Genomic DNA, 72,089 nt, shown 5'->3' on the forward strand with positions numbered 1-72,089 from the left:
ATTTATTAAAAAAGTTAGAAATCTTTCAGATCTGGGTTCTATTCTTAAACAAAGATTAATGCGGGATTAATATATAATTTATATCCTTTTTCTCTTATTCACCCCAATTTTTAAGCTCGGGTATTTTTATGTTGATCGTGGATGAATATAATTCCACTTGTCGGAACATTAAGCAAAGGGGATGACATGAATTTCCCTTTCTGTTTCTCATTGCCAAATCTAACCCTCTGAGAATATTTAATGTTACTTGCCCTAATACAAATATCATGGATTTTACGAGACATCCATTGTGCAAAACACCTTTCTGTGTGCAACATGCTAAGTGGCTGAGCACCAGGTATTGCATCATAGTTATGGCCCTTTATGCATGAAGGTCATATATGGCAGCATTATTGCTAACCAGTCAGTAACAAAGGCTCATGATGGAAAACCTGCCTTTCAAATCACTAAGATCTGCTTCCACATTAAAGAAAATACATACAGTAGCTTTAGCATAATTGGCTGCATGGTTTGTTGCTTAGCAACCTGCAGCTCTTGGCTGCAGATTTCAATGTTTTTTTGGTTTACCCAGGGGCTGACAATATTGATGGTGCTTATCCTCCTTTTCTAAATTGATGGCAGGTGATAGAGGTAAGGGCCCTCCGCACCAGTGCAAAGCACTTTCCACGAGTTAAACATATTATGCTGGGAATACTTAGCAGGTCAGGCCGCATCTGTAGCAAGTGAAATGGTGCCATTGTTTCACGTCGAACACCCTTCGTCAAAACTGACTGGCTGAGAATTTCCAACATTTTCTCCTTTAAATTTAGTTTGTTAGCATCTGCAGGTTTTATTCATTTATTTATTTTTTTGTTTCCATTTCGCTTTTCTGTGAGTTTTTGAGAACTTCTTAAAGATTACACTAAAACTGCAGAACTTTGTGCTTTCAGCTGAACAGTTCATAGGCACATAGGAAATCCACAGAGAAGGAGGTGATTTGTCCCCTTATGTCTGGGCCAGCCAAGTAAGAACTTTTCAGTCCAATCTACATACAAATCATTGAGCTTTTTAAGGTTACTTCAAAAGCCCCCCCCCCCCCCCCCAGTACATTTTTATACTGAAGAAGGGGTTTGGCCCGAAACGTTGCCTATTTCCTTCACTCCATAGATGCTGCTGCACCTGCTGAGTTTCTCCAGCATTTTTGTGTACCTTACATTTTTATACTACTTTGCCTCTATCCCGCTTTCAAAAGTGAAATGCAAACCCCACCAGACTTTGGATGAAAAAAAAACACGTCAGTTTAACTTTAATCCTTTTACTAATAACTTCATCTCCTCTGCTTATTAATCTTATGTGACAGAAAATTGCTCCTTCCTATCGGTGCTCCTATATACTTCCTGCACTGACCAGACTTTAGCAGTTCTTTAACATTCCATGTGAAAATACGACAAAATTAAATCCTTATCAAATTGTTAATTTACATTATTACATAAGTCCACTTCCTTTTCCAATTATTTGCTGGAAAAATGTATTTCAAAGGGCATTAATTTAACCTGAAGCATAGTTTCTGAGACACTTACAACTTTGAGATACTTCAATTTTCATTGGACAAAGATGATTAGTGATGGTGGCCATATACATTATGATGTTAAAATGGCTTCCCAATAGGAAGTCATAATAATGGTAATAAACAAAGGGAAATGACCGGTTCAGTAAATTTCATTATTGCATTAATTTTGGATACTTCCACATCTCTTTCTCCACTTTGCTCAAACCAACCTCCTTTCCATTGACGCCATCTACGCTTCATGCTGCCTTGGTTAGGCCACCAGCAAGGATGAGTCTCACCCAGGACATTCCCTCCATCTCCCCTCTCCCACCAGGGAAGAGGTACAGAAGTTTGAAAATTCAGATTTAGAATTGTCCAGATGTAGGGACAGTTACTGTACAGCTGCTATCAGGCAACAGAACTGTCCTCTCGTCAACTAGAGCTCCTGACCTCCGGTCCGGACCTCCCATCTATCTCATTGGAGACCATTAAACTATCTTTTATCGGATTTACTGGACTTTATCTTACATTAAACATCATCCTATATCTGTACCCTGTGGTTTGCTTGATTGTAATCATGCATAGTCTTTTCGCTGACTTTGTATTGTATTGTATTGTATTCAAATTTATTGTCATTGTCTCAATTTGAGACAACGAAATGAATTTCCCTTACAGGCAGTATCATAAAAAAAAAAATCACAAAAAAAATCACAAAAAAAATTAAAATAAATAATTAATGAATAATAAAACATATTAAAAATAAAATTGAAATTGAATTAAAAAAAAGCACAAACACAGAAAGTCCACGACACAACATAACATAAATGGCACCAAGGTGAGGATGGCACCATAGTCCAGCCAGCCTCCCCTCCGTGTTCATCCGTGGTCGGGGCCTTCCGAGCACCCGCAGTCGCCTCCCCGGGTGGCCCGATGTTCAGGCCCTCACGCCGGGCTGGTGGAACGCCGACGCCGAACCCTGACGGTGAGCATCCTCCTCCTCAGCGGCCCGGACCTCCCGATCAGCCGCCTCCCGCTGCCGGAATCTGCAGCTCCTGAGTCCGCAGGCCGAGCCGGGCAGAGTCACAGGACCCCGCGCTGTCCATCAGCGCCGCCCGCATGTAATAAAAAGCTTTTTATTCGGTACCCATGACAATAATAAACTAAACTAAACTCAACTGAAACCAATTCAGCTTTCACATGTAAGCATTTCCCTTCTCCTACAAGATTGGACAATTAGCATTATTTTTAACAAGAGACAGAAAGCTACAAATAGGTAGCAGGCTGTGTATTTGGCTCGGAGCATTTCATGCATTTCTTTCAACACATGAAAAATGGTAAGAATAACCAAAAAAGGGGAGAAATGAATCACATCATAAATATTTCCCTTTAAAAGAATAGGATCCAGGAAACACCATTCATCAAAATTGGATTTGTGTAATCGATTTTGAATTCTTGATTCCTAAGCTGCATTTGTGCATTATGAATGGTTAAAATGATATCAAGGATGAAAGATTATATTTGTAAGAGAGAAGATTTTGGTGAAGCAAAGATGGAAACTTAATTGAGGTTACTAAAATTATTTAAAATAAACTATGAGGGCCAGGGTCCTCTCTTTAGGGGGTAAGTGGTGAGGAGTCAATTTAAAGCTGTCAATAGGACAGGAAATATATAAAAACTAACAAGAATGACCAACTTCAGGATGACCTGGACAAACTAAATGTAGAAACTGTGGAAAGTACAGAGACATTGGTAGGAAAAAGAGATGCAATATCAAATGAATGATACAATTTCGAAACCAGTGGGACTTGGGTGTACATGATCATGGCAGGACACATTGAGAGGTTTAAAAAGGAAATGGATTATTAATACAAATATGAGAGTAAAACGTAAGGTCGTTATGCTGCAGCTTTATTAAACAATGATTCAGCTCTGGTGATGGATCTGTTCACTACAGAATCTTCACTACACATCTTAGGATATGAACATTTATAGAGGTTGCAAAATAGATTAATTTGAATGCTATCAAGAATAAGGCATTGCAATTTAAGTGGAGAATAAAGAATTAGAACTGAGAGTAAGTTTACACGTACAGTAGTTATCCAAAACATGCCATATTGTGTTAATGTTGGCAATCAGTTACTGAATTATCAAGGCCATAAAGCAGAACCATGTCCATTACATTATCAATTTCCATCTTGTAATATTCATTGATTCATTCACATCCTTACATGGGATGTAGTGTGTTGCTTATACCATTGATCAAGCATATTGACATCACTCGATAATGTCTTGTTTGCAGAGAGATGGGGAAGAATAAAGGCAAAACATCAACGTTAATGCAATGCCCTGACATGATAGTTGAGAGAAGGCTTCCTCCATCTGATTGACATGAACATCTCACACATCTGCCACTGGCTCTCATCTGTATTGCCCTCGTGCGTCTACTGTTAAATTAACAATTCCTCTCTCAACAGATGCCTCACACAGGATTGTTTTCATATGGAGGGTTAGTGTAGTGGCTCTTAGTGGATCTTTACAGCAGGGGAGCTACAGTAATGATTCCTAATTCAACTAATAGAGAAAATGGGAACCACAGATGCTGGTTTATACAAAAAGACACAAGCAATTTGTGTCTACCTTCAGTGTCTGCCGTTCCTTCCTACACATGCTGCCTGACCCACCAAGTTACTTCAGCACTTTGTGTCCAACCCCAACTAACCTTGTCCACACCGATGGACTTAAAATACATGGAGATCATGGAGATATGTGGAGTGCAGGGGAAACAAAATGAAACCATGGGGTGGATGAGATTGTAGATTGACTATGCATGTTTCAAGCTATTTGCAGACCGATGGAACTTCCAGCACATCACGAGCAGCCCTGAGTAATGGACTCGCTGAGCGCACCGTCAGAGGCACCAATCAACTGTTAGAGAAAGCACGTTTTTCAAACTCAGACATGTATCTCAATCTCTTGAATCTCCGAAATATTGCCAAAAACAGAACCCTGGGATCGCCAGCACAGCGAATTAGGTCCAGATCTCCAGTCCTGATCGCAAAACAACAGCTGCTGAAGCCCGCCACTGTCCAGAAATGTACCCAGGAGAAGCATGACATCCAGAAACGATCATATGACAGATTCAGCAAATCACTTAAGCCTCTACTGCCGGGACAAGTCGTCCGTTTATAAATCTCAACTGGACATTCCCGTCTTGGCACCATTGTTTTTTTTTTTTTAATTGAATTTTATTAGAATATTTGTTGTATCACGTCATTTTTCGAGCTTTAAAAAAGGTAGAAATAAAAGAAGTAAGGAAAGTGAGCAAGAGTCGTGAAGGTGCAGGAAAGTGTTAGGAAAAGAAAGCCCCGTAGAGAAGAAGTTAGAGAAGGAAGTAAATAAAGGAAATAGACCCTAGAAAGAAAAGAAAAAAAAGGAGAAACAATCGCTCTATTATAACACAAAACTCCGCAAAAAAGGATATACCAACCGTGTTTTTTTTGGGGTTTTTTTAACCCCCCGTTACCAGATCATGGTACCATTTATTTTTTAAATTACTATTGCACCTTATGCTTGTAATAGTTCCATAAATGCAGACCACGTCTTTTGGAAGTGGTCTGCTTTGCCTGCTAGGAGGAGTCTTATCTCTTTCAGGTGTAATGTTTCGAACATGTTTGAAATCCACATTTTTATTGTTGGTATTGGAGCGTTTTTCCAGAATTTGAGTATAAGCTTTTTTCCTATTATTAGCCCGCAATTAAGTAAGTTTTTTTGAAACACGTTTAGTTCGGGGTTACCTTCCGATATTCCAAAAATGATCCATTCTGCTTTTGGTACAAGTTTTATTTTAACTAATTTTGTGAAGATTTCAAATATTTCATTCCAGAATTTTTGGATTTTTATACAAAAAACAAAAGAGTGCGCTATGGTAGCTTCTTGTGACTGACATTTATCACATGTGGGTGAGACATTGGGGAAAAGTTTATTTATTTTAGTTTTTGAATAATATAGTCTATGTAATGTTTTGAATTAATTAGAGTATGTCGTACGTTGATCGAGCATTTATGCACATATAGTAAGTGTTTATCCCAGCTCTCTTTTGAAATTTTTATAGCTAGTTCTTGTCCCAGTCTCTTCTAATACCATCAGTTGTAGATATTTCTATATTTAAAATAATGTTGTATAAGTATGATATTAGATTTGCTGATTCAGCCATTGTCTTCATGGCTTAATCCAATAAGTCTGGAGGCATGTTATGATAGTCTTTTGTGTATTTTTTCAGATAGTCACGTATTTGAAGATATTTAAAATATTGATTATTTTCAAATTATATTTCAGTTGTAATTGTTGAAATGATAATAATTTTCCCAATTCATACAAGTCTCCGAGCATTTTGATTCCCATTCTTTCCCATTGTGTAAATGATTTATCTATAATTGAAGGTTTAAACGACAGATTATTGACTATTGGCATTAAAAGAGATAGATTTCTTAATTTTAGATTCTGTTTGATTTGTTTCCAAGTTCTGATTGTGCTATGTATCATTGGATTTTTATTGTAATTTTTGTTATTCAGATTCATTGGTGAGAGGAGAGTCACTCCTGTATTACACAGAGAGCAGTCCTCTCTCTCCATTACTTAAAGGTCACAGCTTAAGGATAAGGGGGATATCCTTTAAAACCGAGATGAGAAGAACTTTTTTCACACAGAGAGTGGTGAATCTCTGGAACTCTCTGCCGCAGAGGGTAGTCGAGGCCAGTTCATTGGCTATATTTAAGAGGGAGTTAGATGTGGCCCTTGTGGCTAAGGGGATCAGAGGGTATAGAGAGAAGGCAGGTACGGGATACTGAGTTGGATGATCAGCCATGATCATATTGAATGGCGGTGCAGGCTCGAAGGGCCGAATGACCTACTCCTGCACCTAATTTCTATGTTTCTATGTTTCTATTACAATCCAGTTCACCTGCTGGGCAGAGTTGTCCAGCAGGTGAATCGTATTTTTAATATTTACTGCCCAATTATAATACATAAAGTTAGGGAGCGCTAGACCACCCATCTCTTTAGGTTTACTGAGGTGTGCTCTTTGTATTCTGTGGGATTTATAATCCCATATAAAATTTGTAATATCTGAGTAGTTTTTTGAAAAACATTTTTGGAAGATATATAGGCATTGATTGAAATAAATGTAGGATTTGTGGTAAAAAGATCATTTTTATAGCATTTATTTGACCTATTAAAGACATCGGGAGCGTTTTCCAGAATTTGATTAGATTATTTAGTTTCTTAAGTAAGGGACTATAATTGGCATTTAACATAGTGCGATAGTTTCTAGTAATTTCAATTCCCAAATATTTGAATTTTTCTTTGACTATTTTAAAGGGGAATTTCAAGAGATGTGTTGAGTCTTTCGGTTTTATCGACATAATTTCATTTTTGTTCCAGTTTATTCTGTATCCTGAGAAAGATCCAAAGTCCTCAATTAGATTTAATATGTTTGGTATACTGATTTGGGGTTTTGTGATATACAGTAGTACATCGTCTGCATATAAAGATATTTTGTTATTTGAATCTTTGAATCTTTCTTCTCTTTTGCACAATCTCATAGGGATAATCCCGGAGGAGTTTGATAGAGTCGTTTCCAAACCTCATCTTCACTCTGTATTTGATTTTTTTCATCAGCTCTTCAAGTGTTGAAATGTCCCGAAGTTTGGCTATGATCTGTCGTGGGTGGGCTGGTTCTGCTTGTGATCTTGGCTTAAATCTGGATATTCGTTGTGCTACTTCAATTTCCGGTTCCACAGGTAAATTGAGTACCTGTTTGATTAATTTAGCAGTGAACTCACGGGCGTTGTTTCCATCTGCCCCTTCTGTTACTCCCAGTATTCGCAAATTTTGGCGTCTTGAGCGAGCTTCGAGATCAAGACATTTATCTGAGACTTTCGCCAGTTGACTCTTGAGGCTGTCTAGTTCTAGCTTCATTTCCTGCATATCTTCAGCCATTTGTTCAACAATTGTTTCCATGTCTTTCATTGCATGTTACAATTACATGCACAGCCTCAAACTTATACGTAGACTCTTCTTCCCCTTTATTAATTCTCCCCGTTAGCTCTTCATGCACATCCTCAATTCGTTTTTGTATAATGCCAATGCAGTCAATAACTTTTTGATTACCAGCATTGATGTTCGACATATTTTCCATCAATTTAACATTAATATTTTCCATCATTTTTGAGTTTCCAGCCTCAATATCCTTTCTCAGTTCTCTTACCGAGTTCTTTATCTCCTCCATTTCATTTTTCTCCTTAGTAGCCATCTCAGTCTTGGATCTTGTAGCCATTCCAGAATCCACTTCAGAGGTCTGTTCTTCAGGTTTCTGGGTTTTCAGCAGTTGTTTTGAGATTGTTCTCTGAGGGCTCTGAGCTGGAGACGTTTTTTTCATTTAAAAGCCTTTATCCTCCGTTTAAATCACAGCGCTTACTGATGACGTCATCAGCGCGACGTCCCGGGGCTCCGGTAAGTTTTTTGAATTGGTCCCGACCTCCAGACCCGATTTTAACGCGAAAAATCGCGATTTTACAGCAGCGGAGCTAAAAGTTGCGACTGCTAGTCCAGCATGGCGCCACCGGAAGTCCCTGGGAACCATTGTTAACCTGGCTGACAAACCACGATCCTACCTTGTGGGCTATGAGGGAGCGGTATACCGGAGAAGTCGACAACACCTGCTTGCTGTGCGGGAACCTTGTCCACCACCAGACTTATGCCCCTGTCCCACTTAGGAAACCTGAACGGAAACCTCTGGAGACATTGCGCCCCACCCAAGGTTTTAATTGCAAATTGTCCCTAATATGTAGGATAGTGCAGTGTACATTGCTGAGTGGGCTGAAGGGTCTGTTTGGGCATTGTATCTCTAAACTAAACTAAACTAAACTAAACTAAACTAAACTCAATCTGTTCTCTGTACCATCTGATGTTAAGTGATGGCCAACCATGAAAAAACTTATATTTCTAGAAAGCACAAGACTATGCTTATTCCTTTAACACCATAAACTGGTGCAGATATAAAAGAAATATTTCTTCTCCTTAACTAATTTTTAGTCTTATAGAGGAAGTGTCACAACGAAAAGTGTGATTTTAACACTAAGCCCTCTGCCTTTTAGCCAAGCTGCATTTTGGAAAGATTCATCAGTGACAAGGATGAGCAATCAATTGGTCACGGACCATCATTCAGAGAAACTATTTACATGTACATCTAAAGATAATTGGGACAATGAATCTCCATGTTGATTTGCTTATTAATCTAATTTTCCTGATTTGAAGATGGTCAGTGTTTGCAAAAGTTACAGTCACAGAAGAACTTTAAATGTTACACGTACTGTTTTTAAGTGACCATAAAGGCAGACAGTATTTGATTTTGGTGGAAAGGAATAACTCATAATAACCTCTCCTATCCTTGGAGTTTATTTCTGTTGATCAATACTGTATAGCAATGAAAGTTGATGGAAGTGAATGGTTTTAGATGTAGTCTCTTCTGTTATAATGGTGAATGATCACATGTACTTATGTCAGCAGTAAAAGTAATTGGAAACTATTTGTAGGGACCAGGGACATGGCCGGTAATCAGTTATTGAATTGCCACTGATCTGCTGTGTCATCAGACTAAGCCAGAAAGTGCTGATGCCACCACATTGTACTACAGCTGCATGTTATCTTTCACAGAGCTAAATACATGAATTATCTGTCATAGTGGCAGTGGGTTTATAGGATTGCTTGAGAACTAACCAAAGTCAAAGTCATAGAAACATATATCCTACCCAGTCCCCACCAAATATCCATCACCCATTTACACTCACCATACTTTAATCCTATATGTAGGAAGGAACTGCAGAGGCAGGTTTAACCCGAAGATAGACACAAAATGCTTGAGTAACTCAGCGGGACAAGCAGCATCTCTAGAGAGATGGAATGGGTGATGTTTCAGGTCGAGACCCTTCTTCTGATGGAAGAAGTATAGACTGCCCGTCTATACATTAATCCTACTTAATCTTCTATATTTATACTACATCCCCATCTCCTCATAGCCCCCACTACAATCAGTGTAAAGAAGGGTCTTGGCCCGAAACGCCACCTATCCATGTTCTCCAGAAATGTTGCCTGATCCTCTGAGTTGCTCCAGCACCTTTGTCCAATTTTATTGCATTTGTATTCTCCCTACATTCTCATCAAATTCAGATTCTACCCCTATGCTAGCACTATAGGGCAGCACGGTGGTGCAGTGGTAGAGTTGTTGCTTTATAGCGCCAAAGACCAGGGTTCAATCCTAACTACGGGTGCTGTCTGTTTGGAGTTTGATGTTCCCCACGTGACCTTGTGGGATTTCCTCGGGTGCTCATGGATTCCTCCCACACTCCAAAAACGTACATGTTTGAAGGTTAATTGGCTTTGGTAAAAATTTGAATTGGAGCGGTGGAGCACAATGCCCCTGTCCCACTTAGGAAACCTGAACGGAAACCTTGGGTGGGGCGCAAAGTCTCTAGAGGTTTCTGTTCAGGTTTCCTAAGTGGGACGGGGGCATTATTTTCCACCGCTCCAGTTCCAGCCGCCCGCTGCCATGTCTCCTGCCCGTCCTCGTCCCTGCATGCCTTGCACCCCTCCACGTCCAGTGGTCGTGACTAGCCACAGGGCCTCCCCTCCTGCACGCTCTCCCTTTCGGTCACCACAAGCCTCTACCGCGCCATTCTCACCTCCGGATTCTCCGCCTCATCTTTCAGGAGAAGGAGGAGAGGGTCTGGTCCGGCCACGCTCGAGCCATGTCAGTAGACCGCCAGATAGAAATCGCGAGTATGTTTAACTCTATGGCACGGGTGCCCTTTCACATTTAGTTTTTAGGGGGAAGGATGTAGATTGACTATGCATGTTAACCAATCACACACAGTTAGCATCATTAAACTCACCCCGCTATAACGCTTATATTAACACTTGCTTCTGGCACTATTCAGTTCGAGCAGCAGTTGGCATGTTCTGACATCTAACCATCCTTCAAAGTTTAAGTGCTGATTAAAGATGATTTTGGATCACATAGCGTGCCTGGAGTTTGTCTACAGAGATGATTAAGGGTTAGAGTAGAGGTGTGGAAAAAGATTCCAGAGTGCCAGAGATCATGGGAAAGATGGGCCAATTTGTTTTGGTGCAAGTAGGTATGTTACAAAACTTACCTTCAGCGGCGCTGCAATTCTGCCTCTGGCCGTGTGCGCGATTTTGCCGTGTTTGGGGGGGGGGGCCAGAGTTAAAATGGGTTTTTTTCCCGACCTGGTCCTCAATTATATTTGTTGGAGTGCAAGATATTGCTAAAGAATCGTTCCTCTGTGTGTTCTAAAAAAAAATTCACCCGACAAGTTAATCGCAGGAGTAATTTTAAAACCAGCTTCTGAAGCTGTCAATGCCGACAACTGGGACGGATTTTATGGAGGACCAGGTAAAAGAAAGTAGTTTATTTTTATGTATAAAAGTGTTTCTTAAGATGTATTTTAATTCGAAACATTTTATGTATTTGCGCAGAATGGGGGTGTAAATTCACCACATTCCCCCCCCATTCCCCCACTCGAAGCTGAAGGCCATTAATTTACGGCAATTGTATTTGCTAAACCCAGACAATGAGATTTAAAAATTATGTTATATTGTGAATTCTTGTGTAAATGTTATTTGGACACTTCTGCTACGTTCCAAATGGTCCCATTCCAGAAATGGATAGATTTTTTAGTTCAGAATGCTTCAATTAGGTAACTCTAATTAATAATAACTGAAAATTTCTTTAAGTTCTCTTAAATGTTAAGAAAGTTATCGGCTTTTAAATGTTCCTTGATCACAGCTTTTGTGTTAAGTCAATGAAAAAGCAATAGGGAACAAGATGCCAATTTCCAAGTATGAAAATGGCCATAACGTTTTTAATGCTGAAGATATGAAAGTGAATTAGGTGTCAAATTAAACTTCTTTTCATGCTTTATCTGATGGGATAAATTAAAGACTTGAATTTTTAAATCTAAAAATCTTGTAACATTGCTAGTGCAAGGTGGTGGACTCGACTCATTACCTTCAAATGGCCACCGAATTCCCATTAACAGAATAAATACTGAAATATTTAAAATAATTGCTTTCTCCTTCCCGTGACCTTTACTGAGTTTATCTCCACGCATCGGTACTAACCAGGTTCTCTTCACTCTATCTGGTAGCAAGTTTCACATTCTCTTCTTTCTGAGTGAGAAAGCCCAGAATCTGTAAAATAATTAAAAAAACGAAGTGCTAGAGCAAATCAGAGGGTCAGACAGCATCTCTGGAGAACTTGGATAGGCAACGTTTCGGAATTAGACCCTTCTTCAGACTGATTGTAGTACGGGGGGGGGGGGGGGGGGGGGGGGGGGGGAGCTCGAAGAGAGGTGGGGGGCGGGATAAAGCCTGTCCCCGCCTCCCTTTTAGCTTTCAACCGCCCCTCTCCCCTCCCCCGACTCCAATCAGGATTCGGACCTGAAACGTCGCCTGTTCATGTCTTCCACAGATGCTGCCTGACCCGCTGAGTAATTCCGGCACTTAGATAGATAGATAGATAGCCTTTTATTGTTTTTGATTATAGCCTTTGAGTTATAGCCTTTGAGTTCTCTCCTCAAGATTCCAGCATTTGCAGTTCCTTTGATTCAGAACAATGATACTTTATAGTGTCTGAACAAAGATACTTTCTTTCCAGAATTGTGTGCTTTGCAAAGCATTGCGTGGGGACTGGCCTAGGATTAACCCGAGTTCTGGTTCAAGCGTCTGCCAACCTTCAACAAACCGTTCTGAAATTAATGTAATCACTTGCAGAATGTAATTCTTGTGAACTGACAGAGGAATTTGTGGAAGCTGAAATCGGACATACCTCATTGCGTATCAAAGCTGGTCCCTGAGTCGTGCATTTGCACCAGGTTTCTGAGATCCACCGTGACACACCAACCTTGAACCTCGCCTCGCCAGTATCCCAGCGGTGAATGCTCCCAAACGCAGCCTCCGCCGGAGAGAAGAGTGAAATGTCACCGCTTTCTACAGTCGCGCCCGTTGCCATCCAGCGAGAGTTTTAGAGATTGCTGTAAGGAACACTACGTGAGCAGCAGGTCACCCCCCCCCCCCCCCCCCCCTCCTACCCCCACCCCATTCCCTCCAACTCGAAGAAACACAGATCCCAAAAGAAATGCGGAAGCTTATTATTCATCGACTGCTCCCCCGCCGGCGAACCAAAGGTCCCAGAGCCGATGATCAGCGGCCAATGCATTAGACCCACTCCGAGTAAGTACACAAGCGGATACTCCGATCTTTCCTACATTCATTGTACGCATTGTGATATTTGTTTTTGCATTGGTGAATTGTCCTCGTCTTTACGAGACACTGAAGGAATGATTCTTTGCATGGTTTCAAACTTTGACGCTGGCTGCGGGGAACTAAAATCGTAGGAGTGGCGTTTTTTTTTTAACATTTGCAACACAACAGAGTTTGTCCTTTAAGTGTTGTGGCATTGCTTGGAGATCAGGGGAATCGGGCGAAGAAGATTTGAACAAGAGGCTGATGAGAACGATGATGATCTCGAATGGGATTGCTCCGTGAGCAGGCAAGGACCCAATGGGCTGAATGGCCTCCTTCTGTTAAGTCCTATGACCTATGGAGCAAGCGGGTATCGCAGAATTGCGCGATTATCCGTCCTACAGATGCGGCAATGCCCGGGACTTTTAGACGTTGTGTAACGAGGAGTTTACTTACATTTTGCAACGCAGCGATTCTCAGTAAATTCCTAATCGAACGGGCGGAATGTTTGGCAGTACAGTAAAAGTATCATCAATTACCGAACGGTCGGAAAATTACTGGATGGTCGGAGTTACTGAAGGGTAGAAACAAGAAACTGATGATGCTTTTTTACAAAAACAAAACTAGACAGTGACTCGAGTAACTCAGAGGGTCAGGCAGTATCTCTAAAAAACATGGATAAGTGTGGTTTTGGTTGGGACCCTTCTTCAAACTGATGGTGGTGGGGAGGGGAAGGGGGAGAAAGCTGGAAGAGAGGAGGGACAGGGATAAACCAGACAAGGGATAGGTGGATAGGGGGGGGGGGGGTTGCATAGGCTGATGATTGGACAAAGGCCAGAGATAAAAAGACTAAAGGAATGAGAAAAGCATAGAAGAGTTCCATGTCCCAGTGAATAAGGATATATAGAGATAAAAATTTGATCAGGACTCTGTTAAATGAAGAACTAGAGGGTATTGAGTCCTTCCTAGTGGATGATGAACTCCACATTCCTCACTGTGACGGAAGGCGAAAAAAAGTTCACTCTCTTCCCTTCATTGTTCTCTCGCGGTTGGGGGGCCTCGAGCCTTCCGTTGACGGGGCGATCTTGGTTCCCGTAGCCGGCTGCCGGGCCCGCCACGTTTGGGGCAATGTTGAAATCCGCAGGCCGCGATTGGAGCGTCGATCCCAGGCAAAGGATCGGCTCCGATGGCAAGTCCACATCCCCGCGGTGGGGCTCAAAGCCAGTCCCGAGCAAGGCCTCCAGCACCATGTGGTTAGGCTGCAGAGCGACCGGAGATACGATCCGGAAAACAACCGTGTCTCTGGTATGATAAGAGACTGAAAACAGATTTCCTCCAATCCCCTCCCCCACCCCCCATATAAAACAACCCAGAGAACACAAACTTTTCTAACACACTAAAATAACAAAAAAAAGATGAAAAGACAGATAGACAGGCTATTGGCGAGGCCGCCATTGTGCCTCCCCCCCCCCTGAATGCTAACATACCATTCGAAGAAAGCGAATGGTATGTTAGCATTCATAGCAAAAGTATTTGTGTATAGGAGCAGGGAGGTTCTACTGCAGTTGTACAGGGTCTTGGTGAGACCACACCTGGAGTATTGTGTACAGTTTTGGTCTCCTAATCTGAGGAAGGAGATTCTTGCCATAGTACAGAGAAGGTTCACCAGACTGATTCCTGGGATGTCAGGACTTTTATATGAAGAAAGACTGGATAGACTCGGCTTGTACTCTCTAGAATTTAGAAGATTGAGGGGGGATCTTATAGAAACTTACAAAATTCTTAAGGGGTTGGACAGGCTAGATGCAGGAAGATTGTTCCCGATGTTGGGGAAGTCCAGAACAAGGGGTCACAGTTTAAGGATAAAGGGAAAATCTTTTAGGACCGAGATGAGAAAAACATTTTTCACACAGAGTGTGGCGAATCTCTGGAATTCTCTGCCACAGAAAGTAGTTGAGGCCAGTTCATTGGCTATATTTAAGAGGGAGTTAGATGTGGCCCTTGTGGCTAAAGGGATCAGGGGGTATAGAGAGAAGGCAGGTACAGGATACTGAGTTGGATGATATGCCATGATCATATTGAATGGTGGTGCAGGCTCGAAGGGCCGAATGGCCTACTCCTGCACCTATTTTCTATGTTTCTAGACCAGTGATTTAGTCTCTCCAGACCATGAGTGAAAGCCGACCTCCGTGAAACTGCTCCACAGCATATCAATTGTCGCTTGGAAGATTTGCACCTTTCAGGATAAATCTTTGACTATGCTGTTTTCATGACAGCAAAGTGGCATTTACACTTCTGTAAATTACATTTAATTCCAGTTCTCTGCATTCTGAGGTTACTGAAGATCAAAGATGATCTTTGCTGAAGATTTAGCCACAGGTGGTGTGGGTCGGGCTTCCGGGAATTCTGCACGTTGCTTATGTTTTCTGTTGCCCAGACATGATGGCCTTTATATGGACCAGCCAGAAAGACTGGGTCGTTTCTGTGTGCTCCTGATGCATAGTTTTGAGGATCTAGATGCTCTCACAAATGTTCTTTCTGCATCTAGCTGCCAAAAATCCCCATAAGTTGGTGAGAAAGTTACACATTTTCAAAGAGATTTGAGACTGCCTTTGTTGTCATGCATACCTCTTGCAGATATGGAGCTTGGAATCCTGACTCTAGACTTTAGAGATACAATGTAGAAACAGGCCCTTCGGCCCACCGAGTCCATGCCGACCAGCAAACACCCCACACACTAGCACTATCCTACACCTGAGGGACCTTTTATCATTTTACCGAAGCCAATTAACCTACAAATGTGTATGTCTTTGGAGTGTGGGAGGGAACGGGAGCACGCTGGTTATGCCACACTTGGAGTAGTGTGGGGAGTTCTGGTCCCCACACAACAGGAAGGATGTGATAGTGTTGGTGAGAGTGCAGAGGGAATTCACTGGGATGTTGCCTAGATTGGTGGATGTTAGTTGTGGGAAGAAATTATATAGGCTGGACTTGTTTTCCCTGGAGTAAAAAAAAGCTGAGCGGTGAACTGATAGAAATAGGTAAGATTATGAGAAGCATAAATTGGGTAGATAGTCATAATTGTTTGCGAAAGATAGGGGTATTGAGAAACTAAAGGGCATAGGTTTAAATCGAAGGTAGACACAAAATGCTGGAGTAACTCAGTGGGACAGGCAGCATCTCTGGAGAGAAGGAATGGGTGACGTTTCGGGTTGAGACCCTTCTCCGGGCATAGGTTTAATGTGAGAGGCAGGACTTTTTAAAGGGGACCTGAGGGGTATAATTTTTGTAGTTGTTGATATCTGGCACCCAATGCCAAAGAGAAAGTGGTGGAATCAGATGCAATTATAATGTTTAAGAGGCTAAGTCATCCACTTAAATAGGCAAGGCATAAAAAGAAGATAGACACAAAATTCTGAAATAACTCAGCAGGTCAGGCAGCATCTCTGGAGAAGTTTCCCACTCCCCTGACTCTCAGTCTGAAGAAGGGTCTTGACCTGAAGAGTCACCTATTCCAGCTCAAACTCAAATACAACAGATAGAATGAAGGGGAAGATGCAGAGTGCAAAATATTGTTCTCAGCACTGAAATGCATTGTAACGCTTCAGTTCCTTAGACAAAGTCCAATGTCATCTCTGTGGTAGGGGTGAAGTAATACCCTAGCTTATGGAACGAACGCTCAAAGGACTGTTAATGGAAGGGAAGAAGCTGCTCCTGAGTCGGGCAGTGCATGTTTTCAAGCTTCTGTACTTTCTGCTGGATGGGAGCAGGGATGACCGACCGGGGTGGGACAGGTTTTTGAATGTGTTGCTCTTTTTCCAAGGCATAAAGAAGGAGGACATCTCCGATGCCCTGGTATGGAACACCTCATCTTGGGCGCAGATGCGGCGTAGATGGAGGAATTGGGAATTAGGGGATAGAGTCTTTACAGGAAGCAGGGTGGGAAGAAGTGTAGTCAAGATAGCTATAGGAGTCAGTAGGTTTGTAGTAGATGTCGGTCAATAGTCTGTTTCCCCGTGATGGAGATGGTGAGATCTAGAAACAGTAGGGAGATGTCGGAGATGGTCCAAATGAATTTGAGTGCAGGATGGAAATGAGTGATGAAGTTGATGAAGTCAGTGAGTTCTGCATGGGTGCAGGAGGTAGCACCAATGCAGTTGTCCATGTAGCGGAAGTAGAGTTCGAGGATAGGGCCAGTGTACGCCTGGAACTCACCTGCCCTCATCCGACCCCAATCCCCAACCTTGCCATGTGTTCACCATCCCCCCTGACTAACCCCTTTCTGATACAGAACAGTCTGTCCTCAGCAGAGGCCTCACTCTTGTTCCCCTCCGCCTCCAGTTCCTCAACAAGTTCCTGGACCGCCTCCGCCTGCAGGTCTTTTTCTATGGGAAGGAGCCCACACCACCCAGTGATGACAACCTTCTCCCGTCTCCAACGGACCCCCTCCTCTTGGACTCCCCCGGATGGCCCTCTACCTTCTTCAGACCTTTTCATTTCCAACTGCCTGTGGGATATCAACCGTCTGAAATTTTCCACTCCCCTTACTCACTCCAACTTCTCCCCCCTGAACGTAGAGCCCTTTGCTCGCTCTGCAACAACCCCGACTGGGTAATCAAACCCATTGCCGAGGGAGGTGCCGTGGTAATCTGGGCCGCTGATGTCTACCGGACTAAGGCCAGGCAACAACTCTCAGACACCTCTTCCTACTTATCCTTGGACCATGACCCAACAGGCAAGACCTTAATCTCAAACACCATTACTGATTCCATCACTTCCAGCTCTCTGCCCTCTAAAGCCTCCAACCATATCGTTCTCCAGCCTCGCACGGCCCAATTTTATCTTCTCCCCAAAATCCACAAACAGAACTGTCCTGGCAGACCCATTGTTTCTGCTTGTTCATGTCCCACCAAATTAATTTCCACATACCTCGACTCCATCCCACCCCCCCTGGTTCAATCCCTCCCTGCCTATGTCCAAGACACCTCGCAAGCTCTTCCGTTTTCCAGGCCCCCACTTCCTCATCTTTACTATGGATGTCCAGTCACTCTACACCTCCATCCCCCACCAGGAAGGTCTTAAAACCCTCTGTTTCTTCCTCGCACAGAACCAGCTGATTTCTGTTTACTAATACTCTCCTCTGCCTAGCAGAGCTGGTCCATACCCTCAACAACTTGTCCTTCAACTCCTCCCACTTCCTCTAAATCCAAGGCGTAGCTATGGGCACTCACATGGGTCTCAGCTATGCCTGCCTCTTTTTAGGGTACGTCGAACAATCACTGTTCCAGACGTACACTGGCCCTATCCCTGAACTCTACGAAATGTCAAATAATAAAGGGTATAGCTTTACTTTTAAAGGGAGAAAGTTGAAAGGAGATAAGCTTTTTACACAGAGAGTGGTGGTTGCCTGGATCCTGCTGCCAAGGGCAGTAGCGGACTGGGTCTAAAAATATTGCTTGCCAGGAGACAAAGGGGGCCCACTTCATCAGGGGCCCACTTGATATAGGGGGCCCACTTCATCAGGGGCCCACTTGATATAGGGGGCCCACTTCATCAGGGGCCCACTTGATATAGGGGGCCCACTTCATCAGGGGCCCACTTCATCAGGGGCCCACTTGCCATCGGGCAAGCTGACACCCTGGCCAGTCCGCCACTGGCCAAGGGTGCTGGTGGTAGGAGATAAGAGAGTGCTGTTTAATAGACTTAAATAAACACATGAATATGCAGGGAAGGAGGGATATTGAGTACATGCATGTAAAAGGGATTAGTTTAAGTGGGCATAATTTTGCCGGCACAGACATTGTGGGCCTGTTCCCATTCCGCACTGTCCTATATTCTTTATTCAATGTAAGAGTTGAAGGGACCATGACAGATACGACAAAAGACAATACCTCTAATTGTGACTGATGTTACTGGCAACAATAAAAAGAGAAATTACGACTGAACCAAAGTGGTTACTCGGGTCCCTTGTTGTTTGAAAACACCACCAGGAAGGTTATTTCTCAGTTCTTTGATCATCGCACTTAAGTTACTTCTAGGAAGCACCACTTTCACGTTGAACTTCTGCACACATGTTTTCTCTGTGAGATGCTGCGCTGCTTTGCATTTTCCATACATTGTTGACTAGTTTCCCCTTTACCTACATCACTATTCACATCTTAAAGAACTCCAACAGAATGGTCAAACATGATTTTCCCTTCACAAATCTGTGTTGCTTAAGCTCATTCCTAGTATTCTTATCAAGGCATGTTCATATTATTATTTTCAAGCTGTTTTCAAGGTATTTTGTTATAATACAGTTAGATTATAGAACAGTACTGCACAAGAACGGGTCCCTCGGCCCACAATGTTCAATCAATCAATTAATCAATCAATTATTGTCATCTTGCAAAGCAACAGTGTACAGTGCAAAATGAGAAGACGTTTCCGAGGGAATACCAGAGCATCGCACATGAAACTTCAACATTTCACACATAAAATAAAAACAATAAAAACAATCCAGTCCCTGACAAAACAGTACAAATAGTTAAAAAGTGCAGGTAAAAACAGCAACATTAAAATACAAACAGTCATTAAATCACGGCAGCTGATTTAAGTGGCCAGTGCCAGAGTTATTAAATTGTCAGTGCAAAAGCAGCAGAATCAGGTGGAGTGACTATTTAGCAGCCTCACAGCCTGTGGAAGGAAACTGTTTAGCAGTCTGGTTGTCCAGGCTTTGATGCTACGATATCTCTTGCCTGATGGCAGGAGATCCAGATGTGTGTGGAGGGGATACAGTCTGTCCTTTGCTATGCACAGTCATGTGTGAGCAGTGTGAACAACAGCGGGCTGAGCACACAGCCTTGAGGGGAGCCGGTGCTCAGCGTGATCGAGCCTGAGGTGTTCTTGCCAACACGGACTGACTGCGGTCTCTCTGTCAGAAAGTCCAGGATCCATTGACATAGGGTGATGTTGAGGCCCAGCAGGGTTAGTTTCTTCACAAGTCTCTGTGGGATGATGGTGTTAAAAGCTGAGCTGAAGTCAATGTACAGGATTCTGGCATAGGTGTTTTTGTTTTACAGATGAGTGAGTACTGTGTGCAGCGTAGCAGAGATGGCATCCTCTGTAGAACGGTTGGGGCGATAGGCGAACTGGAGGGGGTCTAACGATAAGGGGAGGCTGGCAGTAATGTGAGATTTCACCAGCCGTTCCAAGCACTTCATTACTATGGGGGTCAGGGCGACAGGGCAGCAATCATTTAGGCAGGCCACAACTGATTTCTTTGCTATTGGGATTATTGTGGAAGTTTTGAGGCATGTGGGGACAATGGCTTGACTAAGGGAGATGTTGAAGATGTCCGTTAACACATCTGCTAACTCATCAGCATTTGTGCCGAACATGATGCCAAGGTAAACTGATCTCATCTGCCTGTTCATGGTCCATATCCCTCTATTCCCTGCACTTCCATGTGCCTGTCTTTAGACAGGCTTCTTAAATATCACTATTGTATCTGACTCCACCACCTCCCCCACCTCCCCTGACAGTGCGTTCCAGCTTTATGTGTAAAAAAAAAATCTCCATTAAACATTCCCCATTTCACCTTATATCTATGCCCTCTAATGTTAGTCAAGTCATCCCTTAACCTCTGACGTTCCAGACAAACAATCCAAGTCTATCCAACCTCTCCCTGCAGCTGAAACCCTCCAATTAAGCCAGCATTCAGGAAAAATACTGCAGGAATTCTTTTTATGTTCGAGCATTTTCCATACCATTGATAACATGCTAATTGATTGGTAGTTCCCATGTTTCCTTTAAACCAGGGATACATTTGCTATTCCCTAATACACAGAAACAATTCCAGAATCTTCAGAAATTTGAAGTACAACATTCAGATATCAATAAAAGACACAAAAAGCTAAAGTAACTCAGTGGGGCTGGGTGATGTTTCAGGTCGAGACCCTTCTTCAGATATCTATTATCCCTAAAGCTACGCCCTTCAACATTTTGACTGTAGATCACCAGATCTTTACGATTTACCAGTCTTGAAGCCCTGCGACTTCTCTGGCACCATCTTTTTACCAATAGTTTATTCGGCCCTCATTCTTGCTAGGCCTTTCCTTACATTATATCTTGCAGTCTTTCATGAAAATAGGTGCTCAATAATTCCATTTCCTTATTCCCCATCATAAATTCTCCTGAAAGAGGCCTGCATTTACTCTCATAGAAACATAGAAATTAGGTGCAGGAGTAGGCCATTCGGCCCTTCGAGCCTGCACCACCATTCAATATGATCATGGCTGATCATCCAACTCAGTATCCTGTACCTGCCTTCTCTCCATACCCCCTGATCCCTTTAGCCACAAGGGCCACATCTAACTCCCTCTTAAATATAGCTGGATTTTTCCATTTTAAGTGCCTACAAAAGATCTTATCATCTGATGTTATGTTTCTTACCAGGCTACACAATTCTATCCAGCCTTTCTTTATTTATTTCTGTGTTCTAAAAATGCTTTAAATCCTTAGGCCTACCACTGTTTCTGTAAACTTTATGAATTCCTTCCTTTGATTAAATTGTTTTTTGTAATTTCATTAAAAAAATCTTATCCATCATTGCAAGCCTTGTAATATTTAGTTTAATTTAGTGTAGTTTAGAGATACAACACAGGAACAGACCCCAGGGACAATCTCCACTTACACCAAGTATACAAACCCAAGCCATTTAACCTACAAACCTGGAGTACATCTTTGGAATGTGGGAGGAAACCGAAGATCTCGGAGAAAACCCACGCGGTCACAGGGAAAACATACAAACTTCGTACAGACAGCACCCGTTGTTGGGATCGAACCCGCGTCTCTGGAACTGCAAGTGCTGTACAGCAGTAACTCTACTGCTGCGCCACCATGCCGCCTCTTCTTCCATATTATTCTTTCATATACCAGTGTCAACTGCCTTCTTATGCATTTATACTTTCATCCGTTTACAAGCCAAGTTTCACAGCAACTTAATTGAACCAAGCCCAACGTAAAATTCTATCATATGATGATCATTCTCGCCAAAAATTCTCTTGACAACAAATGGCCCCTTTCATTGCACAAAATGAGATCTGAGGTAGTCATTTTGCTAGTTGGTACCTCAACATCTAGAAAAGCCTCTCAAACAAATTAATTAATCTCCCAATTTACGACAGAAATTTTGATTTCTCCTGTCTACGTGTAGGTTAAAATAGTAAGATTAAACGAGAACTTACCAGTTTGAAGTTTGATCTGTATTTTATGAGGAGTTACGATGAGGGATTACGTGAAGAGCCCGCTCAGCACGCATGCGCGGCATACTTCAAAGCAGCGGTGTGGAATCACAGATAGACACAGTTATTGAAATAAACATAGTAAAGAAAAGGAGACATCAGTTATCAGTTTGACCCATATTATTGAGGGTGTGAGCGGAGGGCACGAAATCCCTCATCGTAACTCCTCATAAAATACAGATCAAACTTCAAACTGGTAAGTTCTCGTTTAATCTTACTATTTTACTTCGAAGTCACGTGAGTGACTACGTGAAGATTTTAAAGCTCTGTGGTTTTTAACCGTGTAACAGTTATTGCTTCATTCACTGCCGAAGTCCTTGAGGGAGGAAGTGTGTTATCGTAATCAACCAATGAATCTGTTTGTAGAAAAACACAATGGTATTTTTTAACAATAACAACAAAGAAATTAAATTGTTCCCCTGGGCTTAAATTAAATATTTGCAGTCTGTAAAAAAATGTCTGCAAATAAAGCAGGTTTTGCCAACGGCTTATTATTAAAAGTTCTGAACGTTCTTTCCCCCGACCATCCTGCTGTAGCCAGGATGTGGTCTATAGGCACGTCCATTCTTTTGGCCGTCGACGTGGATGCTGCCCTGGTGGAATGAGATTTGTACATGTTAGTGTTTATCCCAGCAGCTTTTAGCACCTGCTTGAGCCATCTCAAAATGGTTTGGCTCGTCACCCGACCATAAGGTTTTTTATGACTGACCCATAAGGCTTTTTCACTCCCTCGAATATTTTTGGTTGTGTCTATGTAGGACAGTAGGTGGGTCATGGCACATAACCGTGGTTCTGGCGGGTAAGCCCGGAATTCCACGACTGGATTAGGTGTTCCTGGTCTGCTCTGTTTGATCAGTCCCTGGATAATGACAGAGATCTGGTCTGGAGCTGTGAGCATGCTGTCCAGTCGCAATAGGTGTAGTGACTGGACCCTCTGTGCAGATACAAGTGCCATCAACATGAGTGTTTTGAGCATAGATTGTTCCAGGTTGAGGGATCTGGCTGGTGGCCATCCCCTGAGGTATGTCAGGACCACACTGACATCCCATATATGGGTGTACCTTGGTCTAGGGGGTTAGAGTTGTAAATACCCTTCATTAGTTTGACCACCAGCGGGTGGGACCCCATGGCCTGTTGTCCTGGAGCTTGTTTTAAATAGACAGACAGGGCACTTCTAGCTGTGTTGATGGCTCTGTAGCTGAGTCCTTCATCGTGGTGAAGGTTCGCCAGGAATTCCAGTACGTTGGTAACTGTAGCGGTTGAGTAGGTGGTCCCTGTATCCAAGCAGTACTTCTCCCATTTTTTGATGCCGGACAAGTACCGTTTTCTTGTGGATGTTCGGAGGGATGTCGTGGAGTAATGGGAACCATGGCTGTGTAGGCCAGTCGGGTACTATCAAAATACCTGAAGCAGAGTCCATTTGTATTGTGCGTAGTACACGGCTGATGAGGCAGAAGGGAAGAAATGCATAGAAGAAGAAATTTCCCCAATCCAGCGCGAACGCATCTACCGCTGCTGCCTCAGGGTCTGGTTCCCAAGCGACATACATAGGTACCTGGTGATTTAGCCTTAATGCAAATAAGTCGACATCTGGCAAGCCATTTTGTTTAATAATCTTTGACCAATTTGTTGCATGATATCGATTTTATGCCGCCCATATGGTTAATGTAGGCTACCACCGTAGTATTGTCTATTTGTAACCGTACATGCAAGTGATGCATATTCGATGCATATGCTTTTAAAACCATAAAAGGCACCCAACATATCTAGATAGTTAATGCCCAGTGTAAGTGGTAATGATGACTCTGGGTTAGTCCATCTACCACCTGTGCTGGATATGGAGTTAGTCGCTCCCCAGCCTTGAGTACTGGCATCTGTTTGGATAACTAAAGTAGGGATGATGATGATGATAGGGCTGAAACTATGCCAAACGTTTTCTGCCCACCACTGTAGTTCTGATATTACTTCAGTGGGTAATTTCATGATCCGGTCATAATGACCTGCATGTCGTTTTAGTGCCTGTACCTTTGCTCTTTGTAAGTTTTGATAGTGCAAAGGTCCAAATTGTGTAGCCGGAAATGCTGCTACCATTTCCCCAATTACTCTGCTACTTGTCGAATAGTTGGTCGCTCGTTGACCATTAAATTGTTGCATGATTGTACCAATTCAGCTGTTTTGTCTTTTGGCAAAGTCAGACATATGGGCTGAGTTAATTGTGAAGCCCAAGTAGTCCATGGTTGTGGATGGCTTCAACTTAGATTTATCTGGATGTAAGACAAATCCCAAGGTTTCGAACAACTGTTTGGTAGCTGACACAGCTGACATGCCAATTCCATGGTCCTGCCTACTATTAAGATATCATCAAGATATGCCATGACCATATGTTTTTGTCTTATTAATATTGCCAGGGCTGGTTTTAGTATCTTGGTGAATAATCTTGGGGCTGATGTTAACCCATCTGGTAATGCTTTAAACTTCCATTGCTGCCCCATCCAGGTACATTTCAGGTATCTGCAATGATCCTTGTGAATGGGTACTGAATAGTAAGCATCTTTGAGGTCAATGCTTGCCATGAAGTATCCTTTGGAAATCAGTTGTTTGGCAGTAACAAACGTTTCCATTTTGAAATGTACATACTTAACAAAACATATTTAGTGAAGTTAAGTCGATGATGTTGCGACACCCACCATCTTTTTTAGTTTTAGTGAATATATTTGACACAAATTCCAAGGGTTCATGTTTTGTTTTTTCCCATGATACCCTTAGTGATTAGTCTCACCAGTTCAGCTTGTCCCTCTCGTTTCTCTTTAACTGAGAGGGAAAAGACCCTCTGGGGTAAACGTTGAACTGGTGGCAATTTTTCTAGTATAAATTGTATTTTGTAATCACTAATGCTATTGAGTATATACTTGTCACTCGTGATAGACTCCCAATGGTTCCTTAAACAGGTGTAACTTCCCCCCTGTTAGATATTGCGCCCCTATTTTCTATATGCTGGTAGGAACCAGACCCACCTACCTCCATGGTTATGGGTGTTTCTTCTGTCTCTTCCCAGACCAGCGAGTCTTGCGCGTTGTCTGACGTGGCGGTGATGTTGGGGGGTAGCGCATTTTCCATGGGGCCTTGGTCTAAAAAAGACTTCGAGTGATAAAATGCGGACCCCGAGCTTTCACCAGTCCCATATGGTAGACGTCAACTGGTGGATGCGATGGGATGCTGTCGCTTGGGTATTGATGTTTTGGATTTGCTCGTCCAGGGGCCTACCCTCATGAGACCAAAAGTTTTAGAGGCCTCTTCCATATTTTTTTACTTTTTCGTGAGGTTTTTGCCAAAGAGCAGTGTGTCTGGCTCAGTGGCTGGGGTTTTGCACAACCCCGCGAATTTTGGATTTAGGGCAGATCTTATGATTTATTTACAGAGGTTATTTATCTCAAACTGCGTGTTTGTACAACAGTGCGAGAGTGTCTTGTTGGTTTGTGGTCATCTCCGTATTGTCCACAGAACGAGCAATGATGTGATGGCTGACGTCAGGAGCCTGAGGATCCGCTGTAGTATCAGCTCCTGGTTCTGAATATTTGTCCCGACGTGCCCCCAGATTTGGCTGTTGACAGCCGGCACTTTGAGGGACTCACAATTTTCTGGAGCTGTGTACATTTTTAAGGCCTCATTAACCACCTGCTCCTGTAGGGGCCTGTTGGCCGCTAGTTTAGGCTCTAATGGCCTTCCTGCACGTGGGGCTGCCACGTAGCGGCCCACCACACCCAGCAGCTCTTCCTGGTCCTGCAGCCCTTGCATACTCCCGACTTCTTCAGCCAGCGTCCCCTCTTCCTGACCAGCCCAGTGCTGGTCACCAAAGCTACCCTTGGGTAAGGAGGAAGCAATGGCCAGTGCACAAGGCACTGTGGAGGGAGTGCCTAAACTCCCCCTGTGAGAGCGCCCCTCATGCAGTGCGTCTTGCTGGAGCACCTGCTCCAGGAGCCGCTCCATGCGGCTCAGGCGGCTGTCTCTCCCCCGTGCGGGTGGAGAGACGTCCCCGTCCGACAAGTCGGAAGCCACCGGCCGGACGCTTCTTCGGTAGCTTTACATCCAGCCCGCTGCTCAGGCGCTAGCGGGACTGGGCTCGGCACGGTGTCGGGGATGGCGGAGCGCCCGGTAAGCGGTCCTACTGCCTGTTGCTGCCCCCCCCCCCCCCCCCCCCCAGATGGAACGCTCCTCCGTTGGAGCCGAGCGGGGGACAGGTTTGTTCAAGAGCCTTTGTTCTCTGCCTGTGAAACAAAGCAGAAGGCTCTCCTGTGAAAGAAAACCGACCTCAGGGTACTTACCTGACGGTCCGTTCTTTCACCCTGTAGCGGGAGCGCCTGACTCCCGATGTGGCCGCTGTTGCACTGCTGAACGCAATGGCCGCGCATGCGTGCCGAGCGGGCTCTTCACGTAGTCACTCACGTGACTTTGAAGTAAAATCTCCAATAATTACTCTATTACTCCAATGACTTAGTGTTCTAACTTCCTGACTTATGCCACGTCAATATTAAAAACACTATTTGCTGGCATATACACAATTGCCACCATTGTCTTAAGCTATTTGTTATTTGTCACCTTGAACCAAATTGATCTGTCACCTTGAACCAAATCTACACCATAATCTGTCATGCCAAAATGATCTCTCAGCCCTGCTCCTTACCATCTAGTGCAACATCATCCAGTAAATTTGAAGGGAGCATGGGAAACATTACCCAGTGAATTAGACAATGAATCATTGGGGTTTCTAAATAATCAGATAGCAGATTACCAGAGTTTTCCAGTGGGTTATCTGACCTCACATTTAACTTTGTAGAACATTTTATGAAGTAACCTGGCCGACGATTGGATAAAAGCCACAATTATGTTATGATATCTCTGTGGACCTAATTAATGTGAATATTAAGACAAATCTTTTGGCTTCGCAAATGTCCCAGTCTTGTTCTGAAAACCCAAACATTCAGTGTGCTGATCTTGGATTTGAGGACAAAATGAAATCGGGTGCCCAATAGTCTCCTAGTATCTCCTTCCCATGGGAAAAGTGATGAAGATATCACTCATTTCTAATGCAATGGTCGGTCTACTTATACATATGCATGTTCCAGATTGATGGATGTGGCACATGTTGCAGTCTGGCTTGGAAGTATTTCGTGACATAGAAACTGACCAATGCCTCTTAGTAGAAATCTCCACCATTCTGCTATTGTAAGTCAATAATTCGGACAGAATAACATTACTTTCTGGTTTCCTAATTTCCAACAGCAATCTACAACATGCCCAAATGAAAGTTCTGGACTGTGATGAATGCACACAAACATATAATGAGGGGTGGGATCATCTGTTGGCAAGTTCATAAATTCAAGGAGCATAATTGGGCCATTTGGCCCATCGAGCCTACTCTGCCATTCAATTATGGCTGATCTATCTATCCCTCTCCACCCCATTCTCCTGCCTTTTCCCTCATAATCCCTGGTACCTGTACTAAACAAGAATCTGCCAATCTCTGCCTTAAACATATCCATTGACAGCCTCCACATCTGTCTGTGGCAATGAATTCCACAGATTCACCACCTTCTGACTAAAGAAATTCCTACTCATCTCCTTTCTAAAGGTAAGTCATTTTAATCTGGTCCTAGACTCTCCCACTAGTGGAAACATCCTTTAAACATCCATTCTATCCAGGCCTTTCACTATTCAGTAAGTTTCAATGAGATCCACCCTTATCCTTCTAAAGTCCAGCGAGTACAGGCCCAGTGCCGTCAAACGCTCATCATATGTTAACCCAATCGTCCCTGGGTTCATTCAAGAACTCACCATTGCATTCTGCCAACATATTTAATGACTATTTTCCTATATTGCTGCTGCAACTATTCATTAAGAAGTATTTCGTTGGCCGTAGAGGGTAATATTTGAATGAAAGGATCTTAAGTGCAGTTTGATCTGAGGGGTTGGTTAGCTTTTAATGACTGATAACATTATAGAAAAATAATTAAAACCAGATTTACTCGTCTGTGTGTCTTTATTGTCAAAGAAACTGGTTCTGTATTCAGAGTGTTAGAAAATTAACAGCATAATTACCATTAAGCAGGTAATTACACTTCTGGCAGTGAGACTACTTTGAGCAGTTTTACTGCTTGCTGCATGTTTAAATTGGTTTGCCACATCAGTAAATGATCGCCTCCAGTATATAACAATTATTAGGTGGTAAATTGTGCTAACTTCGATTAATAATAAGTCCTTGTTCTGAAGTCTCAAAGGCCCCATGGTGCCAGCAGCTATCAGATTTGAATCTGACTGGAATGGGAAGCTAATTGATTTTCTTTCGCCTATGTACACAGAGTTCCCAGACCAATGTCTGAGATTCATATTCAGATTCAGATTCAGATTCAGATTCAACTTTAATTGTCATTGTCAGTGTACAGTACAGAGACAACAAAATGCATTTAGCATCTCCCTGGAAGAGCGACAGAGCATATGATTTGAATAAATATTCACATTAGCATATATACAGACATAGTGTTTTCCCTGTGGGAGGAGTGTCCGGGGGGAGGGGGGGGGGGGGGGGGGGGGGATTGGCAGTCACCGAGGTACGTTGTTGAGTAGAGTGACAGCCACCGGGAAGAAGCTGTTCCTCGACCTGCTGGTCCGGCATCGGAGAGACCTGTAGCGCCTCCCGGATGGTAGGAGGGTAAACAGTCCATGGTTGGGGTGAGAGCAGTCCTTGGCGATGCTGAGCGCCCTCCGCAGACAACGCTTGCTTTGGACAGACTCAATGGAGGGGGGCGAGGAACTGGTGATGCGTTGGGCAATTTTCACCACCCTCTGCAATGCCTTCCGGTCGGAGACAGAGCAGTTGCCATACCATACTGTGATGCAGTTGGTAAGGATGCTCTCGATGGTGCAGCGGTAGAAGTTCACCAGGATCTGAGGAGACAGATGGACCTTCTTCAGTCTCCTCAGGAAGAAGAGACGCTGGTGAGCCTTCTTGATCAGAGTTGAGGTATTGTGGGTCAAGAGAGGTCATCGGAGGAAAGAGGAATGGAGACCTGTTGTTTCATCCATTAATGTGGATGAACCTGGAGATTAGATTCAGATTCAATTCAGATTAGTCTCTAGATTTAGCAAAAGCATTTAGAACGATGGTTGTATTCTTTTGAGGTATTATGTACCTTCTCTTCTGAGATCAGCCTAGGTTAATCACAGAAATATGTGCTTTTTATGCACTGCATACAAAAAATTTCTAAGGTGATCATCAGGAAACTCCCTTTGGTTACACAACTGAGATACAGTCGAGCATATTTTCAAAGCATTACTGTGCCCAGTGGAATGGAATGTTTAATTCAGGCCCCTCAAGTAGGCATTCTTGTATCAGCCCAATATGATCGCTAGCAAGGCAGACATATTAGAGGCAAAGAGTCACTGACCATACAGCGTGGATCATTTCCCAGAACCTTGAGATGTTGTTATGAAATCATGTATATTCTAGGAAATAGCTCCACAGATTGAGATATAATGATGCCTTTAGAGTTATAAATAAGGACATTAGACTGTGAAGATCGAGGGTTATAAATAAGTAACCACCAGTAGTTTGTGTAAAAAATGTGGACTCTATTAAGTACAAAATTCTATACTTAATATCAGGCAATATTTAGTGAGTGGCTCACAACCCTCGATTGTCTCCAGTCTAATATATTTTTTCCTGTCTCCCTATATCTTTCCTTTGTGTGCTTATATTTGTCACTCAGTCCTAGGCCATGGAGCCAATGACCAGATATGGTCTTTAATATAGAGTCAATGCAAACACTTGTTTTAATTATCTTAATTAGCTTGAAATGACACAGCCCCTGACCTTCTTTGTCCTTTACGGTCAGCACCTGATGTTAGTTGGCTGGTTTTATCTCCCTCACCGGGATCAATAATATCAGTTCTTCCCGCATTCTTCCTGTAGTTCTCCTCCAGATGATTGCTAATATACCCTGGTCTCCTCCAAATTAATGATCGCACATTTTTGGTGCGGCTTATCTTTATTTGCGATCCTTCAAATAAGGATAAAAAATAACCAGCAACCCTGTACTGCGGTGTACACCGTCATGGGACAGTGGAAGCCACTTCAACCAAGAGACATTTACATCTCAGTCTGGAGATTTACATCTCATATCAGTTCTGCTGCATTTCCTCAGCTAATTTAAAAAAAAAAACGTTTCTTATCATATTTAACAGAAACAATGGTGATAATTCTACACGGCCATCGTAGAGCCTGTTCTCATCTTCTCCATCATGGTCTGGTTTGGCTCAGCCACCAAGCACGACACCTGGAGGCTGCAGCGAATCGTCCGATCAGCAGAGAAGGTTATTGGCTGCAACCTTCCCTCCATTGATGAACTGTACACTGCAAGGACCAGGAAGCGAGTGGGCAAGATCATCTCTGACCCCTCTCACCCTGGCCACAAACTCTTTGAATCACTTCCCTCGGGAAAGCGACTCCAGATTGTCAAAGCTGTCACAGCCAGACATAAAAACAGTTTTTATACACGAGTAGTTGCTCTACTCAACAGCCAGAAATCTGTAGCCTCCCTTTGATCTGGTATTTTGTTGGTTCACATGCTTGATCAATGGTGTTTTATCATTGATGTTTTATTATTATTAATGTTTAGTGTTTTCTGAGTCATTCGTAACTGTCACTGTATGTCATGTTGTTACTTGTGGGCGGAGCACCAAGGCAAATTCCTTGTATGTGAATACTTGGCCAACAAACTTACTTACTTACTTAAACGAGTAGGAAGGAACTTCAGATGCTGGTTTACACTGAAGATAGACACAAGGTGCTGGAGAAGGGTCTCGACCCGAAACGGCATCGTTCCTTCTCTCCAGAGATGCTGCCTGGCCCGTGTTTTGCGTCTATCTTCGAGACACGAAAGAGTGCAGATGCTGTATTCTATAATTGTATTCATGGATATCTAAAAAGTCTGCCTCTTTCAGGAAAAAAATTGTTCCCCCTCTACATTGGCAAAGTGGGCATCTCTCATTTTTCCTCCATTACTTGTACTTCTGTTCTCATACACTTGCGAAATGCATCAATTTTTATCATTTTTGCTACTAACTTTCACCAGCCCTCAAAGAGACGGACCATTTCTGATACTCACCCATTTCTGGATATCTCTGTCTCCATCTCAGGATACAAACTACCTACTGACATCTATCATAACCTATGACTCCCACTGCTATCTTGACTACACCCCCTCTTTTGTAAGGCTACCATCCCATTTGCTCAAGGAATAAAGAGTTACCATAGTCTTCACCTTTCACCCCACCAACCTCCGCATCTAACAAATCATTCTCTAACATTTATGCTGCCTCCAACGTGATCCCAACCACAGTCTCATCTTCCCATCCCCATCCCTCTCTGTCTTCTGCAGGGCCCACTCTGCCCTCAACCTCTTGGTTCACTCATTCCTTCCCACCCAAATCACCCCCTCGCCAGGTACTATCATTGCAACTGTTGGAGCTGCAACACCTGTCCTTATACCTACTCCCACACATCCATCCAGGGCCCCTAGCAGTTCTTCCAGAAGAGATAGAGTTTCACGTGCAACTCCTCTAACCTCATCTACTGCATCTGACATTCCCAACGTGACCTCTTTTATAACAGCAAGACCAAGTGTGACCGTTTCACTGAACACATGTGCTCTGCTGGCTCCGGCCTCCTGTGTTTCCAGTTAATAACCAATATAATTCCTCTTCCCATTCACATAGTGACCTTTCTGTCCTGAGGCTCCTCCATTGCCAGAGTAAGGACACATGCAAAGTGGTGCAACCCCACCTCGTATTCCTCTTGGGTAGCTTACACCCAGGTTAGCTAAACTGTTGGAACTGAAGACAGATAAATCCCCAGGGCTTGATGGTCTGCATCGCAGAGTACCCAAGGAGGTGGCCCCAGAAATCGTGGATGCATTGGTGATCATTTTCCAATGTTCTCTTGACTCTGGGTCAGTCCCTGTGGACTGGAGGGTAGCCAATGTAACCACTTTTTAAGAAAGGAGGGAGAGAGAAAACAGGAAATTATAAACCAGATAGCCTTAAAGCCCTGTCCCACCGTACGAATCGAATCGATTCGAAGAGTTCTCCCGAGTTTGCCCTGATTCGAACTCGGAGATTTACGGTAATGGCCGCTCGTCAGTACTCAGGGCTCTCGTGGACATTTTTCAACATGTTGAAAAATCTTCACGCGTCTTCCCGAGCTTACCTGCCGTTAGCGAGTCTTCCCGAGTACCTGCCGTTAGCGTTATGAGCCGCTAAGAGACGTCCCCCAGCTCCGACGTACCCACTACGTATATTCTCCGTGCTTACCACGAGTTTGATTTTTTTAAGCTCAAGAGAGCTCTTGAATGAACTCGCGTGGGACAGAGCCATTACATCGGTAGTGGGGAAGATGCTTGAGTCAATTATTAAAGATGTTACAGCAGCGCATTTGGAAAGCAGTGACAGGATCGGTCAAAGTCATCATGGACTTATGAAGTAGAAATCATGCTTGACTAATTTTTTGAAGATGTAACAAGTAGAATGGACAAGGGAGAGCCAGTGGATATGGTGTATTTGGACTTTCAATAAACCTTTGATAAGGTCCCACTCGAGAGATTAATGTGCGAAATTAGAACACATGGTATTGGTGGTAGGGTAGTGACATGGATAGAGAACTGGTTGGCAGACAGGAAGCAAAGAGTAGGAATTAACGGGTCCTTTTCAGAATGGCTGGCAGTGACTGGTGGGGTGCCGCAAGGCTCGGTGCTGGGACCCCAGTTATTTACAATATATATTAACAATTCAGACAAGGGAATTAAATGTGACATCTAACTGGGTAGCAGTGTGAACTTCGATGAGTATGCTATGAGGCTGTAGGGTATCTTGGGTAGGTTGGGTGATTGGGTAGATGCATGGCAGATGCAGTATAATGTGGATAAATGTGAGGCAGTTTATTATCTAAATGGTGTCGGATTAGGAAATGGGGAGGTGCAATGAGACCTGGGTGTGCTTGTACATCAGTCACTGAAAGTAAGCAGGCTGTGAAGAAAGCTAATGGCATGTTGGCCTATATAGCGAGAGGATTTGAGTTCAGGAGCAAGGAGGAACTACTGCAGTTGTACAGGGCCCTGGTGAGACCGCACTTGGGGTATTGTGTGCAATTTTGGTCTCCTAATTTGAGGAAGGACGTTATTGCTATAGAGGGAATGCAGCGTAGGTTCACCAGGTTAATTCCCGGAATGGCGGGACTGACATATGATGAAAGATTGGGTCGACTAGCCTTGTATTCACTGGAATTTAGAAGGATGAGAGGGATTCTTAGAGAAACATATGAGATTCATAAAGGATAGACAGGCTAGATGCAGGAAAAATGTTCCTGATGTTGGGGGAGTCCAGAACCAGGGGTCAAAGTTTAAGAATAAGGGATAGGCCTTTTAGGGCTGAGATGGGGAAAAAGATTTTCACCCAGAGAGTTGTGAATGTGTAGAATTCGCTGCCACAGAAGGCAGTGGCGGTCAATTCACTGGGTGTTTTCAAGAGAGAGTTAGATTTAGCTCTTAGGGCGAGTGGAATCAAAGGATATGGGGAAAAAGCAGGACCGGGGTACTGATTTTAGATCAGTTCCAGGTGCGACAAAGGTTCACCTGTATCTCCTCCAACCTCATCTACTGCAACAATTTTATTGTTTTTACTCTCTCTTCTAGTGTTTTTATTGTCGTGTAATAATTTTTTGTCCATGATTAGTCATGTACAGCACTTTGTTGCAACAGTGGTTGTTTTTAAAGTGCTCTATAAATAAAGTTATTATAAAGTTATTATCCGCCGTTGTAGATGTCAGCTGATTTACATCGGGGAGACTAAGCGGAGGTTGGGCGATCGTTTCGCCGAACACCTCCGCTCAGTCCGCAATAACCTACCTGAACTCCCGGTGGCTCAGCACTTCAACTCCCCCTCCCATTCCCAATCCGACCTCTCTGTCCTGGGTCTCCTCCATTGCCAGAGTGAGCAACACCGGAAATTGGAGGAACAGCACCTCATATTCCGCCTGGGTTGCTTGCGTCCGGATGGCATGAACGTTGAATTCTCCCAGTTTTGCTAGCCCTTGCTGTCTCCTCCCCTTCCTTAACCCTCGAGCTGTCTCCTCCCATCCCCCCGCCCTCGGGCTCCTCCTCCTCCTTTTTCCTTCCTTTCCCCCCCCCCCCCACCCCCATCAGTCTGAAGAAGGGTTTCGGCCCGAAACGTCGCCTATTTCCTTCGCTCCATAGATGCTGCTGCACCCGCTGAGTTTCTCCAGCATTTTTGTGTACCTTCGATCTTCCAGCATCTGCAGTTCCTTCTTGAATACTGATTTTAGATGATCAGCTATGATAATACTGAACGGGGGTGCTGGCTCGAAGGGTCGAATGGCCTGATCATGCACCTATTTTTCTATGTTTCTATAACCCAAAAGTATGAACATTGAATTTTCCAATTTTAGGTAACTAACCAACACACACACCCCCCCCATCCCCGTCCCCATCCCCCACCTTCCCCACCCTCTTTTCTCCCCCTGTCTCTTCCCTCTTCCCCCCCAGAACTTACACCTATTTCCCCCCTACCCATCCCCCTCCCCTTCCCCCTTCCTTTCCCGTACATTCCTTCCTCAGGTTTTACAATTTTACCTTTATCGCACTCATTTTGTCTTTTTCTCCCTGACATTTGTCCAACCATCTGCTTATCAAAAACCCAGCTCGCATGTACCCACCTATTACTTGCCAGGCTTTGTCCTGCCCTTCCTTCCACCCTATCTAGCTCTCTCTTGAAAGCATCCAGAGAACCTGCCTCCACTACCCTCTGAGGCAGAGAATTCCACAGACTCACCACTCTCTGTGAGAAAATGTGTTTCCTCGTCTCCGTTCAAAATGGCTTACTCCTTATTGTTAAACTGTGGCCCCTGGTTCTGGACTACCCCAACATCGGAAACATGTTTCCTGCCTCTAGCGTGTCCAAACCCTAAACAATCTTATATGTTTCAATGAGATTCCCTCTCATCCTTCTAAACTCCAGAGTGTACAAGCCCACATTCTCTCAGCATATGACAGTCCCGCCATCCCGGGAATTAACCTTGTAAACCTACGCTGCACTCCCTCAATAGCAAGAATGTCCTTCCTCAAATTAGGGGACCAAAATGGCACACAATACTCCAGGTGTGATCTCACTAGGGCTCTGTACAACTGCAGAAGGACCTCTTTGCTCCTATATTCGATTCCTCTTGTTATAAAGGCCAACATGCCATTCACTTTCTTCACTGCCTGCTATACCTGCATGCTTACTTTCATAGACCGATGTACAAGGACCCCCAGATCCCGTTGTATTTCCCCTTTTCCTAACTTGACGTAATTTAAATAGTATATACTAGAACACACCAAAGAAGTTAGCGGCTGTCATCTCATGATTACATTAGAGTCACACAGTATGGAAACAGGCCATTCAGCCCAAATTTCCCATGCTGACCAAGATGCCCAATCCACAATCGTCCCACCTGCCCACATCATTGATATAGGTGACAAACACCAATGGACCCATCACAAGTCACAGGACTCCAGTCTGATAAACAACCTTCCACCATCACCCCCTGCTTCCTTCCATGAAGCAGATATTGTGATGTTGTAATGGTGATGTGATACCTTTTGAGTTTAAGTGCTAACAACCAATATTGGTGAAGTTTCTTGTTGTAAGCAAAATCTTTCTTTATCAAAACGTTTTATTTGTTTTTTCAGGAACCGAAGGGAAGGATCGGAAATTGAGTTGGAACAGTTCTGCTCAAAGCAGTAAATTCGCATTTACGTCTTCCATCCTGGTTTTATAACTTGAACATGACCAAAACCTATGACGGGAATTCACATAATTGTACTTTTAATGAAGATTTTAAATATATACTTCTTCCAGTATCATATGGCATTGTGTTTGCTGTAGGACTTGTCCTCAATGCTCTTGCAATATGGGTCTTTGTATTTCGGATGAGACCGTGGAACATTACAACCACCTATATGTTCAACCTAGCTCTCTCAGACATCATGTATGATATATCATTGCCTCTGTTGATCTATTACTATGCCAAACACAATGACTGGCCATTTGGGGCAGCTTTGTGTAAAATTGTCCGATTCCTGTTCTATACCAACTTGTACTGCAGTATTCTGTTTCTCACCTGTATGAGCGTCTATAGATTCCTAGGGGTTTGCTTTCCAATGCAGACACTGAGGTGGTCAAACCTGCGATATACCCGGATACTGTGCATCGTTATTTGGATTGTAGTGATCATATTCCAGACACCGATATTTATATTTGTTAACGTTGAAACAACTGGTAACACTACCATTTGTTACGATACTTCAAACCAAAAAAACTTCAATAAGTTTGTGATCTACAGCGCTGTGCAGCTGGTGTTGCTTTTTTGTGGTCCTTTCACCATAGTCATGATCTGCTATGGGATTACGGCGAAGAAACTCCTTCGTCCCAGTGACATTCGGCCGGAATATGCCAGGTCCCGAAAAAAATCCATCAAGATGATTATTACCGTGCTCACCGTTTTCGTCTTATGCTTCTTACCTTTCCACATCACGCGCTCCATTTATTATTCCTCCAGGAGCCTTCATGTCAGCTGCAGAACCCTCGACGCAGTCAACCTGGCCTACAAACTGACCAGACCCCTCGCCAGTGCAAATAGTTGCCTTGATCCCATACTCTACGTCCTGGCTGGGCAGACGTACCGAAGTAAACTGGCGCGTAAGGGCAATGGTGTGGAGAAAAAGAACAACCAACCTTCAGCCCAAAAGGCAACCAATGATACAGAAATTGCAAGCTCTGTTCAAGCCACGGAAATCAGGCTTGAGGAAATAAAGCAAGGTGGAAGTAGCGATGGTGTCTAAAGTCATTCAATATTGCGGGCTGGTTTTAAAGGGGGTGAATTTCAAGCGCTGGCTGGAAGTGGCAGCCTGTGGTCGAATATCAGTGGGCAACGCACTTGGATGCCCCATCGAAATCAAGATCTAACTTTCAATTTTCACATGGGCTGGTCAGTGAGAAATTAACCTGGCCTGAAACAAGCTGAAGATAACTTCAATTGTGGCCCTACAATGATTGTAGGAACCCAGATGTGATGTTTAACTGCAAGAGGACAAGTGTTTACCATACATCACCCACAGATTGGTACCAGACATGGAGCGGCTCTAGTTTGTTGGTGACTGCTCAAAACTCGATCTTTCATTTTTTAAAAATTGTTGTTGAGATTAAGAGGAGGATCAGGGATCTCCCCAGTCTCCTGAATGAACCCTAATCCATCGCAGGCTGACTCAGGACTCTTTCCACAGTCATCCCTCACTCTTTGGCTTGACCCTATGAACTCAACACCAATCTTCTTCCATTCCAGAACCTCCAAGCTGCATCGAGGTATCTTTACCTACTGGCCAGTAAGCAAAGATATGCACCGCAAAATGACATCAGGGCTTGTTTGACCCTGAAATTGACTAGTGGTCGCCAATAATCTTGAAACCTTCAACAAAGGGGGTTGGCAGTATAATGGAGACACAATGAACTGCAGATGCTGGAATCTTGAGTAGAACACACAGTGCTGGAGTAACTCAGTGGATCAGGCAGCATTTCTGGAGGGAATGGACAGGCAACAATGTTTCAGGTGTGGGCCCTTCTTCAGACCGATTGAAAGAGGGTAGGCATTTGGCCAATCTAGTTCTATACTGCAGCCTTACTCATTCCACCTTACCCAATGCTCATCTTAAATGCAGAGGTCTTTATCACTGGAAAGCTACATATGCTAATCCACAGTAGCACCTGTTTGCTGCAGGCAAGGGAAATGCAACAAATGAACTCTCAAGTACTTCTGGGAGTGATTTCACCTTCAAAAAGTCTAATCTCATTCAAATTCAAGTTAGATAAACAAACCGAAATGTTGCCTCGGATCAAATTTCACATCCGCCAATGTACTAACCCGGTATTGAATGTCTTACCTCTGTCAATTTGCACGCATGTTGCTTGGTGCATTTAGCTGCGGTCCCAATTGTGACATTGAACAGATTTTTTAATATGAGAGATATTTTCAAGGGTGCATGTTCTGCGTTATTTTAATAATTCCAATGGGTCAAAACTGCCATTGAAATAGCTGGGGGTAGAATTTCCTATGAATATATTTGTATCTCTTCACATCATTTGGATTTGAAGGCATTTAAAATAATTGGAAATGTTCTGTCTGGGGGTGGCTTTTTTGAAAAAAGTGCTGCCAAATATGCCAATGTTTAAAGTAAACTTGAGGAGATTTAAACATTTCATTTTGATTGTGTACATTTTTTGATCTTCATAAATTTCCATTGTTTGTTATCTTGCGTTAATTTTGTATTTTAGTTCAATGAAAATGTATGTAAGTATATCCTATCTCAACCTGAAATATCAACTAACCATTTGCCTCCACAGATGCCACCCATTGTGCTCAATTCTGACACTAGTTTGTATTTTACTCCAGACTACAGCACTTGTAATTTCCTATGTCTCCTTTCTAGACTTGCTGTGACCAGTGGATACAGGACAATAAGGAGAAAATAAGAATGAGGATAAGCCTGGGCCTTCAGGGGAAAAGTACTAAATTGTTGGAGGCCAAATTACAATATTATTAGGCAGGAGCAGGGGTGAGCAAATTGGGAGTGGCTGTTTTTCAGTAAGTTCACATCTGACTGGTGGGAGTCATTCAAAGACCAGCTGCTCAGGGTTCAGGACCAACATATTCCCATAAGGAAGAGTGACAATGATGTGAAGGCATGGGAACCTTGGATGGCAAGAGAGCCTTAAATTTTGTTAAAAAGAAAGAGGAATCTATGTAAGGTTTCGGCAGATGAAATCAGACAGGGCCTCTAAGAAATATAAAGAAAGCACAGAAGAACTCAAGCAGGAAAAAAGGAGGGCGAGAATGGGCCATGATTGATGAGGGTAGGGCAGTGAATGTTGTCTGCATGGACTTTAGTAAGGCAATTGACGAGGCTCCTCATAGTAGGCCGATCCAGAAGATTAACATGCATGGGATCCACAGAAACTCAGTAGTTTGGATTCAGAGCCTGCTTATCCATAGAACTGTCTTACGCATAGATAGGGAGTAGAGGTGAAGGGGTGTAATTCCGGCTGGAGGTCTGTGACCACTGGTGTGTTGCAGGCATCAGTGCTGGTATCTCTGTTGCTTTGGATATATATATATATATATATATATATTATATATATATATATATAAGAATACAGCAGAGTATAACATAGGAAACATAGAAACATAGAAAATAGGTGCAGGAGTAGGTCATTCGGCCCTTCGAGCCTGCACCGCCATTCAATATGATCATGGCTGATCATCCAACTCAGTATCCCGTACCTGCCTTCTCTCCATACCCTCTGATCCCCTTAGCCACAAGGGCCACATCTAACTCCCTCTTAAATATAGCCAATGAACTGGCCTCAACTACCCTCTGTGGCAGAGAGTTCCAGAGATTCACCACTCTCTGTGCGAAAAATGTTTTTCTCATCTCGGTCCTAAAAGATTTCCCCCTTATCCTTAAACTGTGATCCCTTGTTCTGGACTTCCCCAACATCGGGAACAATTTTCCTGCGTCTAGCCTGTCCAACCTCAAAGTATAGATGAGTTACAGATGTGGGTAGAAAAGTGGTAGATAGCGTATGATTGGGGCAAATATGAGGTGTTGCACTTTGAGAGGTCAAATATAAGGGTAAAGTATTCTGTTATTGGCAGGACCCTCAACAGCATTGATGTACAGAGATATCTTAGGGTCAAATCTATTGCTCTCTCAAAGTAACAATAAAGTAGTTTGAGTGGTAAAGAAGGTTTTTGGTATGCTTTCCTTCATTGGTTGGGACATTGAATATAATATCAGAAGTCATATTGCAGCTTTATAAAACTTTAGTTTGGCTGCATTTTGGGGTATTGTGTGTAGTTCTGGTTCCCTATTTACAGGAAGGATGTGAAGGCTTTGGAGCGGGTGCAGAAGAGGTGTACTAGGATGCTGAAGATGGACACAAAAAGCTGGAGTAATTCAGCAGAACAGGCAGCATCTCTGGAGAAAAGGAATAGGTGACATTTTGGGTCGACACCCTTCTTAGAAACATAGAAACATAGAAATTAGGTGCAGGAGTAGGCCATTCGGCCCTTCGGACCTGCACCACCATTCAATATGATCATGGCTGATCATCCAACAGTATCCTGTACCTGCCTTCTCTCCATACCCTCTGATCCCCTTAGCCACAAGGGCCACATCTAACTCCCTCTTAAATATAGCCAATGAACTGGCCTTGACTACCCTCTGTGGCAGAGAGTTCCAGAGATTCACCACTCTCTGTGTGAAAAAAGTTCTTCTCATCTCGGTTTTAAAGGATTTCCCCCTTATCCTTAAGCTGTGACCCCTTGTCCTGGACTTCCCCAACATCGGGAGCAATCTTCCTGCATCTAGCCTGTCCAACCCCTTTAGAATTTTGTAAGTTTCAATAAGAGCCCCCCTCAATCTTCTAAATTCTAGAGAGTATAAACCAAGTCTATCCAGTCTTTCTTCATAAGATAGTCCTGACATCCCAGGAATCAGTCTGGTGAACCTTCCCTGCACTCCCTCTATGGCAATAATGTCCTTCCTCAGATTTGGAGACCAAAACTGTACGCAATACTCCAGGTGTGGTCTCACCAAGACCCTGTACAACTGCAGTAGAACCTCCCTGCTCCTATACTCAAATCCTTTTGCTATGAAAGCTAGCATACCATTCGCTTTCTTCACTGCCTGCTGCACCTGCATGCCTACTTTCAATGACTGGTGTACCATGACACCCAGGTCTCGCTGCATCTCCCCTTTTCCTAGTCGGCCACCATTTAGATAAGTCTGCTTTCCTGTTTTTGCCACCAAAATGGATAACCTCACATTTATCCACATTATACTGCATCTGCCAAACATTTGCCCACTCACCCAGCCTATCCAAGTCACCTTGCAGTCTCCTAGCATCCTCCTCACAGCTAACACTGCCCCCCAGCTTAGCGTCATCTGCAAACGTGGAGATATTGCCTTCAATTTCCTCATCCAGATCATTAATATATATTGTAAATAGCTTCTTCAGACGTACGAGGATGATTAGTGGGTATTAGGTATAAGAAATAGTTGGACAAACTCGGATTGTTTCTACTGGAGCATCAGAGGCTGAGGGGAGATGTGATAGAAGTTTATAATATCATGAGACACATAGATAGGGTAAGTAGTAAGAATCTATTTCCATGGTGGAAATGTCAAAAACTAGAAGCCGTAGTAGCTACAATCCATGATCAAAGGAAATGCCGCCCAAGCTAGGCGACTTGCTAGTTTGTGGGCTAGTCACAGAAGTGTATCTACAATCATGCATTACAATCGTTCCACTCTTTTAAATCTTCACTCCAACCGCAGCATTTCTTACTTTATTCATGCTATTTCCTTTATCATGTATCTGTGCACCGTGGATGGCTCGATTGTAATCATGTATTGTCTTTCTGCTGACTGATTCGTACGCAACAAAAGCTTTTCACTGTACCTTGGTACACGTGACAATAAACTAAACTAAACTCAAAGAGGTCAGAGTGAGAAAGTTTTAAAGAGTGGTGTGTTGCATGTTTTTAAAACGAGTGTGGTTGGTACCTGAATGTGCTTCCGGGGGCGATGGTGTACGTAGATATGATGGTTGCATTGAAGAGTCCAAATAAGTACACAGTTGAGAGATATAGGCAGAAGGGTTTATGTAGGCGCCATGTTCGGCACTGACATCATGGACATGATGTACTGATTTATGTTCAAAGAAGATAAGAACATAGGAGCAGGATTAGGCAACCCACCTCCTCAGGTCTGTTCTGCCATTCAATATGATCCTGACTGATCTGCTCCAGACTTCATCTAAAGTTCTGTGCCACTTAGAGGGTGTTTGATCCATCAACCTTTGGGTTATCTGCCCAGCATGCTTCCCTTGTGCCACTTAGAGGGAGATTGAATCAATGGGAATGCTCCCCTGGTAGCTAGCAAGCATTTACCCTTCCGGGCTATGAGAATATACGATATCTATTCTATTAGCCCATTCTCTCATAGGTATTTAGCACTAGGAGAATATTTTACCCCCTCATTTCCACCATACACAGAGGTTGTACAATTGAGCTGATCCTTGTTTGTTCTCAGCTCCTCCAATAGCTGGACAATCAGTATGGACCTTGTCTCATCATCTGTTCCGACATTTATGAAATGAATGGATTCCAATAATGATAGACCTTTGTTGCCACTGCTGTGTTTCACTCGATTTATTTCATTCCAATAAATCTCCAATTGCAATGTTGTGTAAACATATTGAACAATGGGGCACACAGTTCTTCCTTTACATTTTAACATTTTTGATCTGAAACAGAAATTGTCAGTGTATTGTATCAAGTTATCTGAATATTTAAATTCTGCTATTATGTAAGCTTTGAAGACTTTTGAACTTTTTTTTAAAGTCAAAGATAAATGTATCTTAATTGTATTTTTAGTTAGTACTGGTGTTCTTCGTGAACACCCCCTTTGACATATTCAGCAGCTGTGGACAGTTCAGCTAGATTTACTCCTCATCTGACAGAGACCTTTGGGTGTCAGCTGAAATCAATATTGCATCCCGGGCAAACATTTTTAAAAACCTTGATAAAAATGAGAAAATCAGAACACTGACTCAAGCTGAACTGCAGAGGTTCGTAAAGACAACTCACCTTTATCTCCACAAAGGCAAATCAGGACGGGTAGTAAATGCTGGCTTTGGTGATGTTGCTCAGAGCTAATTCATGAATACAACAATTCAAGAAATATGGATATTTTGCCTTTTGAAGTTTCTCCATTTACAACAGATAAACCTGTCTAACCAACAATCCCTGGTGTGTTAGTGTGTTGGTTGGCTTGCATTAGTGATAAATGCGTTATGTTCAGAAGTTATAGGAGCAGAATTAGGCCTCTCTGCCCAGCAAGTTTATTTCGCTTTTCAATCACTGTGAACTATCGTTCCCTCTCAGCCCCATTCTCCTGCTTCTCCTCATAACCCCTGACACCCGCACTAATCAGGAATCTGTCAATCTCCACCTTAAAAATATCCATTGACTTGGCCTCCACAACCTTCCGTAGCAAAGAAATTCCACAGATTCACCACCCTCTGACTAAAGAAATTCGTCCTCCAACTAAAGAAATTAGTTATATCATAAAGTGGTTGCAAGAGATGACTGAACAAATATAAATGAAAATGTTTCTCAGTAATTTTGATGTATTTTGATTTTGGAACCTACACTTGCACAATAAAGGGCAATGTTTTCATTCACTGCGAGAGCTGTTAGTGCCAATGCTAAATTATACCTTCCAATGATTCCATTCTGCCCAGCACAAATGTATAGGGGAGGTCACCCACTGACAGTGACTCCATGGTCATTCGCGAAGCATCAGTTCTAAAAAGCTGGTTTATTGCCCAAGATAGACACAAAAAGCTGGAGTAACTCAGTGGGGCAGCCAGCATCTCTGGAGAGAAAGAATGGGTGACGTTTCGGATCAAGACGGTTCTTCTGACCCTTTAGACTAGGTTTATTACCTGGTCAGATTAGAACAAGAATTAATTGATTGTTATTTACACCAGGAGTTGCAGATGCTGGAATACGTTAAATGTAAAGTGCCGGAGTTGCTTCAGCAGTTTGTGTTTTAAAGAATTCATTGATTGTAATTTACATTCTTTAAACTACGTAGTAGTATTTGCTAGCCTGTTGTATCATCGAGCAAATTATGGGTTAGCATTGTTTTAAGGTCGCATAACAAACAAGGGATCATTGTTACATTGACACGGAGGTGTGTTCTTTATGTTAGGATGTGCATTTCAAACTCGTTGTCCATTCCAGTGCCTGCCATTTCATTACGGAGAGGTACTTCCACCAGAAGCCACATTTAAGCAGAAATCTAATTTAAAAAATAGCGCCAGAGACCCGGGTTCGATCCTGACTACGGGTGCTGTCTGTACGGAGTTTGTACGTTCTCCCAGTGACCTGCGAGGGTTTTCTCCGAGATGTTCGGTTTCCTCCCACACTCCAAAGACGTACAGTTTTGTTGGTTAATTGGCTTGGTAAATGTAAAAATCGTCCCTAGTGGGTGTAGGATAGTGTTAATATGCGGGGATCGCTGGTTGGCGCGGACTCGGTGGGCCGAAGGGCCTGTTTCCGCGCTGTATCTCTAAAACTAAAAACTAAAGGAATTGTGGCCTGGTGTTCACATTGTAGTTGATGACAGCTGCATTAGTGCTGGAGACTGCAAACTGTTTCAGCCCTTCTCTAGTATCTGATATGTAGTTGGGCTTTTGTAGAGTGCTTGTTGATATTTGATTTAGGAAGTATAGTGTTGGATGTTGTGGAAAAGATTCAAATTTGATGACCGTGGATGTATATTATCTTTCCCTTTCGCCAAGTTTGTTATAATTCTGTTCTAGTATTACATAGAAACATAGAAAACAGGTGCAGCAGTAGGCCATTCGGCCCTTTGAGCCCATTCAATATGATCATGGCTGATCATCCAACTCAGTATCCTGTACCTGCCTTCTCTCCATACCCCCTGATCCCTTTAGCCACAAGAGCCACATCTAACTCCATCTTAATTATAGCCAATGAACTGGCCTCAACTACCTTCTGTGGCAGAGAGTTCCAGAGATTCACCACTCTCTGTGTGAAAAATGTTTTTCTCATCTCGGTCCTAAAGGATTTCCCCCTTATCCTTAAACTGTGACCCCTTGTCCTGGACTTCCCCAACATTGGGAACAATCTTCCTGCATCTAACCTGTCCAACCCCTTAAGGATTTTGTACGTTTCTATAAGATCCACCCTCAATCTTCTAAATTCTAGCGAGTATAAGCCGAGTCTATCCAGTCTTTCTTCATCTGAAAGTCCTGACATCCCAGGAATCAGTCTGGTGAACCGTCTCTGTACTCCCTCTGTGGCAAGAATGTCTTTCCTCAGATTTGGAGACCAAAACTGTACGCAATACTCCAGGTGTGGTCTCACCAAGACCCTGTACAACTGCAGTAGACCCTCCCTGCTCCTGTAGTGAGAGTGAAATTGCTTTGGATAATTGCTTTATGACGAATCCCAAGATTCTGGATACTCAGGGAGGGAATCGGAGTCTTCTTCTTTGATGTCCATCTTGCATGTTTCAAATGTTGACATCGCTGTCATTGTCCATCCTGAAAAGGACGCAAGCTTCCAGCGACAATCAGTGGGAGCCATCACCTGTTGCAGTAGATGATGGTGCTCGCATAATTAGCTCAGGATACTTCCAGTTTCCAGCCCCACGATGTGAACGCTTCTGTTATGGGGCCAGGGAATCAGCGTGATGAACATTGAATCAACTTCCCACTATTCTGTGATATATATTTAAACTTGGCCTGAAACATTGCATTGCGGTAATATTGCCTTTGATGCATGCATTCAAAAAATGTTTTGCCCTGTAGTTACTAACTCTGCAATGTTGACTAATGTACATAAAATCCTTTCCAATGTAGCTCATGATTCTCTATCATGAGGGAAACCAAGGATTCCACAACAAGACGGTGATTTAGATTTTTCCATTACAAACACTGGAATTTTATGATTTTTTTGTAAGAAGAACAGTTTAATAAAACATTTTGTGATAATTTATAATTTGAGACCTTGTCAATTTTAGCAGCCAGACGTTGTTCAAACATGGATAGGTGATGTTTCGGGTCAGGACCCTTCTTCACACTGATTGTAGCAGGGCCGTGAGGGGGTGGGGATGTAAATATAGAAGAGATCTAGGATTAAAGTATAGACATACAGTCTATACTTCTTCAGACTGAAGAAGGGTCTCGACCCGAAACGTCACCCATTCCTTCTCTCCAGAGTTACTCCAGCATTTTGTATCCACCATTGTTCAATGATAGCAGGTTACCCATTGAGTTGAAGGAATTCAGGTTCAGGTTAATGTATTGTCATATACACCAGGGTGCAATAACATTCCTTGTTTTTATGAAACATTAATTACAGTGATGAAGGCATAACAGCAGAATGGTGCAAAGATTGTAAGTGCAATCTGATGTAAGGCGAAATGAATACTAAAGTATCAATGGTTGGTTCGACTGCCCCGACTGCGGGAAAATAAAGAGGAAGAAGATTGGACTTTATTGCCTTCCATCACAGTGAGGAACGTGGGGAATCCGCTGTGGTGGATGTTTATGTTAACTTTTATGTAGTTGTGTGTCTTGTTGCTTTTTTTTAGTATGGATGTATGGTAATTCGCATATCACTGTACCTTAATTGGTACACGTGACAATAAAATACCTTTGAAACCTTTGAATAATCTGCAGCTCTGTCGATTTTCACGTTAGTAGATTGGCATCATGGGCAACACTGAAAAACAGTATGTGTAACATTTAAAGTTCTTCTGTGACTAACTTTTGCAAACACTGACCATCTTCAAATCAGGTAAATTAGATTAATAAGCAAATCAACTTGGAGATTCATTGTCCCAATTATCTTTAGATGTACATGTAAATAGTTTCTCTGAAGAAGGGTCTCGACCTGAAACATCACCCATTCCATCTCTCTAGAGATGCTGCTTGTCCCGCTGAGTTACTCAAGCATTTTGTGTGTATCTTCAGGTTAAACCTGCCTCTGCAGTTCCTTCCTACATATAGGATTAAAGTATGGTGAGTGTAAATGGGTGATGGATATTTGGTGGGGACTGGGTAGGATATATGTTTCTATGACTTTGACTTTGGTTAATTCTCAAGCAATCCTATAAACCCACTGCCACTATGACAGATAATTCATGTATTTAGCTCTGTGAAAGATAACATGCAGCTGTAGTACAGTGTGGTGGCATCAGCACTTTCTGGCTTAGTCTGATGACACAGCAGATCAGTGGCAATTCAATAACTGATTACCGGCCGTGTCCCTGGTCCCTACAAATAGTTTCCAATTACTTTTACTGCTGACATAAGTACATGTGATCATTCACCATTATAACAGAAGAGACTACATCTAAAACCATTCACTCCCATCAACTTTCATTGCTGTACAGTATTGATCAACAGAAATAAACTCCAAGGATAGGAGAGGTTATTATGAGTTATTCCTTTCCACCAAAATCAAATACTGACTGCCTTTATGGTCACTTAAAAACAGTACGTGTAACATTTCAAGTTCTTCTGTGACTGTAACTTTTGCAAACATTGACCATCTTCAAATCAGGAAAATTAGATTAATAAGCAAATCAACTTGGAGATTCATTGTCCCAATTATCTTTAGATGTACATGTAAATAGTTTCTCTGAATGATGGTTTGTGACCAATTGATTGCTCATCCTTGTCACTGATGAATCTTTCCAAAAGGCAGCTTGTTAAAATCACCCTTTTAGTTGTGACACTTCCCCTATAAGAATAAAAATTAGTTAAGGAGAAGAATTGTTTCTTTTATATCTGCACCAGTTTATGGTGTTAAAGGAATAAGCATAGTCTTGTGCTTTCTAGAAATATAAGTTTGATCATGGTTGGTCATCACTTAACATCAGATGGTACAGAGAGCAGATTGAGTTTAGTTTTGTTTAGTTTAGAGATACAATGCCTAAACAGGCCCTTCGGCTCACTCAGCAATGTACACTGCACTATCCTACATATTAGGGACAATTTGCAATTAAAAAAAAACAAAGCCAAATTAACCACCAAACTGGTACATCTTTGGAGTGTAGGAGGAAACCGGAGCACCCGGAGAAAATCCATGCGGTCACAGGGAGAACGAATAAAATCTGTACAGGCAGCACCCGTAGCCAGGATCGAACCTGGGTCTCTGGCGCTGTAAGGCAGCAACTCTACTGCTGTTCTACCATGCCATGATCTAATTGGAACATACAAAATCCTTAAGGCGTTTGATAGAGGAGATCCAGGGGTAATGTTTTCCTTGACTGTGATGTCAAGTTAGGGATCAGCCGTTCAGGACGTAGATTTCTTCACTGAGTGGGTAGTGGGTTGGAATATTTGGAATTCTCCACTCAAGAAAGACGTAGCTATTAAGAGCATTAGGGGAGTGTGATTCGTGCAGAAATGTGGTGTAAAGGTAAAAGATCAGCCGTGATCATATCGAATTGAGGAAGAAGCATAAGACACCAATGACCAACTCCTGCTTCTTTTGTCATAGAGTCACAGAGAGTCATAGATGGGACGTGTTGGCTGGTTTGGGCAAGTTGGGCCGAAGGGTCTGTTTCCACTCTGTAAGCTGTAAGCTTGGAAACAGACCCTTTGGCCCAACTTGCCCAAACCAGCCAACACGTCCCATCTACACTAGCCCCACCTGCCTGCGACATGTCCTTGGCATGTACCTGTCTAAATGTTTCTTAAAACATTGCAATGACAGACAACACTAAGGACTCTTGATGTATATAGCGTCTTGTCTATGGTCTTTGTCTGTTCTTTTGCACTATGTTCTGTTGGTGAGATTTGTGATTTGTGATGTGGTATGGATGCACTTTATTACTATGATCTGTGTTGTTATATGTGTTAGAAACATAGAAACATAGAAATTAGGTGCAGGAGTAGGCCATTCGGCCCTTCGAGCCTGCACCGCCAAGCAATATGATCATGGCTGATCATCCAACTCAGTATCCCGTACCTGCCTGTACCCTGATCCCCTTAGCCACAAGGGCCACAACTCCCCTTAAATATAGCCAATGAACTGGCCTCAACTACCCTCTGTGGCAGAGAGTTCCAGAGATTCACCACTCTCTGTGTGAAAAAAGTTCTTCTCATCTCGGTTTTAAAGGATTTCCCCTTTATCCTTAGCTGTGACCCCTTGTTAATGTGACTAAAGCAGTGTACCATCATGTACCAAACCCAAATACCACCAACCCTGGTTGCGTGGCAAATAAAGATTCTATCTATCTATCTAATACCTGCCTCAACTACCTTGTGTGAAAAGTTGTGTGAAAAGTTACCCCTCAGGTTCCTATTTAATCTTCCCCCCCTCACTTTAAACCTATGTCCTCAGGTCCTTGATACCCCTAATCTGGGAACGAGAGTCTTTGCATCGACCTGATCAATTCCTCCCATGATTTTGCTTGCCTGAGATCACCTGAGTCAAGGCTGCAACTTTCACACAGAGTGGGGATGTGATAAAAGGGAATTGGTTGTCCAGTGCGGAACTCATCTATATTTCATCACATTTATCTCAAAGGGTCGATTTCTCAGAAATATCTGCTGTTCGGACTCTGAGGTTGAAAGGACAATGGAATAAAAATGAATTGCAGGTGCTGATTTATACCAAAGATGGACACAAAATGCTGGAGTAACTCAGCGGGTCAGGCAGCATCACCGGCGGAAATGGACAAGTGACATTTCGGATCGAGACCCTTCCTCAGTGTGAAGAAGGGTCCTGACCCCAAACGTCACCTATCCATTTTCTCCGGTGAAGCTGCCTGACCCGTTGAGTTACTCTAGCTTTTTATGTCTATCTGGGGTTAAAATGACGTCGAATTTATGTTAAAGTGTCTTAGTTTGACTTATGGAAGAGGATAATAATGTCTCTAACAAGATTAACTCCGTTATGGATTTTTTTAATGCACTGCATTAAATAAATCTTCAGTGTGGTCGAGAATCCTTTATCATAAAGATGAGAACAATTATAAGGGATCATCTGTAAGTTAGTGATCGGCAGTGAGAGCCTCCTGTTAAATCTCCCGTTATCCTTGTCCCATTTGCTTTGATGAGGTTTAGCTCAGTGATGCTCTAAGTATGTCCACTGATAGAGGCTTCACATCAGATGGTACTGTGAGCCGATCTAATTGAAATATACCAAATTGTTAAGGGGCTTGATAGAGGAGATTCAGAGCAAATGATTTCCTTGGCTGTCATGTCAAAATTACGGATCAGCCATTCAGGGGCACATTTCTTGTGTATGCCCATTTATTCCACACTTACTTTCAGGAGCCACTGAATGAGCTAGGTTTTAGAAACATAGAAACATAGAAAATAGGTGCAGGAGTAGGCCCATTCGGGCCCTTCGAGCCGAATGGCCTACTCGATATCATTCGATATGATCATGGCTGATCATCCAACTCAGTATCCCATCCCTGCCTTCTCTCCATACACCCTGATCCCTTTAGCCACAAGGGCCACATATAACTCCCTCTTAAATATAGCCAATGAACTGGCCTCAACTACCTTCTGTGGCAGAGAATTCCACAGATTCACCACTCTGTGTTAATAGCCTGTCCTTCAGCTGGTATTGTGTAGGAAAGCATTGCAGATGCTGGTTGAAATCGAAGGTAGACTTAAAATGCTGGAGTAACTCAGCGGGTGAGGCAGCATCTCTGGAGAGAAGGAATGGGCGATGTTTCTGGTCGAAGGAATGGAGGATGTTGCTGAACTCTCGTCGGTGAGAGGATTCAGTCTCTGTCTGAAGAAAGGGGACTCGACCCGAAACGTCGCCCATTCCTTCCCTCCAGAGATGCTGTCTCACCCGCTGAGTTACTCCAGCATTTTGTGTCTTCCTCCAGCTGGTATTGTCTGCCACAGCCCGTGTTTATCTGACTAGTTAAGATGGTGGCGTTTGAAGGATGCACAGTTATACACAAGCTGTTCCATGAATTTAATGTACCGGAAAACAACATGTCCCTGACCTGTCGGTGGATTTGCCAGAATAGTTCAGAGGGAGTAAGGATCACACCTGCGCAGTCTGTCGCACTTTACCTGCCCCCCTCACTGCTATTGTACACTTTAGTCCCTCGCTTGCAATGTTGGTGACCCTCGGTGAAGTGTGATTTCATTTCCATATCAGCTTTGAAAATAAAATGGTGGTGTAAAGTGGAGCAGAATTTCACAGAGAGCGGGCTAACAAATGACATTGGGATTGTGAAAAATCGCTTGGATAATTTTAATGTTGTGAACATCCAGCACTTCATTGTCATAGCGAATAGTTATCCATTCACAGTGGAGCAGCAGAGCATTACAAATATCCATGCACCTGCTGGAAATGCTAGCAGTTCAGTAGGTGAGAGGAATGCTGTCTGAAGTTTCTTCAGGACAATCAGATCCTGACTTTAGTTCCTCTCTCCCTCTGCAATTATTTTGGCATCGGAGGGTTATATAGCACAGAAGTAGGCCCTTTGGCCCAACTGATCCATGCTGACCAAGATGTCTCTTTAAGCTAGACCCATGTTCCTGCATGTGGCTCAATATCCTGCCTCAGGCAACTCATTGCATACACCCACCACCCTCTGTGTGTAAAGGTTGCACCTCAGATCCTTTTACGAGGATGTTGCCAGGACCAGAAGGCCTGAGCTATAGGGAGAGGTTGAGTAGGCTGGGACTCTATTCCTTGGAGCGCATGAGGATGAGGGCTGATGTTATGGAGGTGTATAAAATCATGAGAGTAATAGATCAGGTAGATGCACAGTCTCTTGCCCAGAATCGAGGACCAGAGGTCATAGGTTTAAGGTAAAGGGGAAAAGATTTAATAGGAATCTGAGGGGTAACATTTTCACACAAAGGGTGGCGGATGTATGGAACAAGCTGCCAGAGGAGGTAGTTGATGAAGGGACTATCCCAACATTTAAGAAGCAGTTAGACAGGTACATGCATAGGACCGGTTTAAGAGGGATATGGACCAAATATGGGCAGGTGGGACTAGTGTAGCTGGGACATGTTGGCTGGTGTTGGCAAGTTGGGCCGAAGGGTCTGTTTCCCCGCTGTATCACTCTATGACTATGACTCGAAATCTTACCCTCTTGCCTCAAACCTATGCCCTCTAGTTTTAGACTCTCCTACTCTGGGACAATGACTATGACCATCCACATTATATGTGACCCTCATGATTTTATATATAGTACCATTATAAGTTCACCCCTCAGCCTTCTGCACTGCAAGAAAAGAAGTCTATTCAGCCTCTCCCTTGACACTCAAGCCTTCCAATTGTGGTTTATTCTAATTCTCATCTATTTAGTGGACAATTAATGATTCAGGATTGTAAAACTAGTGAGGAATGGCCTATCTGTTAGCTGATTAGTGGGAGGGCAGGGGGGGGATGATGACCAAAACAGAGCTGTCTTCGTCCAATGGCAAGCGAACATCATTGAGTCATAGAGTCTTATCGCATGAAAATGGGCTCTTCAACCCACCAAGCCGACACTGACTAGCAACCACCCATTTACAATAGTCCATATAACCATATAATATAACCATATAATCATATAACAATTACAGCACGGAAACAGGCCATCTCGACCCTTCTAGTCCGTGCCGAACACATAATCTCCCCTAGTCCCATATACCTGTGCTCAGACCATAACCCTCCATTCCCTTCCCATCCATATAACTATCCAATTTATTTTTAAATGATAAAAACGAACCTGCCTCCACCACCTTCACTGGAAGCTCATTCCACACAGCTACCACTCTCTGAGTAAAGAAGTTCCCCCTCATGTTACCCCTAAACTTCAGTCCCTTAATTCTCAAGTCATGTCCCCTTGTTTGAATCTTCCCTACTCTCAGTGGGAAAAACTTTTCCACGTCAACTCCGTCTATCCCTCTCATCATTTTAAAAACCTCTATCAAGTCTCCCCTTATCCTTCTGCTCTCCAAAGAATAAAGCCCTGACTTGTTCAACCTTTCACTTGTTCAACCTTTCAACCAGTCCTTTATTAATCCTATTTGACTTCCTCCACATTTCCATTAACTACTCCAAAATTCTCCTCCTCAGTGGCCAATTAAGCTACCAACTCACACAACCTTGAGCAGGATATTTTTTTCAATTGCCTTTGAGTTGGATGCCAAGGCTACTTGTTCGACTGCAAAGTCACCTGGTTTGGATCTACATGGGCAAGCACAGATGGATCCCGAGACTTTTCTTTTCTGTGGAGTTCAGTTCCTCTCTTTTATGCCCAAACAAGTAATTTTAATTCTCAAAATTTGGAGGCCAATTGAACTCTGAGGAAGATAATAATAAATAATAATAATAATTTTATTTATAGAGCACTTTAAAAACAAACATAGCTGCAACAAAGGGCTGTATATCACTAATCATTGACAAAAAAGTTAATACACACCAAAAATAACAATGAAAAGAAATAGTAGGAAAAGACACGTAAAATAAAGAAACATCAAAAACACCACAAACAGAAGCAAAGCCTCAGGCATGGTCAAAAGCCAGGGAGTACAAATGTGTTTTAACACTGGATTTGAAGATGGACAGTGAGGGGGCCTGTCTGATGTGCAACGGCAGGGTGTTCCAGAGTGCCGGAGCAGCAACAGAGAAGGCTCTATCCCCTCTGAGCCTCCGACTAGACCTCGGTACCTCCAGGAGCAGCTGACCAGCTGACCTGAGGGACCGGGCAGGAGCGTATGGGTGGAGCAGCTCAGAGAGGTAAGGTGGGGCGAGCCCATTCAGAGATTTAAAAACAAATAACAGTATCTTAAAATGAACTCGAAAGTGCACCGGGAGCCAGTGTAGGGAGGGCAGAATTGGCGATATGTGCTCCCTCTTTCGAGTCCCTGTTAAAAGGATAGCAAAGGATCTCAAGAGGATCTAGGCGGGTTGAAGGTGTGGGAGGACGGAGACACAGTTGGTAGAGCTGCTGCCTCACAGTTCCAGTGACCTGGGTTAAATCCTGATCTCTGCTGTTGTCTGCTTGTGATTTGCATGTTCTTCCTGTGACTGCGTGGATTTCCTTTGAGTTCTTCCGTTTCTTACCACAGTCACGTGGGTTGACAGGTTAATTGGTCACTGCAAACTTCTCCCAGTGAGCAGATGAGTGACAGTATCTTGGAGGCAGGGAGTGGGAATGTGGGGGAAAATAAAATAAGATCAATGCAAGTTTGGAATAGTCAAGTCAAGTCAAGTCACATTTATTTATATAACAACTCTCGTTGGTCAAAGTGCTTTACATCTGTTATAAGAATAATATAAACAAACAAACTACATACATATATACATATAGCCCTCACTCAGTGGACGTCAGGAAAGGCTTTGGAGTATAGATAAGTTTTTAGTCTTGACTTAAAGGAGTCGATGGAGGGGGCAATTCTGATGGGAAGGGGGATGCTGTTCCACAGTCTCGGAGCTGCAACCGCAAAGGCACGGTCGCCCATAAGCTTATGCCTAGACCGCGGGATATTCAGCAGGCCCAAGTCGGCCCATCTGAAAGACCTGGAGGTGGAGTGGTGGGTGAGAAGACTTTTAATGTAGGAGGGGGCAAGCCCATTGAGGGCTTTGTAAACATAGAGGAGGGTCTTGAAATGTATACGGAACCGCACAGGGAGCCAGTGGAGAGAGGCCAGGATCGGGGTGATGTGGTCCCTTTTTCGGGTGCCCGTCAGGAGTCTCGCTGCGGTGTTTTGGACCAGTTGCAGGCGGGACAGGGAAGATTGGATGATGCCAGTGTAAAGAGAGTTGCAGTAATCTAGGCGGGAGGAGATAAATGTGTGGATGATCTTTTCGAGGTCATCAAAGTGGAGGAATTGTTTTATTTTAGCTATCGTCCGAAGCTAACTGCGTGTTTGCGTGTTTGATAGTTAGTGTGGACTTGGTAGGTTTCTGTGTTGCGTAACATGGCAGACGGAATTTAATGAAGAAAGATGTGACATGTTAGATTTCAGTAGGAAGTATGAGGAGTGGTAATATAAACTAGAGGACATCGTTCTAAAAGTGGTACAGGAACAGAAAGTCCTGGGCTTCTGCATGTATAAGTGAGAGGTTAAGAAGGTAGTTAAAGAAGCACATGGGGTCTTGGGTTTTATAAATAGCTGCATGGAGTGCAAGGCAAGCAGATCATGAAGAACGGGAATAAAACACTAATCTGCGTCTTACACTAGGCACCACCTTTGGTGTAATGGAAGATGGGAATAAATTGAACACATCTCAAAATCTATTCCTTAACTATGGTTTAATAATAGCAAAAAAATTGATACTTAAATTTTGGAAGGGTACATCAATACCAACGCTTAAAATGTGGATTGCAAGTATGTTGGACACCACTCATCTTGAGGAAATGTGATTCCTCCTAATGGATAAATCAGACCAATTCATAACGAGTTGGTCTCCATTCGTCGTTTTTTTGGAATCATATGGTGCAACACAATTGTAAAAAATAACTGTTTCAGGACTGGACGAGGGTTGGTCAAGATTATAAATAATGATCTCCTTTTCTTTTTTATTTTATTTTATTTTCACTATTTTCTCTCTCAACTTTCTTCATTTACTCGTTCTCTTTCTTCACACACTATATATTTCACATCTTTCTATCCTTTACTATCAAACTTATTTTTCTTATTCTCATCTTTTTTCAATGTAACAAAAAAAAAAAAAGAAGTTGTACATAAAATGTATTATGAAAATATATATTAGGCACTTTGGTGCCATATGACTGTACTTACTTCTAATAAAATAAAATATTTAAAAAAAAAAACACTAGGCACCACCTTTTAAGAAACTAAACTGGAGCAGAATGTGAGCAGGTCAGAGGTGCGGGTTCCTGTGGTAAAAAGCTGATTCCTAACTCCCCAAATCCAATCTCTTCTATTACTCCAGGTCTTCAATGACTAAGCCAATTTTGTATCCAAGTTACCAACTCACCATGGATCCCCTACACCTTAGTCTTCTATATCAGCCTACCAAACAAATCTGTTAAATCCATGTATACAACATCCATTTGTCCATTCTCATCTTTGTCACCTCCCCAAAAACAAACAATCGAATTTGTAAGACACAAGTTCATAACTTCATAAGTTCATAAGTGATGGGAACAGAATGAGTCCATTTCGCCAATCAAGTCTACTCCACCATACATGGCTGATTTATCTTTCCCTCTCAACCCCATTCTCCTGCCTTCTCCCCATAACCCCTGACACCCGTACCATTCAAGAATCTATCTACCTTTGCCATAAAAATATCCATTGACTTGGTCACTGCAGCCTTCTGTGGCAATGAATTCCACCCTCATCTCCTTCTTAAAGGAAGGTCCTTTAATTCAGAGGCTATGACCTCTGGTCCTAGACTCTCCCACTCGTGGAAACATCCTCTCTGCCTCCACTCTATCCAGGCCTTTGACTATTTGGGTAAGTTTCAATGTGGGTTCCCCTCATCCTTCTAAACTCCAGCGAGTGGAGGCCCAGTGCTGTCAAACGGTGATATGATCTCCCTTACCGATGCCATGCTGACTATCCCAAGTAGGTCTTTGCTTTTCCAGATGCGACTAGATCTTCTTTCTAAGAATCCTCTCCAGTAATTTCTCTACCATTGATGTAAGGCTCGCTAGATCACTGACCTAGAATTTCTTGGTTTGTCCCTATTGCCCTCTCTAAACAATGGAACAACATTATCTTTCCTTCAGTGTCGTACCTCACTATGGCTAAAGAGGATTCTAAGATCTGTCAAGCCCCTTGCAATCCCCTTTTTTTGCCTCTCTCAATATCTCATCATGGATTGTGGGTGATCAGCCATGATCACATTGAAGAGCGGTGCTGGGTCGAAGGGCCGAATGGCAGTGCAGGAGGAGGCCAAATGGCCCTTCGAGCCAGCACCGCCATTCAATGTGATCATAGCTGATCATCCACAATCAGTAGCCCATTTCTGCCTTCTCCCCAAACCCCTTGATTCTGCTAGCCCTAAGAGCTCTATCTAACTCTCCTTTGAATGCATCCAGTGCATCGACCTTCTAAATTCCAGTGAATACAAGCCCAGTCGCTCCATTCTTTCATCATATGACAGTCCCGCCATCCCGGGAATTAACCTTGTGAACCTACGCTGCACTCCCTCAATAGGAAGAATGTCCTTCTTCAAATCAGTGCTTGGATTTCCATCCACATTAATGTTCTTCAATAGACCCAACACCTTTTTAATTTTTATTTTTTATTTCAGTTTACTAGCATTGCGATTTTAAATGCTTTTGTTTGGGATTTTTGAGTATAGAAGCTGGGATGTAATGTTAAAATTGTACAAGGCATTGGTGAGACCAAATCTGGAATATGTTGTACAATTTTGGTCGCCCAATTATAGGAAGGATGTCAACAAAATAGAGAGAGTACAGAGGAGATTTACTAGAATGTTGCCTGGGTTTCAGCAACTAAGTTACAGAGATAGGTTGAATAAGTTAGGTCTTTATTCTCTGGAGCGCAGAAGGTTAAGGGGGGACTTGATAGAGGTCTTTAAAATGATGAGAGGGATAGACAGAGTTGATGTGGACAAGCTTTTCCCTTTGAGAATAGGGAAGATTCAAACAAGAGGACATGACTTCAGAATTAAGGGGCAGAAGTTTAGGGGTAATATGAGGGGGAACTTCTTTACTCAGAGATTGGTAGCGGTGTGGAATGAGCTTCCAGTGGAAGTGGTGGAGGCAGGTTCATTGGTATAATTTAAAAATAAATTGGATAGGCATATGGATGAGAAGGGAATGGAGGGTTATGGTATGAGTGCAGGCAGATGGGACTAAGGGGGAAAAAAAAAAAATTGTTCGGCACGGACTTGTAGGGCCGAGATGGCCTGTTTCCGTGCTGTAATTGTTATATGGTTATATGGTTATATGGTTATTTTGCTCCTGAACAGAGCTAGTTTGTCAAAACAAGGGATCGCAGATGCTGATTAATACACACGAAAGGGCACAATGTTCTTGAGTAACTCAGCGAGGTAGGTGAAGTCACCTGTCCATGTTTTCCAGAGATGCTGCCTGATCCCAGTGAATTACTCCAGCACTTTGTGTCCTTTTAAGAGCTATTTTGCCACCTATTTTTCCAAGCTGAACGGCGCCATCTTGTGGGAGAATTATGCGTTTTGAATTGTTTTTGTCAATTGACTTCTATGTGAAATTCCACATCACATCGAGCAACTGGGAGCACATTGCACTGGACAAGCGCTCCTGGAGGAAATCCGTGCAGGAAGGAGCTGCTCATCACGAAATGGAACAACGCCGTGTCACAGAGACAAAGTGACAGCTCCGTAAGGAGAGAGAGAGAAGGGGGCTCGACGACTACCACCCACCACCAGTCTCCACTGCCCACGTTGTGCCAAGGTGTATGGATCGCGGATCGGCCTCTACAGACATCTGCAGACCCACAAGTAGACGACCCTATGGAGAGGAGAGGACAGTCATACGCGTTTCGAGTGACTGCCGATGATGATGATCTAGCAATGTTTATCTTGGCTTTATAAATAGCAGCACAGAGCTATTATAAAATGCAAACTTGTGTCCAACTCAGTGAACCACCTATTAAGAAACTGAACTGGAATAGCCATATAGGCTTCTTCTTATCAAGTCCACACACAAGATTCGAAGTTGTTCAGCCAGAGCTGAACACACTTCTCAGCATCTGCATGCAATGGTGTCTGTTTTGTCACTTCTTGTGATTCTCGTGCGTGGCGGTGGAAAGATTGGTGGAAACAGGGCCGCGACGTGAACGCTCTTTCCCTGACCCCGCCATATAGGCGATATGGCAACAGTGGTTGCCTTAAACATTCTGAGTTCAAGTCTCGCTCTGAAGCCACGAGTGTGTAATTAGGTCTGATGTTTCAGTGTAGTGCTGAGGGGAGTGCGGTACAGTGAGGAGTTGCTAACTTTCATACTGGACACCACATGAGAACCCATCTGTGCTTGGGATCGCCAAGTGAAAGATTCTATGGTATCATGGCCAATCTTCACCCATCAGCCAGCATAGGTTTGGGTATCAGTGCTTGCAAGTTGAATAGGCTTGCACTTCAAAGGCCACTGAGACACAGAGAAAGCATGTGTGATCTAAGCAAAACGAGTTTCACTGTACAGTGCATATGTGACAATAGAGAACCATTGAACCATTGGTACTGGGTGCACCTTATAACCATATAACCATATAACAATTACAGCACGGAAACAGGCCATCTCGGCCCTACAAGTCCATGCCGAACAAATTTTTTTCCCCTTAGTCCCACCTGCCGGCACTCGTACCATAACCCTCCATTCCCTTCTCATCCATATGCCTATCCAATTTATTTTTAAATGATACCAATGAACCTGCCTCCACCACTTCCACTGGGAGCTCATTCCACACTGCCACCACTCTCTGCGTAAAGAAGTTCCCCCTCATATTACCCCTAAACTTCTGTCCCTTAATTCTGAAGTCATGTCCTCTTGTTTGAATCTTCCCTATTCTCAAAGGGAAAAGCTTGTCCACATCAACTCTGTCTATCCCTCTCATCATTTTAAAGACCTCTATCAGGTCCCCCCTTAACCTTCTGCGCTCCAGAGAATAAAGACCTAACTTATTCAACCTATCTCTGTAACTTAGTTGTTGAAACCCAGGCAACATTCTAGTAAATCTCCTCTGTACTCTCTCTATTTTGTTGACATCCTTCCTATAATTTGGCGACCAAAATTGTACACCATACTCCAGATTTGGTCTCACCAATGCCTTGTACAATTTTAACATTACATCCCAGCTTCTATACTCAATGCTCTGATTTATAAAGGCTAGCATACCAAAAGCTTTCTTTACCACCCTATCTATATGAGATTCCACCTTCAAGGAACTATGCACGGTTATACCCAGATCCCTCTGTTCAACTGTATTCTTCAATTCCCTACCATTTACCATGTACGTTCTATTTTGATTTGTCCTGCCAAGGTGTAGCACCTCACATTTATCAGCATTAAACTCCATCTGCCATCTTTCAGCCCATTTTTCCAAATGGCCTAAATCACTCTGTAGACTTTGGAAATCCTCTTCATTATCCACAACACCCCCTATCTTGGTATCATCTGCATACTTACTAATCCAATTTACCACACCTTCATCCAGATTATTGATGTACATGACAAACAACAAAGGACCCAACACAGATCCCTGAGGCACCCCACTAGTCACCTGCCTCCAACCCGATAAACAGCCATCCACCATTACCCTCTGGCTTCTCCCATTCAGCCACTGTTGAATCCATCTTGCTATTCCTGCATTTATACCCAACAGTTGAACCTTCTTAACCAACCTTCCATGAGGAACCTTGTCAAAGGCCTTACTAAAGTCCATATAGACAACATCCACTGCTTTACCCTCGTCAATTTCCCTAGTAACCTCTTCAAAAAATTCAAGAAGATTAGTCAAACATGACCTTCCAGGCACAAATCCATTTTGACTGTTCCTAATCAGACCCTGTTTATCTAGATGCTTATATATATTGTCTCTAAGTATCTTTTCCATTAATTTTCCCACCACTGAAGTCAAACTAACAGGTCTATAATTGCTAGGTTTACTCTTAGAACCCTTTTTAAACAATGGAACAACATGCGCAGTACGCCAATCCTCGGGGACTATTCCCGTTTCTAATGACATTTGAAATATTTCTGTCATAGCCCCGGCTATTTCTACACTAACTTCCCTCAATGTCCTAGGGAATATCCTGTCAGGACCTGGAGACTTATCCACTTTTATATTTTTCAAAAGTGTCAGTACTTCTTTTACTTTGAACCTCATATTATCCATAGCTACTCTACTAGTTTTCCTTACCTCACATAATTCAATATCCTTCTCCTTGGTGAATACCGAAGAAAAAAAATTGTTCAATATCTCCCCCATCTCTTTTGGCTCTGCAGATAGCTGTCCACTCTGTCTCTCCAATGGACCAATTTTATCCCTCCTTATCCTTTTGCTATTAATATAGCTGTAGAAACCCTTTGGATTGACTTTCACCTTACTTGCCAAAGCAACCTCATATCTTCTTTTAGCTTTTCTAATTTCTTTCTTAAGATTCTTTTTACATTTCTTATACTCCTCAAGCACCTCATTTACTTCATGCTGCCTATAATTATTGTAGATCTCCCTCTTTTTCCGAACAAGTTGTCCAATTTCCCTTGAAAACCAGGGCTCTTTCCAATTTTTACTGTTTCCTTTCAACCGAACAGGAACATAAAGATTCTGTACTCTTAAAATTTCCCCTTTAAATGTCCTCCATTTCTCTTCTACATCTTTCCCATAAAACAAAATGTCCCAGTTCACTCCTTTTAAATCATCTCGCATCTCCTCAAAGTTAGCCTTTCTCCAATCAAAAATCTCAACCCTAGGTCCAGTTCTGACCCTCTCCATAGTTATATTGAAACTAATGGTATTGTGATCACTGGACCCGAAGTGCTCCCCAACGCATACCTCCGCCACCTGTCCAGTCTCATTTCCTAACAGGAGGTCCAGCACTGCCCCTCCTCTAGTAGGTACCTCTATGTATTGCTGCAAAAAAACTATCCTGCACACATTTTACAAACTCCAACCCATCCAGCCCATTTACAGAATGTGTTTCCCAGTCTATGTGTGGAAAGTTGAAATCTCCCACAATCACTACCTTGTGCTTACTACTAATCTCTGCTATCTCCTTACACCTGCGGCTCCAAGCCTGGTGTTGGCTGGGCCCTGGGACCGAGGCCTGGTAGTTGGTGGGCCTAGGCACCCGAGGCTGGTGTTGGGTAGCTCACTGCTTTTTTTTTTCACCCAAAATAATTTTAATCAATTATTTACAAAAAATGATATGTACAATACAAAAAAATACAAACAAACCCGCCCCCATCATACAAAGTAAAACAAATATACTTCATTACTGAATACGAAATAACTATTTAATAATCCTTGATAAGGGTATATTCCATCCCCGTGGTGTCCAACGGTCCCGGAAATCCCCCCAGGCGCCCGTGGACAGTGCGTAGTCCCTTTCTAAAACCACTCGGTCATTGGCCATAGCCCTGAAAAAGAGGCAGGCAGCCGGCTCAGGCAGAGCCCTCTTCTGCTTGGTGCCGTGACTCGTGGATGGCCAGCTTGGCCAGGCATAGGAGCAACCCAACTCGGCCCTACCCTCTCCCCTGCGCACAGGGTGCCCAAAGATGAGGATGGTGGGTGAGAAATGCAGCCAGAAGGCAAGGAGCAGCCCCTTTAGATATTGGAACAGGGACTGCAACCTCACATTCATCATGTACACTGCTCACTGCATGCTAAAGGACAGTCAATTGACAACTGAATGTCGGGGAAAATTCCACTCCCGGTAATGTTTTGTACACCCAGCAGATGTCAGTGTTACCTGCCATTTCTGCAAACTGATTGATGATCAGAGTCTTCACTATAAAACTGAATGGTAGAACCAGTGACAGAATTGAAATGCATTAGTTTGGAGAGCAATACATTGAATCTGACCATTATTTTCTGTTTATTTACTTTAACCAGTTCAGTGCTCAGATTTAGTTGCACAGAGTCTCTTGCCCAGAGTCTGTGAATTGAGGACCAGAGGACATTGTAGGTTTAAGGTGAAGGGGAAAATATTTAATAGGATTCGGAGGGGTTACCTTTTCACACAAAGTGTGGTAGGTGTATGGAACAAACTGCCAGAGGAGGTAGTTGAGGCTGGGACTATACCAACGTTTAAGAAGCAGTTAGACAGGTACATGGATAGGACAGGTTTGGAGCAATATAGATCAAACGCAGGCAGGTAGGACTAGTGTAGCTGGGACATGTTGACTGGTGTGGGCAAGTTGGGCCAAAAGGCTTGTTTCCACACTGCATCACTCTATGACTCTATGACTCTATAAGCTGTAGAACCAGAGTAATGGCCTCAGAAGTCACACATTCCCTCTTCTCCCCTCTTCCTGTCAGCCAAGAGGCATGGAAGTGTGAAAATGCACACCTCCAGACTCAGGGACAATTTCTTCCCAGCTGTCATCAGGCAACTGAACCATCCTATCAACAAATAGAGAGCAGGCCTGAGCAACTATTGCTTTACCTCATGGTGGTATCTCAAAGATCTACCTCTTTGCAGACACGTGGCCTATCTTTAATTGGACTTTATCTTGCATTAAAAATTATTCCCATTATCCTGTATCTGTACAGCATGGAAAGCCCGATTGTAATCGTGTTTCGTCTTTCCACTGACTGGATAGCACGCAGCAACAAAAATGCTTTTCATTGTGCTTTGGTACACGTGACAATAAACTAAACTACTGTAAATTAAATTAAACAAAATTGGTCCAGCACAGGAACAGACCCTTGTGCCAAGTTAAACTAATCTACTCTGCCAGCATACATTCCAGATCCCTCCATTCCCTGCATATCCATGTACCTATGAAATCTTCCGCTGTGTCTGTCTCTATCACTGCACCCGACAGCCTCTACCAGGCACCATCCATTCAGTGGAAGGAACCTGCCCTGCACATCTATCTCTTTTACACCTTGCTCCTCTCATCTCAAAACTCTGCCCTCTGATGGATGCTCTTTTGCCTATGTACAGTGCCACACAATCCCAGAAACAAGGACCTGCAGATGCTGGTTTACAAACAAAAAGACACAAGTGCTGGAGTAACTCAGTGAGTCAGGCAGCATGTCGAGAGGACAGGGAGAGATGATGTTTCAGATTGGGTCCCTTCTACATACTTCACTCAATCCCAGGTTACCTTGCACTGTGCTGGGAACCTCTCATTCCAGACAAAGAGTGAAATAATGACCTTGCACAAGTAAATGGTCAACAAAATTTAGATTGTTACATTTCCACCAGCATTCACAAAGGGCTGTTTGCATTGGCCATTGTCCAGGAAACATGATTAAGTCAAACAGAGCTAACAGGGGGCCTGCTGATTTTACTCAGGATTCAGCCAGAGACACACACGCTGACCAGACAAGAATGGGTTTCCCTGACTGTTAAAGACACGTCCCTTAAATGACATGTTTGACACAAAATGCTGGAGGACTCTTCTTTTCACCCTTTTTTTTGGCTCTTTCTCACCCAGAGAGAATCTGTGGAATTCTCTGCCACAGAAGGAAGTGGAGGCCAATTCACTGGATGTTTAGATGGATTTTGAATGGTGGTGCTAACTCTAAAGGCAGAATGGCCTAGTCCTGCACCTAGTTTCTATGTTTCTATGTAACTCAGCAGATCAGGCAGCATCTCTGGAGATGATATTAGCTTTGTTATTCCACCATTTGTCTTCCTACACTATCATCTCCTCCCCAGTGTATTCCTACACTATCATCCCCTCCCCAGTGTATTCCTACACTATCATCCCCTCCCCAGCCATCAACGGACGATTGTGTCCAGCCATCAAAGGATGATTGTGTGCTCCACTTATCTGCTTTGTTCTGTAACTTTCCATTTCTCTAATTTCCCCCTCCCTGATGCTCAGTCTGAGATGAAGGGTCTCGACCCGAAACATCACCTATTTCTTCTCTCCAGAGATGCTGTTTGACCCGCTGAGTTACTCCAGCATTTTGTGTCTGTCTTCGGTGTAAACCAGCATCTGCGGTTCCTTCCTACACATCTCTTAAATAACCATTATCTCACTTTGAGTACAGAGGCTTATCCCACGGCAGCATTCCTGATTGCCAGTAGTTGTGAAGGATATCGATACAGAGTTGGGGGGGGGAGGGGGGGGGTGTTTGCGAGAAGGCAGAGAAATTCAAGAGAGTCAAGAGCCAACCAGCATGACACTATTGGTTTGAAGAAAGTTTTCCACACGAAACATCACCTATTCTTTTCTACAGAGATGCTGTCTAACTTGCTGAGTTACTCCAGCACTTTGTGTCTATCCCAACACCTTTGGCATGTGGAAGGAGACCAGAGCAACAAGAGGAACATGCAAACTCCATTTACAGAGCACCCTTGCTTGGGGTTGAACCTTGGGTGACTGGAGCTGTGAGGAAGTGGAATCAAGGGATGTGGGGAGAAGGCAGGCACGGGTTATTGATTGGGGACAATCAGCCATGATCACAATTAATGGCAGTGCTGGCTCTAAGGGCCGAATGGCCTCCTCCTGCACCTATTTTCTATGTTTCTATGTTTCTATGTAGCAGCACTAACTAACTACTGTGCTACTGTGGCATCCAGGGCGAACCAGCAGGAAAGGACATCTGAATATGCCAGAGATAAGCAGACATAATGAATGTGGGTGTTAGTTAGAAACTTGAATTTCAACATGTTCAAATATTCAAGGATTTACTTTATGTAATGTGAAGTAAAATTCTCCTTAGTGGAAACAATTTCTTCAACTGCAGAAGTAAAATAATACCGTCACTTTTGAGCTCTGTTACCCAAGTGAACTGTTAGCTGCACTAGTAACTTTGCATTTTGTAATATGATTGCATAGGGATCCAATCACACCAAGTGCAAAAGTAAGGATCATAAAGTTACCTGATGCATGTTATTATTTTATAGCCCTGCAATACACTTCACGTCAACTGATATTTTTATAACATAAATCTACATTTTTTTGTTGGCTCTTGAATTCTCGCCACCATTGTTACTTCCCCTTAAGATTCATTGTCCTGAGGCTTTGCTTCTGATTGTGGAGTTGTGACACTTATGTCAATGGAAGCACATCAGCACAGAGGAGCCCCACTGGAACACGAGAAATCCTTGATCTCAGGTGCATTTTTCTGCCGGGAGGAAAAACAAAATCAAACTAGTAATAGTAATAGGGGAGGCACAGTGGCAAAGCAGTTATTGCAGTACAATGCTAGAGAATAGGGTTAGATCCTGACTATGGATGTTGTCTGCATGTTCTCCCTGTGAACCCGTGGGTTTTCTCTGGAGTTTGGGTTTTCTCTCGGTTTTCTCCCACACTCCAAAGACACGCAGGTTTGTAGCTTATTGGCTTTGGTAAAAATTATAAATTGTCAAAGGTTTCAAAGGTCTTTTATTGTCACGTGTACCAATTAAGGTACAGTGATATGCGTATTACCATACAGCCGTACTAAAAAAAAGCAACAAGACACACAACTACATAAAAGTCAACATAAACATCCACCACAGTGGATTCCCCACATTCCTCACTGTAATGGAAGCCAATAAAGTCTAATCTTCTTCCCTCATTTTTCTCCCGCGGTCGGGGCAGTCGAACCATCTGTCAGGGCGATCGAAGCTCCCGCAGCCTACGATCGAAGCTCCCGCGTCAGGGTGATCGAATCTCCCACGTCAAGGCGAGCGAAGCACCTACATCGGGGTGATCGAAGCTTCCGCGGCTTGGAGCTCCCGAAGTCGGTCTCTAACCAGAGACCACAAGCTCCACAATGTTAAAGTTCGTAGGCTCATGCGATTGGAGCTCAGAAATCGATCCCTGGCAAAGGGATTGCCAGCTCCGCGATGTTAAAGTCCCGCAGGTTGGAGCTCCCGAAGTCGGTCTCCAGCAGAGGCCGCCAACTCCACGATGTTGTCCCAAGTGAGTAGGATAGTGCTAGTGTACGGGGTGATCGCTGGTTGGCGCGGACTTGTTGGGCCGATAGGCTTATTTCCGTGCTACATCTCTAAAGTAAACTAAAGTTTGTGGTGCAAGATTTTTCAAGTGTTGCATTTCAGACAGAAACATCGATGGGAAAGGTTTAAAGGGAAAGGACCAAATGCAGACAAATAGGACTAGCTTAAATGGGGCTTTTTGATTGGCATGGCCAAGTTGCATCAAAGGGCCTGTTGCCATGCTGTCTTACTTCATGGCAACACTTTTGGATGTCAATGATACTGCCTTTTGAACATCAGCATGTAGAGCCATTCTTAACAGCAAGCAGCATGTTAGGTTGGATATAGTTGCGGAATGCTGCCAATTCTTTGCTCCAACAGCACTCCAAGAAGTTGGTGAAAGAAGAGTGTGCCCACTCATTTAAATTGAGAGAAATGTGTGTAAAGGAGAAAGGTCGATATATGGTAACTTAGCTATCTATGAATTAAGTGATTTTGCTCAGATGTTTTTAATTGTTTAAGTATTTTACATTATTAAAAAATTTACATTAATTCCTTGATTTATGAAAGCAATATGTTCCTGGAACAGATCTCAGTAAACTTAATTTCAACAAAAGAAAGGGCGGAAGAAATGCTCCTTCAGTACTTTGATACAGTGTGTTCTTACTTGCCCCAAGAGGCGCACTGTTATGTTCAAACAAATGCACGTGAAAGAGTCAATAAAATTACAGGGAATATTCATAAATGGATCCGTTTTTTTATAATAAAACAGTCCATAATATTTCAACATTTGATTTTAAATGTTTTTAAATGTTTCTGATTTGCAGGCAGCATTATTTGACAGCTTTGACAAGTCATGGTGGTGTGGTCTTGCTGGCCTCAAAGCTTTTCTCAGCTGTTTTATAGCAGCTTATTCTTACCTGACATTATTGTGCGCAAGGCTCACAAACCATGGTCGACGTGTTCAGACCGGTGTGTTGGTAGACTGGAGGCCTTGGGATAGCCTGGGGCTCGATTTGATCGGGCACCACTCCAAGAGGCCGAGTGCGTGGATCAGACGTGGTGTGTAGCGGCACGGAATGGCATAGCAGAGGTGGAGACATCGGCAACATTATCTGGCCAGGCTGGCCCCTGCAACTCCAACCCAGCTCTGCAACTCCAACCCACCCTTGCAACTCCAAACCAGTGCCGCTCCAAAACAACATGGCCAAGTTAAGATTCTACTCTTCTTTAACAATTTAAAACTTGTAGAATGCAAGATGATCCCCAAAACATGGTGACCCTTGTGTACTGCTTGAGTTTAATCTACTATTCTTACATTCTTGTACTGAAGTATGGTTGTGCTTGCGTATAGCAAGACTTTTACTGAAATGTAGGCAAAAAGGTGATGTAACTGCACCAAGCTGCATGTGACAATAAATTACCATTGAACCATATTAATGATATTAAAAATAATAATACCTTTTATTGTCATTGCACATAGGTGCAACGAGATTTGGTATGCAGCTTCCATCCGATAATCATAACTTAAACAACCAATAAAATTTAGATACCCCGAGAAACATGATTTATAAAAAAACAAAACAGTAAAACAGTAAAACCGTCTAAAGTGTAAATATGTCTGTGCCGGGTCGATGTGAGTGAATACAGTTCATGGGGGGGGGGGCACTCAGCAGGGCCGGTTCAGAGCAGCGATAGCTCTGGGGATGACGCTGTTCCTGAGTCTGGAGGTGCGGGCGTAGAAGGCCTTGTAACGTCTGCCTGAAGGTAGGAGTTCAAACAGACTATTACAAGGGTGTGGGGAGTCTTTGTGGATGTTGACGGCCTTCCTGAGGCACAGTGTGTAATGAATGCCCTCCAAGGCTCGTAGCTGTGTCCCAATAATCTTCTGCGCCCTGTGGACGACGCGCTGAAGAGCTCTCCTCTCCGCCTCCGTGCAGCTGGATTGCCACACAGAGATGCCATGTGTTAGTAAAGTGCTGGAAACCCTCAATAGGTCAGGCAGCATCTATGGAAAGAGAAACAATAGTTAATATCTGAGACTGACAGAGGATTTTGTTTTGTTTTATTTTACAGGATAATGCCAGTCTGTTTAATCTCTCTTTACAGAATAAGCCTTTCAATCATTTAATCCACTGCCCCCACTCCATTTCAAGTACTTTCTTCCTCAGGCTGGGAAACCTGACCTGTGTGCAACATTCCACTCTTGGTCTCACTGGAGATTCCTCTAAACTCTTTATACTAGGAAAAGCCTAATTGGTAAGGGCTGCCTGGAGGATGAGTTCATTGAGAGTATGAGGGTTGGCTCCATAGAGCATTGTGTGAGGAACCAGCCAGGGAACAGAATTTTTAGTTCTGATACCATGTAATGAGACAGATTAATTAATGATTTTACAGTAAGGGTTCCCTCAGGAAAGATCATCACAGGTTGGAATTTTAAATTTAGTTTCAGGGTGTAAAACATGGACCTGAAACTTGTGTCTTAAATTTAAACAAATACAATTGCAGTGCTATGGGAACAGGGTTAGACTGGATAAATAGATTAAATGTTAGAATTGTCGATCAGCAGGGTTGACATTAAAGTTCACAGTCATACAGCACGGAAAAATGTCCTTTGACTCAACTTGTTCATGCCAACCAAGATGCCCCATTAAAGCCAGTCCCACTTGCCTATGTTTGGCCCATAGTCCTCTAAACCTTTCCTATCCATCTACCTGTCCAAGTGTCTTTTGAATGCTGTTATAGTATCCGCCTCAACGACCTTCCCTGGCAACTTGTCCCATATACCCATCACCCTCTGAATGAAAGATTAAATCTTAAATTAAATAGGTTCCTATTAAATCTAACACCTCTTTAAACCTATGTCCTCTGGTTCTTGATTCCCCCAATCTGGGCAAAATGTTTTTGTAAATTGCATCGAAATATGGCAACTCATGTGATCTACGCAAAACGTTTTCACTGTGCAGTGCACACAATAAAACATGCTGAATCGTTGAACCATTGCATTGATCTATTTCACTCATGATTTTATTTGCCTCTATATCAGATTCAGATTCAGATTCAGATTCAATTTTAATTGTCATTGTCATGTGCTTTATTGTCTCTATATGATCACTTCTCAGTCTCATGTGCTGCAAGGAATAAAGTCTTAGCCTTCCCAGGTGATGATTCACAAATCTCAGCAAAGGTCTACTCCAACGAGAAACAAAGGCTGCAGTACAAGGAAAGGGTACATCATTGTGGCCAGCTAAGTACATTGAGGATGTTAACATTGAAAGCAAAGGCAGTGAAAATAGGTGGTAGGCCAAAGAATTGGGAAGATTTCAATCACCAACAAAGCATTTCTAAATGAATTTTAAAGCATGTGAAAATGACGTGCGAATAATAAATAAGTAAATAGAAAGAATTCTACATATATATGAAAAAGACTGAAGTAGTTAAATATTGGTCACGGATGATTTAAGTGTGGAATTAACAATGAGAGAAAGTTAAATGGCAGAAATTCAAAATAATTAATTTGGATCGGTCTTCATGGTAATGAATTCCAGAAGCCTTTAAATACAGGGTAATAGTTAATCCAGAGATAAGAAGAGAGAAGAATGAAAATAATATTTAATATGATAAAAGAGGCAACCTAATGAATTAATGGCAGCCAAGCACTTATTTCTATGCTGGGGACCAATACTTTTCCCAATCCTATAGCCTGCCACCTATCTTCACAGCATTGTATGCCTCTGCTTTCAATTTTACCATCTTCAACATACTCAGTTGGCCATGATGTTTCACCCTTCCAATGTCTCGCGTACTGCAGTAAACTGCAGACTGCAGGGGTAGGAGATACATTGGTTGTAACCTATCGGAAATCCCGCATTTCTGCAGAGGTCGCAAAGCATTGGAAAATTACAAATATAACTCCACTAATTATTTTCACTTTTAAGACTTTGGTAGAGGCGGGGTAATAGATCTTGCAGGCTATTAATAACCAAAATAACATTCTAATTTCATCTCTTTGATTATGTTATGTAGTGGTATCTTAATTTCTCCAGTGAACCCAGTGAGTTTGAAGGGAATGGGAAATAAACAAGCATCTGGATGCTGGCTTCAGCCACACACCTTGCACAGTCTCTGGACACACACCTGGCCCAGGGTCAGGGTCCCCACTGCTGGACGCACATCCTGCCTACACCCTGACCCCATCGCTCACATTCTGGACTAATGACCGAGCCAGATGCCAGAACATCTGAATTCCTGAATGATCCATGATGATAATGATGATTAGTTTCTTGTCGTGCACACCAGGGTGCAATGAAATTCTTTGTTCACATAAAGCTGATAGAAACATAGAAACATAGAAAAATAGGTGCAGGAGTAGGCCATTCGGCCCTTCGAGCCTGCACCGCCATTCAATATGATCATGGCTGATCATCCTACTCAGTATCCTGTACCTGCCTTCTCTCCATACCCCCTGATCCCTTTAGCCACAAGGGCCACATCTAACTCCGTCTTAAATATAGCCAATGAACTGGCCTCAACTACCTTCTGTGGCAGAGAATTCCACAGATTTACCACTCTCTGTGTAAAAAATGATTTTCTCATCTCGGTCCTAAAAGACTTCCCTCTTATCCTTAAACTGTGACCCCCTAGTTCTGGACTTCCCCAACATCGGAATAATCTTCCTGCATCTAGCCTGTCCAACCCCATAAGAATTTTGTAAGTTTCTATAAGATCCCCCCTCAATCTTCTAAATTCTAGCGTGTACAAACCGAGTCTATCCAGTCTTTCTTCATATTAAAGTCCTGCCAACCCAGGAATCAGTCTGGTGAACCTTCTCTGCACTCCCTCTATGGCCAGAATGTCTTTCCTCAGATTAGGAGACCAAAACTATACGCAATACTCCAGGTGTGGTCTCTCCAAGACCCTGTACAACTGCAGTAGAACCTCCCTGCTCTTATACTCAAATCCTTTTGCTATGAAGCACCTTTGGGAATAGGGTATGGAAGAGGCGATTGGTTCAGGAGTCGGATAGTGGTGGGAAAGAAGCTGTTCTTAAATCGGATTATCTAAGATTTTAAGCTCTTGCATCTTTTCCCAGAAGGTAGAAGAGAGAAAAGGGGATGGCATAATTGGCGAAGCTTCCAGCCTTCCTGATGCAACATATTGTGATGATGATAATGAACTGTGATGGATTGGGGTGTGTTCAATACTCTCTGCAGGTTCAGGCGGTCAAGAGCAGAGCTGTTGCCATACGAGGCTGAGATGCATCCTGTCAGAATATTTTATATAGCAGATCCGTAGAAGTGCAAAAGAATCTTCCTATACTTGTCCATGCAGTCATGGGTATACTCAGCAAGAGAAGCACCTAGATTAAAGGTCAAGGTGGAGGAAATATTATAACCAATTCTAACCGACTAAGACACAAGAAACCTGCAGTTGCTGCAACCTCAGACAAGAAAAACAAAATGCTGGACGAACTCAGCAGGTCAGGCAACATATGTGGAGGGGATATACGGACTAACTGACCGAGGTCTGCTAGTCTGGGAGTCCAGAAGCCAGTTGTAGATGGGGCCCTCGGGTTCAGGAGTTCAGAGATGAGCTTATTTGGTGTAAAGGTGTTGAAAGTGTAGCTATAGTCAATTAATAATATATTACATAGGTGTTCTCTTTGTCAAGATGATCAACAACT

The 72,089-nt window shown here is 43.1% G+C and overlaps 1 protein-coding gene across 1 annotated transcript; it reads left to right on the plus strand.

Moving 5' to 3' along the window:
• The first annotated feature begins 12,665 nt into the window (after nucleotides 1–12,665).
• On the plus strand, nucleotides 12,666–39,395 carry LOC129697887 (P2Y purinoceptor 2-like). The gene is made up of 2 exons (XM_055636599.1): nucleotides 12,666–12,835; nucleotides 35,928–39,395. The coding sequence occupies exon 2, from the start codon at nucleotides 36,024–36,026 to the stop codon at nucleotides 37,077–37,079; it is 1,056 nt and encodes a 351-aa protein (XP_055492574.1). The 5' UTR covers nucleotides 12,666–12,835; nucleotides 35,928–36,023; the 3' UTR covers nucleotides 37,080–39,395.
• Nucleotides 39,396–72,089: the final 32,694 nt, after the last annotated feature.

The sequence above is a fragment of the Leucoraja erinacea genome, chromosome 6, assembly GCF_028641065.1.
Source record: "Leucoraja erinacea ecotype New England chromosome 6, Leri_hhj_1, whole genome shotgun sequence".
In the NCBI taxonomy this organism is placed as follows: Eukaryota; Metazoa; Chordata; class Chondrichthyes; order Rajiformes; family Rajidae; genus Leucoraja; species Leucoraja erinaceus.

Excerpts from the sequence above, each read along its gene's own strand:
- LOC129697887 (XM_055636599.1), top strand. The coding sequence starts at position 36,024 with ATGACCAAAACCTATGACGGGAATTCACATAATTGTACTTTTAATGAA.